The sequence below is a fragment of the Carex rostrata genome, chromosome 2, assembly GCF_964058835.1.
Source record: "Carex rostrata chromosome 2, lpCarRost1.2, whole genome shotgun sequence".
Lineage (NCBI taxonomy): Eukaryota > Viridiplantae > Streptophyta > Magnoliopsida > Poales > Cyperaceae > Carex > Carex rostrata.
In genome coordinates this window covers 16,261,724-16,312,759 of record NC_135919.1, presented here as the reverse complement: position 1 = coordinate 16,312,759, position 51,036 = coordinate 16,261,724, and the positions used below count along the sequence as shown (strand labels likewise).

The 51,036-nt window shown below is 33.8% G+C and overlaps 5 protein-coding genes across 7 annotated transcripts; 2 read left to right on the top strand and 3 right to left on the bottom strand.

Annotated features, from left to right (window-relative positions):
- Window positions 1-8,181: 8,181 nt before the first annotated feature.
- Window positions 8,182-14,895, top strand: LOC144545695 (Zn-dependent exopeptidases superfamily protein). The gene is made up of 11 exons (XM_078294247.1): window positions 8,182-8,371; window positions 8,605-8,740; window positions 9,062-9,140; window positions 9,496-9,698; window positions 10,884-10,956; window positions 11,835-11,930; window positions 12,323-12,478; window positions 12,815-12,991; window positions 13,442-13,516; window positions 14,113-14,253; window positions 14,578-14,895. Exons 1-11 carry the CDS (start codon window positions 8,296-8,298, stop codon window positions 14,797-14,799), a joined length of 1,434 nt encoding a protein of 477 aa, XP_078150373.1. The 5' UTR covers window positions 8,182-8,295; the 3' UTR covers window positions 14,800-14,895.
- A 2,246-nt stretch (window positions 14,896-17,141) lies between these two features.
- LOC144545678 (adenylate kinase 4) lies at window positions 17,142-23,386 on the bottom strand. Its single transcript, XM_078294233.1, has 6 exons — window positions 23,123-23,386; window positions 20,926-21,071; window positions 20,135-20,254; window positions 19,405-19,572; window positions 17,578-17,667; window positions 17,142-17,485 (listed from the first exon to the last, which is right to left on the bottom strand). Exons 1-6 carry the CDS (start codon window positions 23,220-23,222, stop codon window positions 17,387-17,389), a joined length of 723 nt encoding a protein of 240 aa, XP_078150359.1. The 5' UTR covers window positions 23,223-23,386; the 3' UTR covers window positions 17,142-17,386.
- Window positions 23,387-27,227: 3,841 nt separating this feature from the next.
- LOC144545637 (RNA helicase family protein) lies at window positions 27,228-38,605 on the bottom strand. Of its 2 annotated transcripts, XM_078294202.1 has the most exons (16): window positions 38,302-38,605; window positions 36,657-36,749; window positions 36,164-36,268; window positions 35,322-35,539; window positions 34,693-34,745; window positions 34,117-34,233; window positions 33,810-33,901; window positions 32,927-33,013; window positions 31,987-32,201; window positions 31,295-31,387; window positions 30,772-30,895; window positions 30,191-30,335; window positions 29,209-29,278; window positions 28,859-29,019; window positions 28,232-28,407; window positions 27,228-27,673 (listed from the first exon to the last, which is right to left on the bottom strand). In XM_078294202.1, the coding sequence occupies exons 1-16, from the start codon at window positions 38,502-38,504 to the stop codon at window positions 27,520-27,522; spliced, it is 2,106 nt and encodes a 701-aa protein (XP_078150328.1). In that variant the 5' UTR covers window positions 38,505-38,605; the 3' UTR covers window positions 27,228-27,519. The 2 variants fall into 2 exon arrangements, with proteins under 2 accessions (XP_078150328.1, XP_078150334.1); XM_078294208.1 differs by lacking the exon at window positions 38,302-38,605 and having other exon boundaries at window positions 36,205-36,268; window positions 36,657-36,707.
- Window positions 38,606-40,447: 1,842 nt separating this feature from the next.
- On the top strand, window positions 40,448-42,686 carry LOC144545605 (uncharacterized). 2 transcript variants are annotated; one of them, XM_078294179.1, is made up of 4 exons: window positions 40,448-40,860; window positions 40,936-41,137; window positions 41,388-41,565; window positions 42,165-42,686. In XM_078294179.1, exons 1-4 carry the CDS (start codon window positions 40,536-40,538, stop codon window positions 42,561-42,563), a joined length of 1,104 nt encoding a protein of 367 aa, XP_078150305.1. In that variant the 5' UTR covers window positions 40,448-40,535; the 3' UTR covers window positions 42,564-42,686. The 2 variants fall into 2 exon arrangements, with proteins under 2 accessions (XP_078150305.1, XP_078150298.1); XM_078294172.1 differs by having other exon boundaries at window positions 40,481-41,137.
- A 1,167-nt stretch (window positions 42,687-43,853) lies between these two features.
- On the bottom strand, window positions 43,854-46,208 carry LOC144545596 (uncharacterized). Its single transcript, XM_078294162.1, has 2 exons — window positions 45,646-46,208; window positions 43,854-44,286 (listed from the first exon to the last, which is right to left on the bottom strand). Exons 1-2 carry the CDS (start codon window positions 46,137-46,139, stop codon window positions 44,022-44,024), a joined length of 759 nt encoding a protein of 252 aa, XP_078150288.1. The 5' UTR covers window positions 46,140-46,208; the 3' UTR covers window positions 43,854-44,021.
- Between the last annotated feature and the right edge of the window lie 4,828 nt (window positions 46,209-51,036).

The window sequence follows — 51,036 nt, the reverse complement described above, 5'->3', positions numbered from 1 at the left end:
TATGTATATGTGTATATGTGTATAGGAACCTGCTATGGTGCTACGCTTAGCATAAAGGGCCTCCGTGCAACGGCTCAATATTCGACTTTTCAAAATTCTAACAGTCAATCCGAACCGTTCATCTTGTTCTCCATATTAATATGTGCTTGGAGACCAAATTTTACATTTTTTTGGATTTTGTTTATTATTTTTTTAGATTTATTGAAAATCGCTATTTTTTATGGTCCAGATTTGCTGAAAATAGCAATTTTTAATAAATCTAAAAAATAGTAAAAAAATTCCAAAAAATATAAAATTTGGTCTCCAAACATATATTAATATGGAGAACAAGATGAACGGTTCGGATCGACTGTTAGGATTTTAAAAAGTCAAATATTGAACCGTTGCACGGAGGGCCTCTATGCTACGCGTAGCATGCTAGCATATTCCTATATGTATATATGTATATCTATATATATGTATATATGTATATGTGAATATATGTATATATGTATATGTGAATATATGTATATATGTATATGTGTATATGTGTATATGTGTATATGTATATATGTTTATGTGTATATGTATATATGTGTATGTGTATGTATTATACATATATTATAAAAATCAGAAAAAGAGAAGAAGATCAACAAGCTGTCAGAACTTGGAAATTTTTGAATAAGGGTCAAGTCTTTAATTAGTGTTATATTTAGACTTGTGATATCCAACTGACAAATAAAATAAAAGTTCACCAAAAAAATAAAAATAATAAAAATAAATTAAAGTTATAAAAAGTTACGACATCACTTCAAAAATATATCAAATGTCTTATTTTTTGGCACACACTCTAAACAAGAAAAAAAAATTTCACAAAATTATTTAAATCAAAATACTAAGATCTCTGAAAAAAAAAAAGAGGACCTCCCGTGAAAAGAGGACCGCCCGTCCCACGGGCGGTCCGCTAGTGCTGTGACTCGCCCGTGGACCAAGCGGTCCGCTTGTGTTTTGGGCAGCCCGTGGGCCAGGCGGTCGGGGCATTTATAAAAAAAAATTAAATCGGAGGGCATTTTTAAAATTTTCTTTTTTTTAAGGGTATTAAAAAAATGGCCGAGATTTCCACTAAGATATATTGATGTAAAAAAACTGTACATGGATGCTACCAGGATCAGAGGATCCCTGTAGTCATACAAATATTACAAAACTGCTCAACTATTAAAAAGGTCCGAAAGTAAAATTAAGAAAGCTCCCATTATACCCAGCCCACCCTTATCACTATTGCATCTAGCTAAATAACACCCAATTATGTACATCCATTGCTGCATCATTAATTAAAATATTCTCTGGTTTGCTCTTTTGGGTAAAGGTTCTTCTATTCCTTTCCTTCCAAATTGCGCATGATCCGGCCGTCCATGTCGCATCCCATCTTTGTTTTCTTTGGCCTGTCAGGCCGGCTCTGCCCTCCCACCAGATATCGGTATGATTGTTGCCCCTTCTTGCAGGGAGGTTTTGATGCCCTCCCACCAGATATCGGTATGATTGTTACATCTTCACATTAAGTGATTCGCAGTCTCACTTATGCCGTTATTACATAGCACACATCCATGTGTTATCGCACATCCTCTTATCAGCAGTACCTTCTGTGTGAGGACTCTGTCATTCATTAGCAGCTATAGAAAAATGCGCACTTTCATTGGAACTTTCAGTTTCCAAATTACCTTATGGTATACCGACTGCACCCCTGATTCCTGCATCATCCTATATGCCGATGAGCAGGAGAAGATCTTTGTTGTAGTCCATCTCCATTGCAAAGTTTGCGTTAACATATCGATTTTTACGGAGGAGAAGAAGGGTATCAATAATATATGATAACTCTTTTAGAAAAGCAGTTAGTTCCATGGATTCTGCAATTTGCGCACAATTTGTGATGTTGTACAGTTGTCGGACCGTTGACGACCAGAGTCCTTCTTGATCGTATACATTTAAAATTTATGTACATGGATAGTTGCCGGACCATATACATTTAAAATTTATGTACAGTTGCCGGACCGTTGATGTCTAAAATTTATGATGTATACATTTAAGTACATGGATAGTTTATTTTTGAGTCTGACTAGTACAATATTGATGTCATATGACACTAACTTCAAAATTGATTGAATATACTTTAAACGATTAATTCAAACCGTTCAAAACGATTTACTTTATGAGTGCGTTTACATGCAAAAAAATTATATTTTTGAGTTATTTTAGTATCAAATCAGGCAATAAAAATATTAAAAAAAATAATGTATTAAAGTTAACTTAAAAACTCACACATTTGTCATCTTGACTTGATGCTAAATAAATTCGAAAAATTAAAAATTTTGCATGTAGACACACAATTAATGAAGTAAATCAGTTTGAACGGTTTGGATTTACCGTTTGAAGTTAATTCGATAGGTTTTGAAGTTGGTGTTATATAGGCTGAAATGACACTGATGTTATACTAGCCAGACTCTGTATTTTTAATCCAAGCAGTATAGTTCTCTAGGAATTCTATTTATATGCATTTCTCATGAACTAGAATCTCAATCTAATTCGTGCTAGAAATTGATCTCGATATTTCTACTATGGAAGACTATTCATTAGCTAATTTAAATAGTTTATTTTGCTAATTATTTTTACTCTCTATTATTTCTATTGTTCCATCAAACAATTATGTTTTTAGGGGCATGCCCACATTAGCTCACTACTTCCTCTAAATTTTGAAATTTTGTAAAAAAAAAAAATAAGTCGATATCTAGTTTGTCCTCCTTTGAAAATGAAAAGGCCCAAACCTTCTTCAATTTGAGCACAGTTTAAGAAAAATAATTAGCGGGCCTAGCCCTTTGCTGCTAGCCCACATTAACCAAAAAACTTTTAAATGGGCCTAGCCATGGGATAATTAAATTTTAGGCTTTATAATTTGTGAGCTTTTTTTTCTATTTTCAACATTGTCGTGGTCATGGAAAGATAATATAAAGAAAAAAATGAGACAGGAGAAGAAGAGAGGGTATTTTAGTCATTAATTATTTGGAGTGACAAAATTAAAAATTAATGAAGTTTAGAATGACATTATTATAATTTCAAAATTCGGGATGACATTTTTCAAATTTGAAGGTTTGGGAGTGGCAAATAACCAATTTTTTCTAAAATAAAATATATATAATTAAAATGGATTTTTTTTATAATTAAAATGGATTTTTTTTATAATAAAAAATAATTTAGGGTTATTGGTGATTAAACTTCTAAGGTCTTCGTTTAATAATAACTATAAAATAAAATAATTTATATCTAAATTTTTTGAAAAATTACCATTGGTCTAAAAAAAAATCTCAAACCGCATCTTAATTCCGCGATTTGAAATTTTTAATTCAAACCGTGGAACTAAGATACGGTTTGGGTATATTTAATAAAAAGTTTGAATTCTGAATAGATTTAGAATTTTATATTTTAAGTTGGATATTAATAAATATCGGAATTAAAACCCACTCTTTTTTATTTTTTCTCTACACCAATTTCCACGTAATGCAAATTTGTTCAAATTAAAACCCAAAGTCAGAATTCATATTTCTCTTTTCCTTTTCTCTCTCTTTGCAAATTTCTGGGACTATCATGAGTTTCTCCTCTCTCCTCCAATAGGGTTAGAAGCATTGTAGGGGTATTATATAGCTATCTATTTTCTCATATGATTGTTTGTTGTGGGACTAAAGCAGAAAGTTAGATCCGGACAAAACCATGTTTTTTACAAATTACATGGAAACTAAAATGTTTATTTTTATATAAATTTATAAATGTTTATTTATTTTTTATTTTGTTTATAAATGTTTTCTTATTTTAATTAATTCCATTATTAAATCTCACGATATTTAATGAATACAATTACAAAAGATATTTATAATTTATAAAATAATAATTCATAATTCATATTATGTTACTATTTAATTAATTTAATTTAATTATTAATTATTTTATTAATAAAAGTAATTATATAATATCAAACATTTTAGAAAGAAATTAATTTTTTTCACAGCTAACTAATATCATGGTACAACCGAATACTCATTTAAGACACTTCCATAATTAATCATGTGTGTACCAGTATTCATGGGTTCTCATGTTTTCAAAAGTGGATTCTCTTTCTCGTCAATACTAATTTATGTATAATTCCGTGACAAAAACTAATTTCCGTATAATTCCGTGACAAAGGAACATGTCCTGAGGTATAAATTTAAAATAAAACTTATAGAAAAATAGCATATGGATTTTGAGATATTAGAAGGGCATATTTCTAATTTTCTATACTTCGTCCCTTGTGCATTTAATTTGTAAACACTAAACAAGCAGAATCAATCAAGGATGTCCTTTTGTAGGTCGGCCTAATATAGTATATCTGAATTCTTTTGAGTTCATATCTTCTACGCTACCTTAAATTTTGAGTTTGAAATCCGGACCATCCAATTAGAATTTCGATTTTCGATTTTCGATTTTCGATCGATTAAGCCTAAGTTAAAAAGGTGATTCAATTTTGAGTTTAGATTCGGACCATCAATCATACCTTCGATGATCCGAAGAGGGTCAAGGATCGATGCACAGTGCACTCGGCACCTACGTATTCAAACATTAATTACATCACCTTCAAAATGAAATATAATCAATATCATCTTTAGATTCGATCTTTACATTTTGACGCAATCAGTTTTTATATTATGTTGAACTTTATCATGAAATTTTTAGTTGAGCGTAAAACTAAATTGTCATAATATCTATCTTCTAATCATACTTTTTTGTAACCACTATATGTCACTTGTAATATATAAGCTTTTATAGATAAAAGTATTGACCGTTGTATCTCTCATTGAGGTGCATAATTTATTTCTACAAAGCGTAGTTTCTTTAATAATGATCTAAAAACAAACTTTATGGATAATACAAAAATAAAAATTTACCTCCCAATATAGTTTAGTTCGACACGTAGATTTCACTAGTGCTTTTAAATCTATGTGAAATTATTTTTTTCTTTAAATTTATTGTTTAATTTATTACTTTGATTTAGATTTTTTTTTCACGACTAGAGAGCTTGGTAAGGATAAATCCGAGAGATTATAAAAATAAATGTTTCGGCGTAAGGTGAGAGAGAAAGAAATAGATGGTCAGATTATCCAATTTACAACTTTTTAGTGCATACTAATATTGTGTCAGTTAGTTGCAATGAAGACATATTATAAGAAAATAAAAAAAAAATTCATACAAAATGACATATTTCTATAAAGAAAAAAAATACTCTGAAGGACATATATTTTTCAATCTTTTGACATATTTTCATAAAAAAAACCTCATACAAAATAACAAATAACATTCTTTTAAATGATATAAAAATGAAAAGAAATGAAGGCATGACCAATTAATTATCAATCAAATAAAAAAAACTTAAATGACATAATGGAAATAAATCAAGACTAAATTAGAAAAATGATACAATTTACATGTAGTGAGTACGTGCCTAAATAAATTTAGAATTCTACACTAAAAAACATAAAATAGATGCAAGAATCACAATATTTGATCAGAAGACTGATATTCAATCCGAAATTTCATCTTTTAATAAAAAAATGTTGACATATTAGGATATCTACGTGCTTAATATAAAAACGAAGATATGTCTGTGAAAGAAGATGTATGCTTTTGAGAGAATGAAAGATGTATTTAAAAAACAGATCTTTGGAAGGACGTTTGTTCCTATCATTTTTTATTATTTTAAGCATAAAAATCAAGAGTTATTACAAAGAATTTAAATTCATTCTTTTAATATTTCGAAATTTCTTTGTTACTATTCAGAGATTTGATTTTGGAAGTAATTTCTGTTAAATAAAAAAAAGTCTGTCTTTATTTTGAATTTCCCCCAAATTTTAGTGCATATGTGTTTACATGTGAAATACCAACATTATAAGGGTATCATCCAAACAATAGCATTTCTTTATTTTGGCAGCTCTATTTGAAAAGTGGCCCGCGGCAGATTCAGAATAAGAAGTAAAATTAGGATGTGATGTGCTTATCAAAAGAGTTTGATGAGTACACATTTAAAAAATTATCGGATTGATTTTGAATTACGAATCCAAACGGTTGAAATTCAATACTTCATGAGTGATACATATACATACAAAATTTTTAAAGTTTCAAATTTATTTAGCGTATGATCAAACAGTCAAAATAATGAATATTTTATAAAGTATTTTTTTTTAATTATTTTATGTATTAATTTTTATATACTAAATAAATTTGAAACTTTAAAATTTGTATATGTACACATATTATTTATGAAGTCTTTTAACTGTTTGAATTCGTATATATGTACACATATTATTCCGATTTTTTTAAAAATACCCATTTAATAAATAAATTAAATTAAAATATCCAAGTTTCAACAAAATTTATAAAAATACCCCAACCGCGGATTTTATCCGCGCTCCGGAATTTTTATTCCGGGGCGCGGATAAAATTCGCGCCCCGAAAAAAAAAAAAAAAAAAAAAATTTTTTTTGGTCCCGAGCGTGGATAATATCCGCGGGCCGAATTTTAAAATATTTTTTTTTTTTTTTTTTTTTTAGAGTCTGGAGAAAAAAAAATTATTTTTTTGGTCCAACTTTGTACCTCTGGTTAACATATCAAAACACCTTCAAAAATCATGAAAATTTACCGACATGCATTCTTGACTTCATAGAATAAGACTGTAAAGTTTCATACAAAATCTCAAAACAGATCGTGAGATATCGGCTCTCAAAAATTGCCCGAACTGCTGAAGGAGTGCTTCTGACCCCAACTTTGCACCTCTGATTAACATACCAAAACACCTTCAAAAATCATGAAAATTTACCGACATGCATTCTTGACTTCATAGAATAAGGCTGTAAAGTTTCATACAAAATCTCAAAACAGATCGTGAGATACCGGCTCTCAAAAATTGCCCGAACTGCTGAAGGAGTGCTTCTGACCCCAACTTTGCACCCCTGATTAACATATCAAAGCACCTTCAAAAATCATGAAAATTTACCAACATGTATTCTTGATTTCATAGAACAAGATTGTGAAATTTCATACAAAATCTCAAAGTTTTTGAGAGCCGTTACATACAAAATATCAAAGCACCGTTACATCTTCGGGCAATTTTTGAGAGCCGATATCTCACGATCTGTTTTAAGATTTTGTATGAAACTTTACAGTCTTATTATATGAAGTCAAGAATGCATGTCGGTAAATTTTCATGATTTTTGAAGGTGTTTTGGTATGTTAATCAGAGGTGCAAAGTTGGGGTCAGAAGCACTCCTTCAGCAGTTCGGGCAATTTTTGAGAGCCGATATCTCACGATCTGTTTTGAGATTTTGTATGAAACTTTACAGTCTTATTCTATGAAGTCAAGAATGCATGTCGGTAAATTTTCATGATTTTTGAAGGTGTTTTGGTATGTTAATCAGAGGTGCAAAGTTGGGGTCAGAAGCACTCCTTCAGCAGTTCGGGCAATTTTTGAGAGCCGATATCTCACGATCTGTTTTGGGATTTTGTATGAAACTTTACAGTCTTATTCTATGAAGTCAAGAATGCATGTCGGTAAATTTTCATGATTTTTGAAGGTGTTTTGGTATGTTAATCAGAGGTGCAAAGTTGGGGTCAGAAGTACTCCTTCAGCAGTTCGGGCAATTTTTGAGAGCCGATATCTCACGATCTGTTTTGAGATTTTGTATGAAACTTTACAGTCTTATTCTATGAAGTCAAGAATGCATGTCGGTAAATTTTCATGATTTTTGAAGGTGTTTTGATATGTTAACCAGAGGTACAAAGTTGGACCAAAAAAATAATTTTTTTTTCTCCAGACTAAAAAAAAAAAAAAAAAAAAAATTATTTTAAAATTCGGCCCGCGGATATTATCCGCGGTCGGGACCAAAAAAAATTTTTTTTTTTTTTTTTTTTTTTTTCGGGGCGCGAATTTTATCCGCGCCCCGGAATAAAAATTCCGGAGCGCGGATAAAATCCGCGGTTGGGGTATTTTTATAAATTTTGTTGAAACTTGGATATTTTAATTTAATTTATTTATTAAATGAGTATTTTTAAAAAAATCGGCATATTATTTATGAAGTCTTTTAACTGTTTGAATTCGTAGTTGGAAATCAATCCAACAGTAATCACCAAACCCTAGTTTTGCTCTCAGAGTAAGAATCCACGATCAGCACGAAAAAGAGTTGAAATAGCAACTTCTTGTATTTCTCTGCAAGCGAGAACAAGAGAGAGTTTAGACACGTCGATGGCGGCCATCGATCCCGTCGCGCTCGAACTCGTCGATTTCCTCAATGCCTCCCCCACTGCTTTTCACGCTGTTGGTAAAGCTAAACCCTTTTTCTATTCTTTTATTTTTATTTTTGTCTTTGGTTGTGCATAATCCGAGTTCTCCAGCTTTGGTTACAATGTTTGCATCCTTACAAATAGTTGACTTGTATGTTAACATAATTTGAGAAATTGCAAAGCTAGAGAGCAGCAAATGAAGTATGGATCTTGGAAGTGCTTACTTGGCTTTGCCTTGAAATTATGCATGTTGTGAACCGATGAATTGCAGATGAAGCTAAGAAGCGATTGAAGGAAGCTGGATTTGTGCACATATCTGAGAGGGAAGAGTGGGAATTAGAAACTGGGGGCAAGTATTTCTTCACTAGGAACCATTCCACCCTTATTGCCTTTGCAATTGGAAAGAAGTATGTGATCCTTTATGAGTGTTTTATGATTTTCTTTTATTGTATTTAAGGTATGTCAATTATTTGTGAATTGGGGAACCGTAACCCAAGTTCTCCAATGCGTTTCATGTTAGTTACATATTTTTATTGCCACTAACATAAGAACTTTGTAAAAGGCAACCTTTTATGAACTTTCTTGAAAATTTTTGAAGTATAAAAAAGAAAATGAAGTTCATACTTTCACATAAATAATAACCTAGCAATTTATCTTAGAGGAACTTTTTGAATCTATATTTATTTCTAAAGTATGTAGATTCCTTTATAAGTATTTTTTTTGTTCAGATATGTGGCTGGAAATGGCTTCTCTATTGTTGGAGCTCACACAGATAGCCCTTGTCTCAAAGTCAAGCCTGTCTCCAAGGTATCACTTTTAGTTTTACTGAATTTCAGTTAATCTGACTAACAATTAGTAATTTGTTTGTTTTGCACTTTTCTCTCTCACCTAAATGAGCAAAAAAGAAATTATTCTTATTGAAATTAGTTGAGTGTGCGATAAATGCATCTTTCATTTTGTGTTCTGAAAATCAATCTTATTCACACTGTCATCTCTCAAGCACATTTGGATGCTTTGTAGGCATCGTGTTGCTAAAGCAGGGAGAATTTTATTTTTGCATTATTATATCAGTGCCTTTCTCAGGGAATTAAGCTGTTTACAGAATATGTAAAATCTTATATTCTTTTGATTGAGTCTTAAAATCACCTTCTTTTTTGTTTAGGTGGCAAAAGGAGGGTATCTTCAGGTTGGAGTTCAGACATATGGAGGTGGATTGTGGCACACTTGGTTCGACCGAGATTTGGCCATTGCTGGTAGGGTAATTGTAAAGGAAAGCAAAGAAGGTTGTGTTTCCTACTCACATCGACTTGTGAGGGTTCGTGAACCGATCATGCGCATTCCCACTTTGGCTATCCATCTGGATAGGTATTAGTTGACACTGGATTTTTTTGTCTTAATAAAGTAATTGATTGTGCTTACCTGAAAAATGAAGAAAGCATACTGAGATAGTATTACACAGTTGAGGGTTAGTTCGGTACATAATTGATAAAAAAAGTGTTGGTTGCAAGATGGTAGTTCAATTACCCTGCAGTTACTGCTGGTGCATAATTCATAACAATCTCTGACTAGCAAGTTACTACCAGTACAGGAACTAGGTGGCTGCAGTATGCAGTCCACCTGCTCTGGCAAAGTACTCAATTTGGAAATTTGTCAAGAGAAGGTAAGAACTATAAAAGAAAATGAAGGTCAACCATATTCTAAGGGTTTGATAACATAATATAATTATGTAAATTTAACCTGAGAGAAAGCATTGTATCTACAGGTGTTCAAACGGTCGATTTGGTTGAAACTGAAGTAAAATAGTCAAACCAAACTTTTTTTCGGTTTTCAAAAATAGAACCGAACCAAACTGATTAAACTTATCAACCGATTAAGAACCAAACCGAACAAACCAAAGTAAATTTCGGTTTTTCGGTTCAAAGTAAAGTAAACCTATTGGTATCATTATTAACGGAAAGTATACATTTTCGTACACAAATTGTTCAATTCCATACAAAATATGTAGATGTTCTTAAATATTTAAACCAAAATAAAAGAAAGGGAGCGATGATTGAACCAAACAAAATATAAACCATACTCGAACCATTCTAATTTGGTTGGTTCGGTAGTCAGTTTTCAAAAGTCTAAACCGAACTGATCCATTTAAACCGAAAATTTTCGGTTCGGCTGAAAACCGAACAAACCAGGGGCGGATCTTAGTGTATTGGTAGGAAGGCTAAGCCACCCCTATGATTTTAAAATTTTAATTAAGTATTTTGAAATTTAATTGAATTTTTTTTTTAAACGTTTTATATAGTCTAGCCACCCTCAATAAATATCAAATGTTTGCTTGTAGCCTAGTGGTTAGAGCTCTACTTTATGGTTGAGAGGGCACATTGTGCATTTTAATTTTAGTCCCCCCTATAAAAGTTTCTAGTTCTGCCCCTGGAACAAACCGAACCGTTTGAACACCCCTAATTGTATCTAGTACTCAAAAGCATATGCTAAGTATTATGAAATCAATATCTCGTATTTAGGCGCTAATAACTTCCATAATTGTTTGATTTGTAGGAATGTAAATTCAGAAGGCTTCAAAATTAACACACAGAGTAATCTTGCACCCATGCTGGCAACATCTGTAAAGGTGATTTTAATGTTTTGGTCCTTTTTTGGCTCTATTTTCAATTGCACAGTGCAGATCGGGAGATTTGGGTTAGAAGATGGACTGTTTCTGACTACAAACTTGAGTGGTTCAAATGAAGTACCTTCAGAGTTATAAATGAAAAAAAAATCTCAATTCAGCTACTACTTAAAGATGCATATGTCATATACTTGTATTGCTGCAAAATTAATTCCAGTACTATCTATGTCAATTCCCATAATAAGGGTAACTGTCAGATTATTCTGTTGCTTCCTTTTGACACCATGTTGGCTAATCACAGAAAAATTGATTGTTAGATATCTGAATTGATACATCCACAGTAAGTGATGGTCTAATATCTATTATGAAAATCCTCAAATCTTATACCACACTCTACCATTACTACCTCTTCAGTGCAGATATGTACTAAGTAAAATCTGTTAGACAATGATTGATAAACAACAACTGTTTTCAAACTAAAACAAAATGGAGAATAATGCAATGCCAATATAGAAAATTCAATTCCCATAAAAAGGATAACTATAAGATTATTCTGTTGCTTCCTCTTGATACCATGTTGACTAGTCGCTGAAAAACTGAGACTGTTGGATATCTGAATTGATACATCACAGTAAGAGATGGTCTAATAACTATTATGAAAATCCTCAAATCTTATACCACACTCTACCATTACTACCTCTTCAGTGCAGATATGTACTAAGTAAAATCTGTCAGACACACAATGATTGATAAACAACAACTGCTGTCAAACTAAAACAAGAGGGAGAAAAATGCAATGCCAATATAGAAAAGTCAACTAGCTGTACCTATTCCCTTGAAAAATGAACTGATACAATCTTTTTCCTTCATGTTGTTTGAAGGCTGAAATACAAAAATTAGCAGAAGAAAGTGGTCCCACTGAGTCAAAGGATAAGAAAATTGCAGATAAGAAGAAACATCATCCGTTGTTTTTACAGGTAACTCTCAAGATTTTCTTATTTTAGTTTTCACGCAACAAATCAAAATTTCTTAGGTATTTGGTTGTATTTGGAAACTGTTTTGACCAAAAATTATTGGTTGTCTGTGCCTTACTGACCACATTTCTGGTGCTGCAAAAGAAAGTTTCTCCTTTTGATACTTGATTTCTGTATCTTTGGTTTACATTACTGTATTTCTGCTTATTTCTGATTAGTTGGGGGTTCAAACATGTACAGAGCCATCAGTCAGAAAATAACAAAATGAAACTAAAACCTAATCATATTCTGGACTTGACCGGCATTGGCTTACCAGTAGAAAATTAGGTTAAGACCATCTTAATTTTAGGTACAAGCTGTTCTAATCGTGATCTTGGTTTTTTGTTTTGATATAGTTAGTTGCTAAGGAGGCATCTTGTGAGCCAGAAGATATTTGTGACTTCGAAATACAGCTTTGTGATACACAACCAAGCGCTGTTGCTGGTGCCATGAAAGAGTTCATTTTCTCTGGGAGGCTTGACAATCTTTGCATGTCTTTCTGCTCTCTAAAAGTATGCTTTAGTTGATTATTTTGCTTATCTATCTATTTATTTATTTGTTGGCTAGTGTCAATAGTCAATACAATGTAAGTTTCTCCCAAAAAATACCATTTCTGTTCAGTCCCTTTCTATAAACATGCGTGGCAACCCAAAATTTTCGGTTTTGTAATGACTGCTGATAATAGGTAAGCCTGAATACTCTTGAGTAAAGAAAGAATAGAAAGTTATGGAGGATTGAACACAAACATGCGTTTGCAGTATTATATGGGCTTTTACCAAGAGAAAGCATGGAAATGTAATTCCCTTGTCCTTCCCAGGAGTACCAATAATTGTGTATTTCAATTTCAGTCATTAATAGATTCGACATCTGGGGAAGGTTCTCTTGATGATGAGGTGAGTGTGAGGATGGTGGCTTTGTTTGACCATGAAGAGGTTGGATCTGACTCAGCACAAGGGGCTGGCTCTCCAGCAATGCTTGATGCTCTTTCAAGGATAACTGATTTCTTCAGCCCTTCTGGCACCAAGGTTATATATAGTGCAAAGATAAGCAGGCATAAATGTTGCATTGTTAATACTCCCATTTGAAACTTTGTACCTACAATATTGGAATTGAATGCATGACCACCTGGGCTCCAAATGATTGATATCTTCTTGGGTTGGAATTTTAACTACAGCTACAACCGCTGATGCTTGTATGATATGGTTTGAGTTGGAAAAAGCTTCGTTTAGATCATTAATAGCCATAATTAGGCCTAAATCATCCAACTTAGTGCCTCGAATAAATAAGATAAATAACAAGCTAATAGTTTAGGATCAATTTCTGACGTTGAAATTTGAGCAGTACAACAATACTGGTAGACATTAACATATTGTTGGAATCTGGTGCTTTCATACTACATTTTTTTTTTTTTTCCCCCAAACAATGAATAAGCTGATGTTGCAGTAGATGGTGTAATAATGGATCTCTTTTCTTAGATGCTTGAGAAAGCAATTCAGAGAAGCTTTGTTGTTTCTGCTGACATGGCCCATGCCCTACACCCCAACTACGTGGTAAGTTCATATGTTTGTAACACTAGATTATGTAATTAGACCTACTTCAGTTGTATTAACCCCAAATAAAGAGATGTTAGTGGGTTATTACTTATTACTGTGTTAAAGCAATCACTTCACTTTTTTTTTTTTTTTTTTCTTTCTGGCAACTAGTTGGTGCTTTCGTTCTTTGTAGGGTTTACAGATACCACAAAAAATGAGTTTTTCTTTTCTTTATTAGATGCTATAATGGGCATTTGTAAAATCCTTGGAAAAACTAAGGGCAAAAAATGGCTGAAAGTATAGTCAAACCACTCTAAAGAGTATATGCCAGTTCACCTAAATTTGATTTGAAGATTTTGAAAATTCTATAGTTTTCACCTTACTATTCAGTGGCGGAGCTTGAGCTAAACAAATGGGGAGGCTGGAATATAATTATCTTAATTAAACCACGCTATTGTATATCAAGTTTGAGTGCCGAAATGATAATTTTATAACATAATCATGGTTTTTTTTCTCCTTGTTCTCCTTGTGCAGTGGATCTTATATCCACATGTCCTCGTTCATGTATAATCCTTATTTGTGAATCTTTTACTTTTATAACTTCATATTGGTAGGATAAACATGAGGAAAACCATCAGCCAAAAATGCATGGTGGTCTGGTGATAAAACACAATGCAAATCAGCGATATGCCACTAATGCCATCACCTCATTTATCTTTAGGGAGATTGCAGAGAAGCACCAGTTGCCTATTCAGGTATGATTCATTATTCTGTTATCGCACCTTGTACTCTGATGGCACTTACCAGAATAAATAGCAAGTCCTAGTTTGCTAGAATTTTTTTTTTTTATATATATAGAAAGGTGGAGGTCTAGCCTTCCAACTTCTATTTAATTGTTCATAAAGAACCCTCCATCCGGATTTCAAACCCATGACCTTCCACATGGGTGGACGTGTCTTTGCCACTAGACCAAATGACTAGTTCTTTAGTTTGCTAGAATGTTATTAAGCTGATCACACATTGAGCCCAAATATACGTTCAGAACATTACTTCTATTTTCATTTCATTTATTTTGGCAGGATTTTGTTGTTCGAAATGACATGCCATGTGGTTCAACCATAGGCCCAATATTAGCAAGTGGCATTGGGATCCGTACAGTGGATGTTGGAGCACCACAGTTGTCAATGCACAGCATCAGGGAGATGTGTGCAGTGGATGATGTGCGGCATTCTTATGAGCATTTCAAGGCATTCTTTAATGAATTTTCAGAGTTAGATGCCAAGATCAAGGTTGACTTATAGTTGCATTGTAGTATGAATGCACTTGTCATACTTTATTGCCTTTCTTAATTGCTGACAATAATGCGAACAAAATAAATTTTTTTATGCCATCTAGAACAAGGAGATAAATGGGGCCACAAATTTTCTTTTCTGCAAGATTCCTTTTTTTTTTTTTTGTAATGTTCTCTCTTCTAATGCTATTTTGCTGCTGTTGTTTTAGTTGCAACATGCAGGTTTACACTAGTATTGTAAAGAATGATCGACTAGACTAATGAGTTGCCAATTAGTCGTAAATAGTAGTCTTACTGCCACGAAGAGTGCATGTTCTGAGGTATTGTAAAGATATTGCAAGTCTGATTAATTGATTGCTAAACCTGATTAGTTGGTTGTCAAGATCAGCTAGTTAGTGTGAAATTAAAAGAAATATATTGCCAAGTACAATACGTCAAGTAGGAAATTAAATATTGAGCGGGAGACATTTGTCATCCTCTTATTTTAAAAAAATTGTATAAGTATTTGAGTGATTAAAAATAATTATAAGATGAGGAGGGTTCAAATGCACCCAAATGCACTCTATCTTTTATCTCTATTTTCAAAATCAAAACAGTCAATCCGAACCGTTAGATGTGATCTATATATTAAGATGTGCTTGGATACCAAATTTTATATTTTTTGAAATTTTTTTACTATTTATTAAGCCACTTTGAAAATCACTGATCCAATGGTCCAGAAAATGTAAAATCAGCGATTTTCAATGTGGCTTAATAAATAGTAAAAAAATTTCAAAAAATGTAAAATTTGGTCTCCAAGCACATCTTAATATATAGATCGCATCTAACGGTTCGGATTGACTATTCGGACTTTGAAAATGGAGAAAAATGATTTGAAATATAGGGTGCATTTGAACCCTCCTCTTATAAGATTATGTCTTTTTTAAATCAAATTATACACAATTTCACGTACTATTATCATTCTTTATATAATAAAATGTAGTAAATACTTCTTACTAGGTGTGATAAATATACTCTATTCAACCAATTTGTTTATGTTGATATAAAAAATAACATGAAAGCTTGTCCGTAAAGTTTCTTTTAAACAAGCAGAACGATTAGGTATTATGTCCTTCCATCGTAAGCATTTCATTTTTGCAATACTGGCTAGCGCAGGTGATTGAAATTGATATATTTAGGAGAGCCGGGAAGAAAAACATAGATAAACAATTGTCGAGTGACAATACAAGTTTGTTTCTTTTTTCTTTTTTCTAGTCTGCAAGAGGAATGATAAACGGCTAGTTTTTTATCGGAAAAAAAACACGTAATAATATTTTTTTTGTTAAAGATTAGAAACATAAAAATGCACAATCCAGCCCGAAAAAAAAAAAAAAAAAAAAAAAAATCAGTTTTTCAGAGGTCGGTCCATTATTCAATTGATTTTGAAAATTGAATAATAGACCAGACTTATAGTTGAATAAGATATTTTCAATCTTTTGTCGGTTGTCATCCGGTTCTCCATCAAAAGAAAAGAATGGCCGTCATTATTTATCTTTTTAAAAAATAAGACAAGTAATCCATAATTGATTTTAAGAATATGTCTATTCTTATAGTTTATTAAGATTGTGCTCCATAAAAATATTTTTAAAAAATGAGACAAAATTTATTCATTTTCTCTACAATCTAATTTAAAAGAGAAATGATTCATTTAAAAAGTAGAAGTAAAATATTTTCCTCTTCCTCTTTATAAAGTTGGGGAACTAGTAAATTTTCAGTTTTTTTCTTCTTCTTTCCACCTCTTCACTCCTGGAGCAAGGCCCAAAAGACAAAATGGATACGACACAAACTATCACGTAACACATTGTTATGTCCGAAGTCGGAAGTGTAGAGAATGACAACATATACATGTTTAACTAAATAATTTTCGTATGTACATGCCATTTCAGGGATGAATTTAGCGGTTTCTATTTAGAAAAGGAGAATATATTTAAGAAAACTGGCTTAAGACTAATGATTCCTCGGAAATCAAAGAGGCAAACAGCTAATAGCCTAACACTCAACATCAAAAATGAAAAACGGAAACAAAGTTGACGTAAAGGAAGAGAAAAATTTATCCCCTACCACAGTACTTCCAAGTCCGTTTCCATTTTGTAGAATGCACAACCAGAAAATGCAATCACTTTTATTTTAAATTAAACGCTCAGTTTGTAATGCTTAGTACCAGGGACATCTAGATAAATTTCAACAATTCGCAACTAAAAAGCCACCCCCTAAAATCTCAATAAATGCTTAACCCTGAGCTGTACCAATTATTTTAAATTAATATAACAACAAGGCAATTGGACAAAGTCAATGAGAGATTACAGCTAAAGATTTGTCAAGGGATTAAATGTGATTGCAGCAACAGGAAAATGTTGGTACAAATAAGAATTATGCGCCAAAATCTCTCATTATTCAAAAACTGAATCCAGCAGATTTCTTGAGCCCAAAAAAGCCGATTAAGTTAACACAAAAAAATGTGGGTTTGAAAACCCCCGAGTCAATTTATCATACTAAATAACCAGTACACCTACCCGGTTTTGGGTAACAGGCTGCAAATTTTGGTTCAGAAAACTGCCTCAAGAGAGAGTCTTCTGGACCTCTACAGTGACTTCTTTTGGAGGCTTCTCAGCATGAAGGTTAGCAACCAAACCTTTCTTTGAGTAGTACTCAATCACCTGTAAAACACAGTTTCCACAAACAAAATCTGTTAGCATATTTCACAAATAGCAATAAATTTACCAGTTACAAAGAGTGTGACATAGCATACAGGTTCCGTCTGTCTGTGGAAAGCTTCAAGCCTTGATTTGAGAACCTCCGCTGTGTCATCTTTCCTTTGCATTAATGGCTCACCAGTTACCTTCAGATTTGAAAGATATAATCAGAAAAGAGAACATGTCTGCAATCAAATAATCAAATAATATAACATTATACCAGAGAATAACTTCACCTGTACTTCGTAATGCTAGAAAGCATCATAAACCCACTTAAAGCCCATTAAGAAATAAAATGCATACAAACTTAATTGCTTTAACAGTTATTATCTAAGCTCCTCCATTCTATTCTTATTCAAAGTTGTCTGGAGTTACCCCCGCCACCATACTGTTACTCTCTAGATAACTGCCAGAGGGATAGTTTCAATTAGGGGTGATTAATGAGCGAGCATGAGCGAGTTAGGGTATGCTCATGCTCGCTCATTAAGTAAATGAGCGAGTTGTTAATGAGCGAATTTAAATGAGCGGATAAATGAGCGAGTTGTAAATGAGCGAGTTTTTAATGAGCGAGTTATGAGCGGCTCACGAGTTATGACTTATGACTCATAACAAAATTATATAGTGTGCCCACGCATAACAAAATTTGTTAAAAGTCATCATAACAAAATCCAACAAATTGTCATAATTCATTTAAATGAGCGAGTTGTTATGATTATTACTTGTTTTGGGCTTTAGGCGGAGGTTTTGGTTCTGCCGATTTACAAAAAAAAAATGAATATGAAACTATGAATATTAGTATATTATACACGATTAAATGTTACATTGTGCTCACTATATTACACAGGATCAAATATGAAACTATGCTTACTATCTATCAATCTTAATGAGGCAAGGTTGATGTTACACATAATTACATAGGATTAAATGTGGCAAGGATTAGATGTGGCAAATGCTTAATGAGCGAGTTATGAGCGAGTTGGGTCATGCTCATGCTCGCTCATTAAGTAAATGAGCGAGTTGTTAATGAGCGAGTTTAAATGAGCGGATAAATGAGCGAGTTTAGACGAGCTTTTAATGAGCGAGTTATGAGCGGCTCACGAGTTATGAGCGATTTACTCACCCCTAGTTTCAATACAGGAGCACAGTATTTCTTATATAGTTGGAAAATATCCACAATAAATGTGACAGTATTACTCATTTCGCTGCCGCACACATAAGAAGTCAAGAATTGTTCAATTCATTCTGCGATCTACTAAAGATATTAAAAACTATCCAGCATTCCTTACAAGAACCCAAAATATTTTTGTATTCATATTTGCAAGCAACACCCACCACAAGTTGGTACCATATAAAAGGAAAATCAATCTACTATCACCAACACTTGCCCCTAATTTTATCAACTCTATTTTTCTAAATCAAAATTTACATTAGGCCAAGCAGCCTCTTTTGTATTGAGGTTTCGTGTTTATATGATTAAGAACTAACTAAGAAGCAATTTGGGTAAGCTAAGTATCAAAAATTTAGATAGCTTTACAAATTTTTATTCGACTAAGCTTGGTTCTATGATCCAATACTTCTGTACCATTTGCTATAAATAAATAGAAGTGCTTTCTCTGGTTTGGTAATACAGTAGGTATAATTCCCGGAAGGAGATCACCTGCCCCCCGGGGTGCATGAAAATTCTGCCCCCTCAGTCACTGCCGGGTGGGGCCGGTCACTGTTAAAGGGGCTGGTCACTGTTAATTTTTGAACTGGGGGCCCACCGACAGTGACTCTGGGGACAAGAATTATTCGGTCTCATAATTCCCATGAATGAATTTAAAAGCACCAAACAATCAGGAGGACAATACAATAAAAAAGGAGAGTTGCTCTAATGTACTTACATCATCAATGCCCGGAACCTTGGGACGGTTGAACTTGTTATGGTAACTTCTGCCACTAGCAGCATGGATCCAACGACCTGTAATCCTTTCCTCCAAGATTGCATCATCAATTGCGAAGTTGAGCACCTTGTCAATTTTGGTGCCTTGCTTTGACAACATGTCATCAAGCTACATTACCATAAACTTCCAAAATTACTAAGCCAAACTAGCCATAGCTTAACAATATTGCTTATTTTATCAATACAAATGGAACGTTTAATGAAACACATTAAAAGAAGCACAAGTGCACAACTATGGGTGCTGTTCCAGACCAGTTTGATGAAATTTTAACACCCAATAATTTGGCATCCTTGCTTCAAACATGCACAGTTCATTCATGAAACATAAGTACATAGAAAATAAGGTGAAAGCCATATAGAAATCAATCCAAATTTCTTGACAAAAATACAATATTGAACTAGTCAGGTTCCAGGACCTGAGCCTCAAAATGATTCAACAAATTTTCTTAAAACAACAACCAAAGCATTACTACCAGTCATCAGATTTCATGTTCCGTGTTTGAAATTTATAAGCCTCAATTGATTCACAGAATGAAAGAAATCCTGGGCAGCCAAAAAGTGACCAAAAAGAAACAGCTTTTGAGAAGGGTTCAGTATTGATCAGTAGGTCTCCAGAATGAGCCTATACACTGATCTATACTGACATTTAACTGCTAACTTTCTAGGTTTACCTTTTGCGCTTGCACAACAGTCCTGGGAAACCCGTCAAGAATGAAACCCTTTTGGCATGATGGTTTCTTCATTGCTTCGTCAATAACCCCAACAACCAGGTCATCTGACACAAGCTCTCCCTGAAACAGTAAGTTAACCCAAAGTAAAATAAAGATAAAAACAGAAGAACCCTTCCATGCATGAAATAAGAAAAAACATGTCAAACAGATGTTTTCTACTTTGGGTCCTAGCAAAACACAACATGTTCCTTCATTGTTTCGTCTGTTTGTTTGAGTTTACTCATTGTGCCCTGTAAACACTATAAATGTCTTCTTTAACCCTGATAAATGAGAAATTTCATGAAGATTCCCAATACCCCTATCTAGAGCAAAACAGTGAAGTTGGCTTAAGCACACTTCAAATGGAATGGAAAGCCAGCAAGGTGTATAACTACCCTTATAGAAGAAAGTTTCATCTTTTACCAGACCAGGCATATCCTATGTTTTGTATTGCATGTCTGGAGGAAGTACAAAGGTTCATGTCCTATTTATAACGGATTGGTCTAACAGGCTGAAAGCAAACTAAAAGAAACAATTACATCTTGGGTTTCTGCAGGGGCACACAAAATTCCCATTATTTTGCTTCAATATAACCACACCCACAGAAACTACCTCAAAAGTGGTCTCCTAGACCTATAAAGGGCCTATTATCTTATTCTTATATTTCTTCTTCAAATACCATGTCTTCAATCTGCCAGTTATTAAATTTTCTTTAAATTTTTGTTAGAATATCAAAGAAAAGATGGAAGTACCCTGTCCATTGTCTCCTTAGCTTTAATTCCAAGAGGGGTTTTAGCAGCAACAGCAGCTCTGAGCATATCACCAGTTGCCAGGTGGCAGAGGCAGAACTCATCCTTGATAATAGGTGATTGAGTACCCTTTCCTGATCCAGGTGGGCCTACAGCAAAAGAAATCCAACATTCAATTTCTTGAAGTTTATCATTTTCTTTTCTTCAAAACAAATCAAATTGGCCGATAAGAGGACAAATTAGTGTCAATGACAAACAGATACAGGCCTCAAGTATTAATACGGAAAATGACACAGCTTCTTTCAAAATGCTTTATGTTATGCAAACCAGCGCTGTAAAAAACGGTCTTAACGGCCGTTTAATCGTTAACGGCGGCCAAACCATTACGAATATATTTAACAGATGCATGTTTGCAGATGAAAATGATTAATCGGCCGTTTTACCATTTAATCATCCGTTTATTCCCGTTTATTCCCATTTATTTCTATTTAATCCAGTAAATATTTATTTTTCACATTGACTTTTTTTCTGCGATAGTGTGTGATAATAAGTTTTATAAATCATGTTTTGTAATTTTATTTGTGCTTGGACATACATCCAATATTTTTTATATATGTTTTTCCTTCTTGCTTACTTTGTAATTGATTAATTCTTCTATTATTTATATACCATATTTTTCTTACTTACTGATGTAATTTTTTTTTTAATTAGTACGACATGTTCATTTATGAAACTAACTTGTTATCATAAACTAAATTTAGTGACTTTATGTTGGAATGTTTCATTCTTTCAAATAATATGTTATTAGTATTTAAAAATGCTTAATTCTTGAATTTATTTTTCATTAAATAAATGTGTTACTTACACATGAAAATTCTTACGCATTAAGAAAATATAAACGTAATGTCATGTTATAATAATGGAACTAAGTTAAATTAAGTTTATTTGATAAGCTTAATGAGTTAAATAAATTATGATATATATACATAAATTAAAAAAAAAGAGTTAAATTGTCCATATAATTTCGATTAATTGGCTGCATATCGATTAATCGCTTGGTGGTACCCCATCTGTCCGACGACCGCATACCGTTATTTACAACACTGATGCAGACAGCATGTCAAAGGGTCAATCATCACCTTGTCACCAGCCAACTACCATGTACCAACCTGTCTTCTCCCTTCCACATCCTCCCAAAAATCTGAACTCCACTTAAATTATGGATAATGATCAGGCATAAGATCTCTCCAGGCTCACTTTATGGCGCAACCCATCTTGTAAAGGTGACATTTATGGAACTTATAATAGGTGATTTTCGAACCTAGTCTTTCCATAGTAGATTTATAGGTTCTTGTAATTAGGGATGTTAGACAATGACCACTATTTAACTAAATACATGTAATGAAAGCTTTGTACCCCATCTCTTTGCAAACTCTTTCTTTTTGGTCAATAAAATTTTCCCAAGTATACTATTCAACTACTTAACAAAATATCTTCCAGTTAATTTTTTGGGTCTGGAAGTTATAAAAAATGACTGACTATGCATGCATGCGGAAGGAGAAGAACATTAGCTCTAACCAAGTTTGCATGCCAATTTGCAGCTTCCTTAAAGTATACGGCAAAAACATCTGAGTTGACCTCAGATTAAGTACGAGGAAATATTATCTCCCCCTCTAACTTGTGTGTTTATATCTTCCAGTTTATTTTTTGGGTCTGGAAGTTATAAAAAATGACTGACTATGCATGCATGCGGAAGGAGAAGAACATTAGCTCTAACCAAGTTTGCATGCCAATTTGCAGCTTCCTTAAAGTATACGGCAAAAACATCTGAGTTGACCTCAGATTAAGTACGAGGAAATATTATCTCCCCCTCTAACTTGTGTGTTTGTGATATTGATATAAATTGGCAAAAAAAAAAACAGCTCCAATTAAGAAGGATTTTGTCGCTGAGTACCATAAAAAAATTGTCACAGGATCGAATCACAGATCTCTTACAGAAAAAGAAAAGTTCCACCCCAATCCCATCATAATTCACTTCAAACTAGCTTATACTTCATTTCTTGATTGGATATTCCACTGAAAGATCAAGTGGAAAAAAAAAAAAGACTTGCAAAACTTATAAATCCAACTAAACCACCTCAGATCTCCCTATACACCAAATACAACGAAGGATCTGATCTATTTCGAAGAGAGAATGTACCAATGAGAATGAGGCGCTTGTCTGGCTTAGAGGAGCACTTCATACGACGGAGAAGCTCCGTCATCAGCTCCAGCGAAGGAACATCCTCTAAATTTGCCATGGTCTCCCTCTCGCTCCTCTCGCTCCTCTCGCTCTGTAGATAGCGAAGGCAACAGCTCTTTGCTAGAGGTCTAAAATAAAGGGACGAATTCGCAAAAGCAAAGAGAGTGCGGTTGGGCCGGTGTTGCGTTATTTCCAAGGACGAGGCAGCGGTATGTTGTTCTGCCGGAACAGTCAACAAAGGTACTTGAGTCTTCGTTAGGGTTTGGGACGCAAGATCGTCTGCGGCGGAACATGTGCCGCTATATTGTGAAGCAGATCTCATGTAAATTCTCTCCCATTGCAATGAACAACGTAGTGGACAATTAGCATGGAAGACACAATGCAATTATCAAAATCGTCTTTAATTTATCTTAAACCATAAATTATGGCAATATTTCACATAAAATGTTTCTTTACTATTGGATTCTCTCTTTTGTATTATTGGAATTGAATATAATTAATATTTTGACAAGCATAATTATAACCTTTCAATAGAAAAAATTGCGACTGTTTTTCATAGTTTTGAAGAAAATCAACTTCAAAAAAATATGAATTGCTTGACAAGACAAATAAAAGAAACCAAGATCTTCTGATGAGAGTTATGATATACATCCCTCAAAATTATAATTGACTCCATTTTTTCCATTCGCACCGTTTAGGTGTACACCAAATTAGAACATAGAAAATCACGATAGGACCGTTGGGAAGTGAAGTCAGAAAAGAAGAAAGTGGTAAGATGTCACGACTCGTCGACTCACAAGTCATAACAAACTTTGAAAATTTGTTTAGCAGCGCCTATATTTATAAAAATAAAATTAGAATAAAGAAAAATCGAGAATCCATCAACGAGGTTGGTCCAGCTACCCACGAGTTCAGATTCATTACAACCAAGATTTTTGTCGAGTTCAGTGCGACAGTGTGGCTTAAAGGCGTACAAGACCAAACCACCAAAAATGCTTATAAAGTTGTTGTTTCGTACGGAGAAAGAGAATTAAGGTACACCACAAATTCAACCATTTTTCTCGCGACACAACAATTGTGAATCGATTGAATACGGATTTAAATATAACTCATAATAAATTCGTCCATATTTCAAAATATGTCTTAATCCGATGTTCGTATTCAAAATGAGTTATTATATTTTGTTAAGGTATATCTTGTCATTAATTAATCACGCTTTATATTATCTTCTTTTTGTTCGTATTTATTAAAATATATTATGTTTTCGGAAGATTTTTTTTTAAATGATTAATGACTTCATAAGATCTTACTAAGTCACTAACTATGCATTCAATTAATTTTCAATTTTAATGAGGGAGGTTTATAGTCGTTAGGGACATAAGGGGTGTCAATGACACTCTTCTATCTCTTTATTTGATCCGTATTGTATCTAAAAACATAGGTAATATTAAGATCTTTTTTCATTAACTTACTGAGTACGGATAACGATTTTTTCGTTATCTTACCCATTATCCTATAATATAATTTAAAAAAAAAAATTATATATTCGTATTAAGATAATACATGATACAATAAAATTTTGTATTTTACTAAATTTTCATAATACAAATTAGTTGTATTCATTATTTTTTTTCTTTTTTGTCTTGTTTTGAAAAATGTTTTATCGAAAACACAAATCGAGATGTCAATGACACTATTTTATTTGTTTATCTGACCCGTACCGTATTTGAAAAAGATGAATAAAGGAAAGATTCTTTTTCGTATTCAAAAAGATGAATAAAAGTAATTTTTTTTTTTTTATCATAATGAGTACGGGTGAGTATGGATATAAAAATATCTTTACCTGTATCGTACCCGTTGGCACCCCTTATTGTCATACATTCAAATTTGTAAATTATTTACACTCGATAAAAAATCTGCACAAAAAAACCCATAGAATTAAAAGCGGTACCGCTTAAAGCCTCTCAGAGGCGATAAAAATTCGCCCATGGCGAAACCCTCCGCCGCACCCTCCCTTCCTCCTCCTCCTCCTCCTCTCTATATCCACCTTTCTATCCATTTGAGTCAGTGGTTTTGTCTGGTGGATTTGGTTACCGATTTCGGTGCTTCTGCCTAGTGGATCCGGTCACTGTTCATTGCTCATTTCTTAGGGTTTTATTCTTCAATATCAGCGATTCGTTTTTTCTTACGTTTTCTTGAGCTCTTCTTCTCCTCTTTGGCAATGGAAGAGTGGGTGGAATGAGTGGTACATATAGGTACTATATCGTGGAATAAATGTTCAGTTAGAAATAAATGTTTAGTTTTTTGTTATGATGCTGTTATGTGTTGTTTTGGGTTGTTCTCTGTCTCTTCTTCTTCCCTTTCTGCTTCAAGGTGACTGTCATAGACTGGTTGATTTAGTTCCCAGTCTAGTTTGATTCAGTACATTCTCAACTGATGAGTGACTATCCTGGTCCGGTCGATTCAATTCCCGATCTGGTTTGGATTCAGTGCCTTCTCGGCTGTGATATGCGTACGGAGGGAACTATCGCTAGGCTACTATCATGATAATCGAGCAAGGATGATCATTTGCGTCCGTAGGATGCACATCCCCTGTGCGTTTTTTTTATTTTGTTTAGCTGTGTGTTTTTCACAGACACTAGTTGTCTAATCTTATGTAACAGCTACTTTGTAATTTTTTTCGATCAATGAAAATGCTTACGGGTTTTTAGCCAAAAAAAAAAAAAAATCTGCACAAGATCAAGGTGTACACTTAATTTTGAGTTTACCAGAACATGGTTTACATGTGATACGTCATGGGTTAACAAATCCGGAGCAAAAACATTCTGAGGGAGTTCTCTATTTTTTTTTTTTTTCATATTATCCTTAACTAGTAGATGGCTAAAAACAAGATTAACATTTTTTGTATAAATAAAATGTTATATTGAATAAAATTCGTAATTAGGTAGGATTCTAGATTTGACAAAACCTGCAAGTTTGCAATTAACCCAACTTTATACATTCCAACTGCATTCAAGGCTTCAAGCTTTGAAAAACGTACACAAAACACATTTCTCCTCCAGTTGTTTTTCCATCAATTAATTTTGTTAATTGCCAGTTGTTCAACATCATTTTCTTTGCCCATTTTTTTTTCTCTTTGAAGTTCTCTTCCTCTCTTGTATATACTGTGTGTTTAAGGAGTAGAGTTAAAATGTCTCATTAGTTTTGTGTCTCATGGTGGTACCCTAACATCATTATCTCTATTTTCAAAATCTAAATAATCAATCCCAATCGTTCAAGTTTATCTTCGTACTAAAATATGCTTGGATAACAAATTTTATAATTTTTAGATTTTGTTTACTAAACAAGTTTAGAGAGGTACAAAATCATTATTTTTGAATGATCCAGAATCTTCTAAAAACAATGATTTTGTACCTATTCTAAAAAATAGTAAAATAATTTCAAAAAATATAAAATTTTGTATCCAAGCACATTTTAATATGATGATCATATTAAGCGGTTCAAATCAACTGTTTAAACTTTGAAAAAAAAAGATAACAATGTCGAGACACAAAACCAATGAGATATTTTAACCCTACTCTTGTTTAAGACCACTTCTCTGCCAATAATCAAATGAAAGATTTATAAGTTGAATTGCGAACTTATCTTTGACAACTTCAACAAGGAAAGCACGCCTAATGTTTTTTTTCCCTTTTCAATCAATAGAAATAACAATAATAAAGCATTTTTTTTTAGAATGAGATTGAAAGTTGAAGTTCTCAAACCATCTCCTGTCAAAAGTCCAAATACTAAATTTGAAAACGTTCTGGACAATGCATCAGCCGTTGAACTAGATGGAAGACCGAGAGACTGATTACATCAAAACGCCATCAGTATCTGAAATTTTAAATTCCATTTTCATCGTATGCACGAGAAATGGAAGAGGGACCATGTGACTAATACAAAGAAATCATTGAACTAATTTTTGGATGTCCTCCTGGAAGTTGCAAATAATAAAAATATAACCCTTGGTAAAAAAATAAAAATAAATAAATAATAAAAAAAAAACAACATCACGATAACATGGTTGATCACCGGTATCAGATTAACATAGGTCAAAATATAACATCTCGTAACACAAACTTGCAATTAACAAATTTAAACCCACGCAACACAAAATTTTAATCTAGAAACAGTATAAATAGGTCAACAAAAGGCCTAAGGGTACAAAATTATGCTAAGCTTAGATTTCCTAGCATTATATGAATAAAGCACCACAACTAGCATATCAAATATTTCAATGAGTGCGAATATGATTAGTGTACAATACATATTATCTAGAAATACATTATTCTTCTCTCCTCAAAAGAGCACCTTTATTTCTTTCCTCCTTTTCTTGCAAGGTAGCGTTCTCTTGCTGTCTGTATTTTGCTATCAACATCAGGTTTTATGGCATCCATCTCACCCTTTGATGTGTCAGCATTGCCAAGTGCAATTTCTTGTGATTTTGTAATACTGCTCGAACCACCACTGTCACATTCAACTTTGGTTTGTCAAATGCCAGTAAAATGAACATTTAGTAATATCTTTCAAATAGAATGCGGTAAATATTAAGTCATTATTTGACAATAATTTCAAATACAGTCCATATTTCTTCCAACACCTAACTGTTGAACTATTTACTGATAACACGAGAGTAAAATTATGTTTTTATGTTTACCATAATTTCAGATAAAGGCCAACATTTTTTGAAACAACACCTAGCTCCCAAATTGTTTATAAATAACAACCATTAAAATCAAGATTAGCCCAAATAAAAAAAATGAATCAATTCTACATGGCTTAAGAACCTTTTTTAAAGGTTATAACTCTCATGCAAACCCAGAATCAGCATTAGAATGTACTTGATTTCAAGTTATTTAATTTGAGGCATCCTGGAAATTGCCCTTAAATAATAAGAAAAGCAACAGAAGTTCAAAAGTAAAAAACAATTCAAGATAAAAATAATAATTATAAACACTGTGACTAAACTATGCTCCTGATCAGTGCCTAGTGCAGTAAGTGTCAAATAACTGCCTATTTACTTACCTCAATCTGTTGATGTCGAATTTCTCTAACTTCTTCAAGATAGGTGAAACCCATGCCATCTCGACTGCACACACATTTCTCATGAATGGCCGAGACGTATTGATTAGCTCATGGTACACCACATAGTCAGGTAACTGCCCTGCTTCATCTCCTTCTAGAACAGAAGAGGGGTGCACCTACAAATTAAACAAAATAAAAAATCAAACAAAGATTAAGTACTGCCTAAATCAGGTCATGATAAATGGCTGCTATTTACTTGCATTGTTTCAAGTAATTTTTACCTGTTCCTTTTGCTTCTCTATGCTAATTAGGCAAACAAAGTTGCACAATACGCAAATTCAGACTACTCTAGGGTAGTTTCAAAGGTTAACTGAGGCTCACTAGCTGGTGTTTATGTAAAAGGGGGCCCTAAGCCCTTTCTTTACTCAAAAAGAAAAAAAAGGTTAGCTGAGGCTGAATCCAGTTAAAATGATGCTTAATTGGTCAACTTAGGCTTAATCACAGAACAAGGACCAACTCAATTTATATAGTGTAAACTACGAGTGAGAAGGATTATTTACAAATGATTAGGAAATTGGTTTAATTGGCTTGGGCCGATACAGCACTAATAATTATTATTGATCATACCTGAACAAGCTGCGATCTATAGCCAATGGTATGGTACCCATTATGATGCAACATTCTTTCAGCCAATTGATTGCCATAGCCTACGCACAAAGATCTTCTCAACTTTCTATAGTCAGGGTCACTTTTTCTTTGCTTCAAGCCAGATTGCACATCCATTGGACCTGAATATAAAAGGAAAATATAGTAACAACATCAAATATAGAGGTAACAGAATCCATCTACAAACAAGGTTCAGTTCACCAGGGAAAGATCCCTACTTTACTATATAAAAAAGAAAAAAAGAAACAAGAGCTTTGTATTCAGCTTGGTATTGAGACGAAACCCAAGATAATTTTCTTGCACTAACTCACCTTTGGCTATCTTTTGTACGATTTGATATAGCTGCTTCCTGATATCTTTGCTGAACATCATGCTCCTTACCTAGAGAAGGACCAGGTAAGGTGTTACTAATGCTAATTTATGAATGCATACATCAGGAAAGGCTTTGCATTAGTAAAAAAACTTTCAAAATAACAATAATATTTTTAGGTGATAAAATTGCAGATACCCCCCCCCCGCGCAAAAAAAAAAGTTAAATAAATAAAAATACCAAGAGAAACTAAAAATTTGATGCAGTGAAAGGAAATGTCACATAAACTTCTACAATACAAAACATATTGCATCAGTTTTTTTTTTTTAATAAAAATTTGAGAAAAATAAAAGGTTTTCTTTGCATTTTTTTTTAATAAAAAAATAAGCATCTGCTCTACTATACAGCATCTCCATTTCCGAAAAGATGCACAAACTACCCTGCTCTATTGCATCATCCACATAAATGAAGTTATATTTTTGCATTTATGGAGAAGCTAAAAAGGAATGGCAACTTGCTAGGTGTATTATATTTTGTGGGTATACATGAGACTGAGGTTCTAGGAGGCACCGATGATAATAGCTCTCACACACGCGCGCACACACACACATTCAAACTTTGGCATCTGGAGATAATTGCAGTGGTTCAACCAACGTGGTCCCATATATATGTGGATGGAAAAATAATATTAATTTTCATGGAACCCCCAAAAAATGTCAGGAGTTCCTTGCAAAACAAGAGTCTCACTCACAAACCCATTAAAATACAGTAAATATCACTAATGCCTCACAAAACCTTTGAAAAAAACCATCGATAAAAAGTAAATATCACCTCAGCCACTTCTTAGATAAACTGGTATATTTTGCATATTCATAAGGGAAGAAAAAGGGAAATAACAAAAGAAAACAATGGAGAATCTTATGGAGACGAGATTTTTTTATAATCACATATACATTATACTTTAAAATTTTGTAAAGTGGGACCTGAAGATCATTGTCAGAGCACCATCTTGGATCATAATTGACTTGATCCCAGCTTTCATATATTTGAAGCAATTGAATATGGTCACCCCAGCCAGAGCCATCAGGAAGTTCAGACTGCCGTTTCCTCTTCACTTCCTTCTTCTTACTGAAGTAATTTATATATACTACTCATTAGATATGATAAAAGAAAGGGTACCAAAATAATGCAGTTTCGTCTGAGGACGAACATCACATTTCAGCAGTTAACTGGAAGTTCTGTAGTTCAGTATGGTATGCTCATACTGGTACAGATACGGTATACAAGTATGACCAAAATTTTCGACCTTCATTATGCTTATGTTTATGTTTGCTTATGTTTGCACAATTTAGGACCTTTGAAATGAGGCAGTCTTGAGTTTTTATTTTATTGACATCATGCAAAATGAAGGGCTTGCGTCAAATTGGGGCTTTAATTGAAACCTTTAGGATATATTAGGTTACAATTGTTTAGAATTCAACAATTGAATCTGGTGCAAGTATGTTAAGGATAAAATCTGGGTGTGCCGAAGTTGAAATTGCTGACAACAAGTGTAAGAGGTTACTTGGTAGATCCATGTAGTGTGATTTCTGCTGAAAGAGTAGCCACAACTGTCAATGCCTGAGACATACATCCTAGATCATTCGCCTCGAATAAGGTCCTAGCAAGGGAAGGTTCTAAAGGCAGCTCTGAGAAATATTTCATGTCAGATCAAAAGTAACAGAAATCATTCAAAGATGCTCAGTGTAAATTTCATGAAACAAAATTAACAAGAGAATGGAAGCGGAGGGATCACATGCAATTCTTGCCCAGAGGAGCAGAGCAGGTAATGGTGAGGAAAGCAGATATGACCCTCAATTCTCTTGGCCCACAGTTGAGAATAGAAGGAAGACAAAAAATTACATCTCCAACAAACCCAGAATAACTCCATTGTTAAACCCTCAATGATGGACTGAGGGGTTCTCCAATAAACTCTACTTGCCCCCTCTGCTCTCTCCTTTCCCAAAATACTAAGGATCCAGAATATGCCATCATAAATAATAATAATAATAAAAAAAAAAACATTAGTTGATAAAAATTTGAATTACCAGACATTGAACGGCCCATCTTTGTTATCTGGCCATCGTCATCAATTGCATCGATGAGATAAAGTTGTCTCAGAGCATCTTCCAATGATTCACCTGCTCAAACATTGATAACTTCGATCACGTACTCAAAGCAATACAAAAAACCATGATTTTTTTCAAATTAAAGTCATCAGCAAAATTATCAATTGATAACACCCAGAAAGTAAAGGAGCCATTGCCTATTAAAATGACAAGAAAAAGGTATCCAAATATTGATTGAACAAATTTTAAATTCTTGTAAGCATATTCAATCTAACAATTTTCTACTTTTGAAATCAGCATACAATGATATTCTTGTCACGTTTACCAACAAAGATTGTTGTCTATTTCAAAACAAAACATGTAAAGGCCAAGCAATAAATGATTAATTGCCCCACAACTTTTGCATTAATTCAAGCAAATCACTTATAAAGTTATACAAAAATCATACAGATTGGACCCAACATCTAAGGTTCGATTTTTTTTTTTTTCTAGTTCATTGACTAGAGAAAAAAAGGGAGCTGAGTGTTATCCTAGCACTATATGGATAACTATTTGGTGCAATTCCCAACAGCCCTAAAACTGTTCTTTTCCTTCTTCAAGTCCAAGCACTTAATTAATGCCTAAATATAAATCAAGGATAAAGAATTTCAAGTGTACTGGATATCGCTTACGTGATGGAGGATCAAGGAAATCAAAGTTGAGTATATTGATGTCCTGAATATTTAACGATTTCAGATGGAGTACCGTAGCAGCAAGAGAAGAGCGTTGGATTTCAGGCACAGACGCGTCAAGGAATTCCTCCTGATAAATAGAAGAAGGGTATAGCCGGTAACACTTACCCGGCCTGGTTCTTCCAGCTCTGCCGGCACGCTGCTCAGCTTGCACCCTGTACCAGTTCAGGTGTACTTTGTCAAATTGAGGTTCAAACTGCAAATCAAATAGTGTTTGGTACTTCGAGCAATCCAACTAATAATTTTTTTATGCATGCAAAAAGAAGATTCATTAAATTCATGTCCAAAGGTACCTTGCAAAATTAAAACACTAAAAAGCTAGTTCATATCTTGAATCATTCTTTTATGAAAAAAAGAGAAGTTCAAGCTTTTACCAGTTCACCATTAAGGTTCAACTCGGTTAGGTAATTGCATAACTGTTTTTAAATTCTCACAACAGTGATTAGCTATGCCAGATTAAAGAGTATACCTCCAGTGTTTTCTCAGAACTCGGTTCAACTCAGTTAGGTAATTGCATAATTGTTTTTAAAATTCTCACAATAGTGATTAGCTATGCCAGAATAAAGTGTATACCTCCAGTGTTTTCTCAAAAGAGCTTTTCAGTTCAAGAATTTACTTGCTATCATGCTTTCGCTGAAATTGACCAATATGGAAAAGGGCTGATATTGTAAAAACTTGATACTAGCAAGAGGAAAGGTCAAAGGGCATGCATGTAATAAAAAAATACAGGACCTAGATGGTAGTTCCAAATTGAAATGTGTTTTATCCATTATTAGCTGAAAGTTTTGGCTACAATCCTTACAATAATGTGCATCAGCTAGACCTGGGTTTTGTCACTGTTATGAGCTAACTAGTACACTGCTGATTTGGATGGATATACCTGCTAATCTGTACAACATCAAGAGAGTACATTCCTGTCGAAGGATTGTATTGCCGCTGCTTCACATATCCAGAGTCAATTACATACCTAACGGATAGAAATAGATATCCACAAAAGATGGTATTTCAGCAAACATTTGTATTTGAGGTGGAAGTTGTACAGTAAAAAGGGAGAACAGCATACCTGCATCTTTTTTAGTAAAGCATAATTCACAACTATGGGCTAAAATAGGCAAATTTGAAGCTTAATATTGAGGGTCAATTGGGGCTTACATGAAAGTTTCATGGAGTCACTATACTTTATGAGTAAAGCTAGCATGCACTATGCTCACTATCATGGATTGGCTTCAAACCACAAATCCAAACTGTTGAAACCGATCTACTTCACGAGTGATGTGTGTACATGCAAAATTTTCAAATTTTCACTTAGTACAAAGTCAAAAGGTTAAAAAATGATGAAAAATGAATTCATTAAAATACCTCATAAACCTTTATTTTTTTTACTGGTTGACTTTGTACTAAATGAATTTGAAAATTTGAACATTTGAAAAGTTTGCATGTACATACATCACTTGTGAAGTAGATTGGTTTCAAACGACGTGGTTTCAACGGTTTAGATTCGTCGTTTGAAACCAATCCGATAGTTTTTGGAGTTATGCTCACCGAGCCTTCTTGGTGAGCATAGTGCACGATAGCTTTACTCATACTTTATAACCAATTCACAACTATGCACACCCCCCCCCCCCCCCCCTTCTCGCAACACACAAAAAGCAATGATGAGAGCTATAAGAGATGTTGTCATAAAGTATTTAAAAAAGAAATACAACTTTAATCTAAAAAATTAGGAAAAAAAAAAAAAAAAACTCGGTATGTTAGTTCCTTACACAACACCATCAACAGTCAAAGAAGTCTCAGCGATATTTGTAGCCACAATAAACCGCCTACAATTTGGTGGTGCTTGAGAAAACACACGCACCTTAATAAAGAGAGCAAGTTGTAAGATATGATGTATTATGCATAATTTTGCTGTGAAGTAATTTCAGTAAAGACTATAGGTAAATATACAAGCAGATTGAAAATTTAGTTTCAAAGTATTGCTTCTTGGTTGGGGACTAAAAGCCGCTCTGGCAATTACATTTCCTCCATAAATAGGACTTAAAAACTTAAAATAAATGATACAAAATGAATTACCTGCATTTCAGGGGGCAAAGAACCATGAAGCGGGAGGACTAGAGCATCCAAGCATGAACCTTCCTCCAGATTTTGAATTTTCTCCTCCAACTTGGAGACCATTTTGTCAATATCATCCTGGAACAATTATTAGTTACTCTAGCCAGAAAATACATGATAGAACTAAATCACATAGTATAGTGGTCATATGCATTTATATATACAAGAACATATGCGCTGGCCGGTTGGTGTTGATAGTACTGGCATTTACCTGCAGAAGTTAGGATCTATATATTTTCGTTCATACAGCTGCTATTATGCTACCAATTCAAGTATTCAAATAATTTGCTGTAATTGTTTTGTCATTTGAGCAACTTTCTTGATTAAGTTGCTCAACTTACATCAAGCTGAGAAAAATGATACAATTTGAAGCTCAATTATGGCTAAAATGCGTCCACACAAATATTCAAAACCAGCATATTCCCGTAATAAACTAATAATATTGTACCAGCAAAAATTACTGCTAAATGGCAAAAACTATTATCCTTTGCCTGACACACAGATAATGAGTAGATCATGCTGAAAGAAGTTACAAACCTTTCCGGTCATAAAAATCAGCACATCCCCTGGGGGCTCCTTTAAATGTATATCTGGCAAGGAAAACAGGATAATTTCAGTAAAACAAGCAATCTATTTGTGGAATTTTGGTAAATAAAAGAAGTAAGACAATTGAATAACAGTAGAAACAAGTAGAGATTAATCCAGAAAAAAAAACATCAATCTAGAAACAAGTATAGTACTAGACAAATTAGTTATGCTGAGGTAATAGCCTAAACTCATCGAGCACATCAATCCAGAAAAAAAAAAAAAATCAAAGCAAAAAGACTCCTCAGTAAACTAATACAATATCAGGTGTGAACTTAACTATAGAACACCCCAACCTGCTTGCAGGTAATCCATCTTTTGGGTGCACTGACTTGATGGGTTGGTTCCCAACTTGCCATACAAAATAATACTTGGAAGCTGATCTTTTGATCTCATTTCTTTGATTTTATACTAAAGCCCGGCTACTTAAATCAAAGTTATCCAGGTTAGCATGACCAATTTAATGTCCAGTACGTAGTACGTAGTAGAAAGTACAGTACCTGAACAAAGGGATACCAAAATACAAGCTATTCATATGTGTGTGTAGTCCAGTGTAATGATTTGTATAATCTATATCATACCAAGAGCAGTTTTAAGAGATGATTCTAGAAAGTTGGTGGGGCGCTCTCTGCTGTAAAGCTTTTCCACAGGAAATAAAGTTCCAGGGACATTCAAAACAGGACAGCCTGAGAAAAATCTTGACACCTTCACACCATCAAGAGTAGCTGATGTTATTAGAACTTTCAAGTTAGAAGCACGCACGTTGATTAGCCGCTTCATCAGACCCAATAAAATGTCTCTGTACAAACAATATTTGACAAATTTATATATGAGAGCTTTATGTAAAAGCATGGTGCTGCTTAACATAAACAACATATTGCATTAAGGCAATATGTCTTTTGAATACAATGCACCATCTTTGATCTGAGATACACATTTTCATGTTGTGTACTTTTTAATGAATTTCATATATTACCATCTTAAATTATCCATATGGTTTTATTTAAATGTCAAGGATGGTGGCAGTGTTAATATTTTTACATTGTCAGGCCACAAATAGCAATCAAATATAAGTTAGTACTGTAGCAGTATGGTTCTTGCAAAAGTTCCAACAATCGAACATACGAACATTAACAAAATCTTCTTTTAGTTTAATACCGGATGCTTTTGTAAAAAATTTGGAAAGTTTTGACCTTTTATCTTTTATTTTCAGTAAATAAACAAGCAGGTTCTCTAGGGAAATAGATATTAAGTTATGGCCATAGTGAAATTTCCAAAGAAAACAAAGGCAACTAATGTATATAATAACTGCATCTCAAAAAATAAAAGAAAATCAGCTGAGAGATACAGGTAGTATAAGAAGCCTTTCCGGCTTTCCCTGATAGGTTTATGAATTATTTGAAAATATAGGTAAGAAGATTACGTATTTAGACTACGTTCATGAGCTTCATCCAAGATAATCACCGAATATTGATTTAACTCTGGATTTGAAAGACTTTCCCGAAGAAGGCAACCATCTGTTAAGTACCTGAGAGATAACACCAAAAATTTGATTTTAAAAACTAACCTGATTGGTTATATATTTAATTGCAAGAATCATAAGCCTTACATCAGTATTCCCTGGTCAGGAACAATGAGAAACAGTGTCATGCTGTTGAACCCAATTTTGTTTCTCAGGACAAAATTTTGCATTGCTATGTGCCCCAGAAAGAGGCTAAATTTGGAGAGTATGATAGGATTAAATTGGGCGTAAGAAATAGCATCAGTTCAAATTGGGTTACTTGAAAAATCAAGGCAACATCTTACCATACTTTACCAAAACTGCACTGATACAGGCTAAGTACCTTCTCAACTGAAACCCTTATTAATTGGATATAAGCTCATTCAAAAATAGAATTATTAAATGTGATGCATACTTGATCCGAGTTTTGTGTGAAGTTCTGTCCTCAAAACGAATAGCATAACCAACCTCATCTCCAAGTGAAACACCAAGCTCTTGCGCAACCCTCCTGAAAAAACAGACAGAGAACTTGTGACCTATTGTTGGTTCCTTTTTCTTTGGAGAGATAAGACTGACATAGGTTAAGAATTTTTTTTTTAAATAAAAATAAAAAGCAAGTCGACAAAATAATGACAGAAGATAATCTACTAAAAATTTAAAGAGAGACATAGTTATTGTCATAGGGCATGAGCAATTTAGCAGCGTATTCACCCTTCTTACTAACAAAAGAACATTTTTTTTCTGATCGGTGCAACTAACTGGAAAGAATATCCGGTTATTGCCAAAAGAGACCATCAAAACTACATTTCAGTGAAGCTAGAAAATTCCAAAAAGAAAAGCCTATTTTTTTCATATCAACTATGAACCAACAGATACATCCACTTGGCATAATCTTAGTTAAAACTGTGCTGAACAAAATTACTACCGAAGTTAGGGGAAAATAACATATGCACCAGCATTAGATAGAGAAATTGAGAAATTTGGATTATTTTCAAAAGTTACAAGATGACGATGTAATTTCAGAGAACACTGCACTGCTGTAATGCTGATTTACCTGATTGAACTTTTGTGCCTATCCCACTTTTCAAATGTTTGACATCAATATCCTTGTTGAAATGTTTGACAACTATATTCCTACATTATGAACACACACACGTGAATTTTTCTGCTGTTTGAATGTGCAAGTCCAATCAAAATTACTACCGAAGTTATCGCAATTGAAGTTACTGAAGATTCTGCTCCTGGAAGTAGAAGATATGTAGGTGTTTTATTTTCTTGTTGTTTTTCATTTTGTAGAGGGAGATATATGAGTAGTTTCGTGAGGATTTTGGCATAAAGCTTGTCGAGAATTTTGGCCTTTCTGTGTTTGGTTATGTACCTCTTTGAAAGAGAATTTATGGTAGTAATTTAATGGCATATGTCAGCTCATCTGAATCCCCCGTTCAGAATGTATGTGATATATCCAATAAAGCAATAATACTACTTTGAGTGGTCACTTTATCAGGTATCATACCTGTCTGTCATTGTACCAGAAAGCCTGACAAGGTAAGTTATTCCTTCTTTGATGTATGAAGCACAAAAGATCATTCCAATAGGGACAAAAAGCAGGCATTTTGAACTAAGCATAGTCTTGTCAAACTTTTAAAAACTGAGATAGCTGTGTTGTTCATTTGAAAAACCAGGTTAGACGAAAAAAATATGACCTGATTTTATTGAAAGATGAACTGTTACGGGTACAGTCAGTACTGTGTCCTGTCTCAAGATGAGGCATTACTTGCCATTTGGGCAATGCCTGTATCAGGTGCTAGTTTTTTTATCCAATTACTTTCTGGTAGTGAATACGGAATGTAACAAGTAGAGACAACATAGCAAAATAGTACAAAGAAATAAATCAAATTGCATATCAAAGGTATGGATCAATAAAGGACCCGAAAAGGACCATGTAGCCTCCTGTTTACTAATTCTATTTCTCAGATCACCTCAACTTAAAATATGTTATATCTACCACGCTCACTTCATTTAATTATCCTAAAAATATAATGCATGACCGGGGGTGGTACCTGGAGACCGAAACAGCGGCGACCCGGCGAGGCTGCGTAACAGCAATGATCCCTTTTCTGGAGTAGCCGCGGCGATACAGAATTTGAGAGAGCTGCGTGCTTTTCCCGGAGCCAGTCTCGCCGATTACTACAACCACTGGGTTTGCTTCCACTGTCTCCGCTATCTTCTCCTCGAACTCTAGTATAGGTAGCACCACCCCCATGAAACGGACCAGAAAAACAGAGCGCGAGTTGGTGCTTGGGTTTTTGACGCTTCTCCGGTTTGATCTGGGTACGGAACCTGAGAAAAAGAGGGGCCAATTCCAATTTACTAATTTACTAATTAGTCGGTCCTACTCCAAGCAGTATGGTAGGAGTGCGTATCCTCTGAGATATCTCATATTTTGCGTGACCGATGTGGTCGGTGCCTATTCGGGGTGACGTACGAGGCCAGTATTATTTGAGCTTTCAGATTCGCGCAAAACGTATTGCAACGGTTGAAATTTTCTAAAAAGGCATGCAAAATATGAGATATCTCAGAGGATGTGAATTCGTATGGTAGTAGGGACGTCAATACTTTTAATAGCGGTAACTAGTTAAATAAAGTAAAATTTATCTCTATTCTTATATTATGCATGCAGTTGTCCTGATCTGTTAATGGCTGAGATTAAAACATGAACTTTCAAATTGAATATCAACTCTTCAATCAGATAATCTGTATTATTTTAATTAAATATATTTATTTTATGTGTAGAAGTCTCAAGTATATATTTTTTTAATTTTGTGTGAATGTCAAGCAAAAAAATCTTTTTATTTTCTATTCAATCTTATAATGTATTTCCGTTGCAATGCACGGACACGATACTAGTTAATTATTAAATAGATTAACAACATAGTAGCTTAATTTTATAATTATAACAAGTAAAAAGTATGTTGCTAGCATCATTGCTGCATGACTGTGAGTAATACAAATTTATTAATCAAACATAGTTATATTTTAGTAAGAACGTTATATTCTTTAAAATAAGAAAAAAAAAATAGATTTTTATAGATATTGACATATTGTCTAGAGAAAATAGTGACCAAACATTGTTTAATTATATTTTCATAAACATTATACTCCTAAAAGAGAGATGAAGATTCGAACCACTGCACCAATCTTCTAGTAAATGTTAAAAACGAAAATCTAATGATTAAAGAAACCGGCATATTCTTCTTTTTAAAAAAACTCAATTTTTTATTATTATGGTTTTTGAAGTTGTTAATTTTATTTTCACACAATTGACAAAAACAATACTCATCAATTTAACAATTATTAACAATTTCATACATGTTCATACATGTTCTTTACAATTATTAATTTTTAACTACCTATAATAAAAAGAAATATAAATATTCAGAGATGAAGTGGGTGGACCCCTAACTTTCTCCTTTATTAAGCCATTCTGGAATCTGGATAGGGGTGTTAATGACACCCTTTTATCTATTTATCAAATTTGTATTGTATTTGAAAAAAGAGGAGGGTTCAAATGCACCATAATTTTTGTGCTTCAATATGCTCCACATTTTTATCTTCGTTTTCAAAGTCCAAACAGTCGATCCGACCTACTCAACATGATCTTCATAATAAAATATTCTTGGAGATCAAATTTTATATTTTTTAGAACTTTTTTTACTATTTTTTTACATAGGGTACAACATCAATTTATCGGATGGTCCATAATCTCCTTAAAACGGTGATTTTGTACCTATCCAAAGAAATAGTAAAAAAATTCTAAAAAATATAAAATTTGGTCTCCAAGCAAATTTTATTGTGAAGATCATGTTGAGCGGTTTGGATCGATTGTTAGAACTTTCAGCATATTGGATCACAAAAATCATGGTGCATTTGAACCCTCCTCTTGAAAAAATAGATAAAAATAAGGATTTTTTTTTATTAGCTTATTAGTTACAGATAAAGATAACGTTTTTTTTTTGTTACATCACCCGTTGACTTATAAGATAATTTTTAAAAATAAAATTACATGTATTTATATAAAGATAATACATGATTTAATAAAATTTTGTATTTTATTAAATTTTCATATTAAATGGACCTTAATTATTGGGCCTGGAGCAGGCCTCATTTTTATTTTATTTTTTATAATAAAAATCCAGTGAGAAATACACACTACTTTCACTCTTCCGGAGTTCCGATGCTGTAGCCTGTAGGCTGTAGGTCTAAACACTCGCAGTCACCGATTCTCTCTCGCCTAATGGAGAACAACAGCAAAGAAATAGAAGCGGCGACGCTGGATTCTCTATTGAAAGAGGAGACAAAGGGAGACGAAAAGGGGCTACAGAAAAAATACACCAGGAGCGATATGGAAGCACTAAGGTTTGCGCAACTGGAATACCAGCATGAAATGTTTGAGCGGGTCTACTGGGGCCTCGAGCCGACGATAAAACTAGAGTTCGATGGAATTTTCGGGGAGGATTCTAAGAAAAAGAAGAGGAATAGGAATAGGAATAGGAACAAGAATAAGCAACCGACTAGGAACATTAGTGGAGGGGATTTCCATCATCAAATGCTTATTCCTGGTACGTTTGTTTCTCTTATATTGTTTGTCTTTTCTTTTGAATTAAGCACAAAACTTACCATAATTGCAATTTCAGAGGAACAATTGGTAGCTGGTCCATCAGATCAAACTGGCAATGGAGAGATTTGTAATAAATTTGAAAACATGCAATGCGAAGATGATGACATCAGTGATGATTCGCATGATGGCATACTGAAGCCAGCATTTTATGTTGAAGGAGAACCTGATTTTGAATCAGGTCCACCAGTTGATGGCTGGGAGTATCTCAGACGTGTCAGGTTTAAGCTTTTGTCACTATTTGTAGCTTAGATTTGCAGTACCCCCGGTTTCTAACTCTCGAGGTATGCATTCTGATCCAGTAGAATTGAATGCATAGGAGTGTTGTTCAGTACCAGTGCAGTTGTAGCTGTTACTGCTGATTTTGTTCTGATCTGTAACTGACCATTTCCTTGGATTTTAACCAGTCTTTGTACTGGTACTTGTGTGATCTTTAAGTTCAAACCTAATTAAATATGTTAAATATAACAGGTGGGAGGCTCATCAGCTACCTGATGTTAAAGTGGCCAAAATAAATTTAAATGAAATAAGTGCTGAACAAACACCTTACATGCCCAAAATTCCAGAATTATCAAAATGCCCTCAAAATCTGCTGCCATCCAAGGAGTGGGAGGATTCTTTTCTGGATGATTTCTCTGAATTGAGAAAGGTACTTATCTATGTAATTCAGGGTTCTAAATAGCTAGCTAAAGCTACGCAATAGCTTTTTTTGGACCTCAAAAGCTATAACGCTATAAACCGCTTTTCTTTTATAATGATTCTAAATAGCTAGCTATGGTTGCGCTATAGCTTTTTCGGACCTTAAAAGCTATTGCGCTACAATCACTATTTAGAACCTTGATGTAATTTGATCTACAATTTTTCAAGATTTTTTAATAGGATTATAAAGGGTGTATAGCTTTAGATTTTCTATGCTGCTTGCTAGACCTAAACAGATCTGAACTAATCAGGTGCAGTAAAATACCAGAATTCCTTGTTTTGCAAGTAAGCTATTATCAAGCTCGCTCAATTGGAATTGACCCTTAATTCTCGCAACCAAGCTCTAATGATGAAGTTATACCTTAGGCAGTGCAATTTGGCAACATTCATTCTAATCTGCAATTTTCCTTCTATAGAGGCTCTGTTTAGAAGTTAATGCAAGGAAGAATTAGATTCACAGTTCAAACTCACTACTGAGATTCATTCTCGATTGAACAAATAAAATGCAAAGAAAATACTTTGTCATTACTAATCTCAACCCATTTTTAGGTATTTTCACAACTCGACAGTTCAGTGGATCTGCCGGATAGCTCCTGCAAATCAAAGAGTTCAATAGAGATTCAAAGCCAAATTATTCCAACAGTAGAAACATTGATTAACATGGATGTCGTTTCTCGTGCTTCCACACTTCGAAATTATATCAACAAGTCTGAGAGTATGGAGAAGCTGTCAAGGCACGAGTGTCTATGGCTGTTTGCTCTGTGTGCCACTGTGGACATGCCACTGCATGCTGACACCTGTGCTTCTTTGAGGTGCTTGTTGCGCAAGTGCTTAGGGATACTTGCCACCAAGTCGGAGATGGATGATGAGGTAGCAATGTTGAGTGTGCTTGTGTCTATATGTGGAAAGTACTTTGGGCAGTATGATACACAACATAGCAGTATCTGATAATTTAAAATTTGTGTACCTTTTCAATATTCCTTTTTCCTTGAAACCTTCTGAAAACTGGCAACAAAATTTGGGCATTTTGTGATTTTGGAGGGTTTCTCATGTCAATATGCTTTTAAGCTCGATGTTTGTTTTGAAATTTTGATCAGCATAATGCAACTTTTTGGAGGCTTATTACAAAAGCAAACATCTATAGTTCCTTGAATATGGTGGACTCTTTCTTAGAAATTAATCTTGGTGTGTCTTGATGTTTCATAGAATGAGTTTATATATTGTACTTGATCGCAGACCCGATCTAAAAAGAAAATGCCAAGTTATTCCGCTCATGTCATCTAGGGTGGACTTTTATGACACTATCAAATTGATCTGGTTCCATCGTTTAAAATTGGATGGTCTGGATCAGAAAACAAGGATACTGTCTGTGATCAAAGTACAGAGCAACAGTGGATATAAGGACTTCATATAATGGCTGAAGGTTTTTTTTTTTGAGAAGGAATGAGGGTCTAGCCCTCATTTTGTATTAACCAAGTTGGTTACATGAGTGGGTGTTCCTGTTGGAACCCCGTTGAAAAAAGAAAAAGAACATGAAAAAAGTAAAAATAATGGCTGAAGTTTTAGGCTTCTGTTAAACACAAGCTTTTTGGTTTGTGTATAACCTTGTGGAGTCAGCTTGTCCTACATATAAATAAATCAAGAGAGAATAAAGATAGCATTCTGACAAATTGCACAGTGGAGCTGCAGGAATTTATTTTAGTCAACTGCAAAAACAACTCTTAAAATTACGTATAATTGAATCACACGTCACTTTTCATCCTGCTTTTCCCAAATCACATCTTTCTATACAAGGAAAATATAAACATCTTCTCTGCACAATTGATAGGCACCTAACCAACAATCAAGCATACAACAACAATATTGGTAAAGTACCAATATATTTCAGGGGCTTTTACACAATTGTCATATGTGATTTGAGCTGTACAAAGTACAAACATCCCCTAAAGTATGGCACGTTCAATTCAAATTGGATAAATCATATTGCAATGTATTATAATGATATCAGCACATGTATGGCAGCAGATAGAAACTCGTATTTTAACATTAAAACCCTTGAATCAAGCATTTAACATCTTGCGCCAGTAATATACAGTCAACTGTAGGACAGATAACCCGTGTTGTTTCAGGTGTATACCAGTGATGTACTACTACAAGTAGTTTTTAATCCAAGTACCAAATACCATTCCGAATTTCTCAATAACAAAAGATGTAAGGGAGAGCAACTCAAACCTCAGATACCGCTGCAAATTGCTCTATGTTATTAGTTGTGCAACTATTATGGTTTCATTTACAATGAACTATATTTTACAATAACTTTCCCATTTACAACAAACTGCTTCCACTGAATCTGACATATTAACAATACAAGACACAAGAACCACCTTTCTGCACACATAATTAAAGCTAACCAAGAGTTTGCTCCTTAGGTTCATCATCTTTTGAACTGTTAACACACTGCCTTCTCATCTGTATTAGGTGTACTGCTTGAGAAATTAAAAGGCTGAATTTTGGGATGGGCTTGTTTGAGGAAGAAGGCATGGTTACACCTGCCTTTTTAAGAGCTTGTGAAATTCCTTTCTGGGACCGCTGATAGTGTGCATGGCACAAAGAAGGATTCGCTGCCTTCAATACCGGTTTCCCACAAATAATTGGTGTTCCTTGAGGGCTACTGCAATAAAATTAAAAAGGAAACAAATAATGATTAGATGAAACAAAATGTTGTTAATTTGTGGCATTCTAATCTTGAAATAAGAAGTTACTGCACAATCTATAATCGCGATTCAGGCCATTTCGTGGAAGTATGATTTACATGTAGTTTGTATCTTCTCTTTTAATATGACGTAGAAAGTACACAAGTAACAATCATTGTCACAATAGCAAAATAACCGGAATGGCAGGAATTTGGGACATTGTCTGCCAAAAGGGGACTAACCACTGGCAGTTCCAAAATATGTTTTGAGAAAACCAGTTAAATATTTTTTTTTGAATGGTAGGCAGATATAATTTAATTTCAACTATTTTTTATTTTTTTTTACTTTGTCTCCAAGTCTAATAATTAATAATAATAATAAAACAGATAGTTAATCCCAATTGAAGATATTATTTTATTTATTTTTCTGGAAAAAAAAGGCCAAAACAGCCCATTCATATACTGACGCTTTAAATACTAGTGTCAATTAAGGACTAGGTAATAGGCAATTGAAGTAAAAAAGAAGAAAAAACACTTTATTTGTCATTCATTGAAAGATTTATTATGGCTCATTTAATCTAACTTGTGGAGTACCTCAATTGAATTATCTTCTGCAAAGTAAACTATCATATATACAGTTTATAGAAACCTAACTAATCAAAGCAGATTTCTAAACAAAGAAATAACTTCAGAAAAGGGACAACTGACAGTGAGCAAGAGTACCTTTAATCATGAAATAAGTAAATCAAACCTTGCAAGTTTTTAATTTTACGGGATATAAAACAATTAGAGTGAGTCTATGGTACTATGCATATCACGGGTTGTTACCGTGCTACGGCTCTATATTCGAGTTTTCAAATCCTAACGGTCGATCCGAACCGTTCATCTTGTTCTCCATATTAATATGTGTTTGGAGACCAAATTTTACATTTTTTGAAATTTTTTTACTATTTTTTTAGATATTTAGAAAATCACTTGATCTGAAAATTCTGGACCATCCAAAAACAGTGATTTTCAATAAATCTAAAAAAATAATAAAAAAATTTCAAAAAATGTAAAATTTGGTTGGAGAACAGGATGAACGGTTCGGATCGACCATAGACTCACTCAAACAATTATCATCTAGAACGCTATGATTTTGGACGATACGTGAAAACTAAACAATTATCACCTATAACGCTATGACTTGAATTGAGGTTCTCAGCCACAAAGCAGAAGCAAAAAAATAAAAAGAAAAAGAAAAAAAGAAATAGAACAGATTGCTTAAACGACACAATTTTAAAATTAGCCGAATTAACCAGCAATTTTTAAATATTGACCAAAATTAGAATCCAGTACCTTTTAATTACGAAATTACAAGGCTTGTAAAGCGTCTGCTTTGGATCAGCCAATATATGCTGGTGGCAGAACCTCGTCAAAGCCATGGCCTTAGCTTTACATCCACAGAAACCACACTTCATTCTCTCCCCACCAGTCCCAAGCTCGTCATCTGTGCTATCCTCCTGTCCTCTGAACTTGCGCTTCTCAAGAGGGCTCTTTCCATACTCCCAGTAGTAATCCCTGTGCTTGATCCTCAAATCTTCAATGAGAGACCAATAATGGCGTCTGTAGGTGGAGGCCAGATGGTGTAGGCGCCGCGACCTGCGACGGAGCACTTCCGCTCGCTCGAGCCGCGAAGCCGTACGGAGGCACTCGTCCTCTCCGACCGTCAACGGAGACAAGGAGACATCACCGGAGCCAGAGTTCTGGAAATTAGGATTAGGGTTTGATAAAGGATTCGGTGTTAGTGATGATCGTGAGCAAGGTTCTTTCTTCAGAGTTTTCGATTCCATGGCTAATTGAGTTTCTCTGTCCTCTCTCTCTCTCTATCTCCACCCCTTTTTCTCTCTCTTTTTATTTTGGTCAGTGAGAGCAAAAGAGGCAGGTGTCAGGCCCGAGGCGTGACTGTTTTTTTTTTTTTTTTTTTTTTTTTTTGAGGTGATGAGGCGTGACTGTTGTAACTGAAACCTCTGTTTGCATTATGAAAGATAATCTATGGGACGGATTCCTGACTAACCGATCAAAACCAACGGACCAGATTAAAAACTCCGCAGAGATACTCTCCCCTTTCAGATAACCTTCTGGGTCCCACGAGTCACCGATCCGTCAAGACGAGATTATGGTATGAGTCGTATCATATGACTTGTGGTAACAGAAACCTGTTGTATGTATCTTGAGAACTCCTGTGAGTGTGAGTATGTGACGGGTCTCTGACTATAGGTGCAATTTCAGCAATGTTTCCTGGAAAAAAGAATCTAGTGGGTGGAACGAGGCGGACTTACAGGTGATAACAAAATCTGCTATGCATTCGATACTCAAAAAGAGTGTAAATACGGGAAAATTTTGTGGGTGCGACTGCGATCAGATTCTGGTACGAATGACAGCGGGAAACCGTTTGAAGTTGTAATTTTTTTTGTTTGAAAGGCCGTAGGCACTTGAATTAATATAAAAAATTATAACTTATCTGTTACATAAGATTAGACAACTAGTGTAATATACAGTTAATAGCTAAAAACGCACAAGAGTATGTGCATCTTGTAGACGCAAATTGATTATCCTTACTTGATTTGAGTGATAAAAATCTAGTGATGATTTTATCTGTACGTATATCACAGCCAAGAAGACACTGAATCCAAACCAGTTCGGAAACTGAATTGACCAGACCAGGATAGCCACCCATTAGCTGAGAAGGTACTGAATTAAACAAAACTGTGAACTAAATCAACCAGTTCAGGATAATCACCTTTGAACAAGAAGAGACAAAAAAAATAGCACAAAACAACACACATCATTATCATCACAAAAACTCTAATTTACAGTAATCCTAGGCGGCCCCAGCAGCAAAGAGGTGATATTGCAAGCGATAGGGAAGCGGTGGTACAAGCGGCAAACGAAACTGCGGCAGCAAAGAGACGGAGGAGCACTTGGCCATTGCTTCAAGTAGCAGAGAATCAGCGTTAAGCAGCCAGGAGGTGGAGCCTAGGTGAAACCCTAGGCATCTGTTTCGTCGGTCGACTCTAAAAGCGGTGCTCTTTTTCTCAAAGCGAAAGTTCTCAAATCTGAATTTCTCAAAGTGAATTTCTCAAATCTTGTTGTAAAAATTAAAGGATTGCGGAAACCGAAACATGTGCCGCATGTAGTGCCGGTCTCGAAAATTTTGAGGTCGGAGGCGGATGAAAATTTGGGCCGGATTATTTTTGTATTTTTAAAGTCGAAACAGTCGATTCAAAAAGTTCAATATAATATTCATATTAAAACGTATTTGGAGACCAAATTTTATATTTTTTTGAATTTCTTTACTATTTTTTAAGGTAGTAGAAAATCATTGTTTTTTATGGTTTATAATATTTTGAATCAATCGATTTTCTATCTATCTTAAAAAATAGTATTTTTTTTAAAAAACTACCTACCTTAAAAAATAATAAAAAAAAATGTAAAATTAGGTCTGCAAGTACGTTTTAATATGGATATCATGTTGAATGGTTTGGATCGACTATTTGGACTTTTAAAACACAAAAACTACTTATAAGCATATGGTGTTGAAGTACTTATGGAAGCATTAGCGGGGTTCATCGGTTCGGTTCGGTTTCAACTGAAACAAACTAGGCAAACCAAAATTATAATTTGATTTCAAAAATAAAACCGAACCGAACCAAACTAATGTTTTATTTCGGTTTGTTTGGTTTCTTCGGTTCAAACAAAAATATATTAATTTTTTATTTAAAGCAATTGATTTATAATAAACCAAAGTATATTAAGAAATAAACCAAGGTATTTAAAGCAATTGATTAAGAAATAAACTGGGCATTAAGAAATAAACCAGGACAGTCCAGACCAAATTCATAATATATAAAAATTCATTCAGTTCGGTTTTGAAAATTTTCAAACCGAACCGAACTGAACCAAAGTTATAATTCAGTTTTAAAAAGCAAACCGCACCAAACCATTAAAATGAAAAAATCGAACTGTTTAGTCTAAAATAATTCGGTTTGATTCAAAACTGACTAAACCGGACCCAATGAACACCCCTAGAAGCGATTAGCCGGTTTCGTTTTTTTATTGATATGCCAATAGATCATACCTATTTATAGAAAATTTGAACCCTTTTATATATACAAAATTTGAGCTCTAATATTTTATTTATTTTAAATATATACAATAATACACACACTATTTTTTTTTCTAGAGGCCTCTTGAATTTTAGAGCCAAAAGTGGTCACCCTGGCTGCACAGCACCAGGGCCATACCTGGCCGCATGTCATCCCCATATTCAGAATAGACAGGGATCCAGAATCACTGAAGAGGGCAGAATGATGAGTAGAACTATATACAAAATTAATTAGTTTAAAGTTTAGAAGTTAAAATTAAAAGTATAAATTAATTTTAATGTATTTATCTTTTAAATATTCTTTTGATTGTTTGATTCTATATTTTTTTTTTTTTTGCAGTTAGACGTATCTCATAAGGTAGATTTAACGGTTCAGATTCATCATTTGAAACCAATGCGATAGATTTTAGAGTTAAGTTTACAAAGAGTGTTGGTGAACTTAAGATTTAATCTTAATTATCGGCAACACAATTAGAATTAAATTTTAAGGAGGATTAAGGAACCGATGTTCGGTTGTCTTAATTCGTAAGTGAAAACTAAGAAAGCTAAATGAAGAAGTAAAAGTACTTTAAGACTCGGACAAAGAATTAAAATCCGAACAAAAAAAAGTAATAAATGAAATGATCTTAATTTCCGTTAAAAATTAATATTCAACGAGATTAAACGGTTAAAAAATATATATTTTTTTAAAGAAATCTCAAAAAGACTTGATCTCTCTTTATCGAATAACATTCTTGAGAACACTCCAGTTCTACTCGCAGAATTATATCTAATAAATTTATCATTTCATAGTTACTAGGTTTCGTGTGTTGAAAAATAATAGAAGATCTCAGATTTATTCATTATCATCGATTAAGGGCTAGAACTAGAATGAATCGAACAAAAGTGTGTGTCATTTCTTGTAATTCTAGAAATAGAAAAAAATGTAATATGTGCATCGGTACTAGTTAGGGGGTGTAAACGGTCAGATACGGATTGGATATTGGTCAAATTGTATCTTTACCTGTTATAATTTTTCGGATACGGATACGAATACGGATAGTTTCGGATATAGATACGGATCAGATATTAAACGGATACGGATACAAATTGGATATTGGACGGACATGAATACGGATAATTAAAAATAAATTACTAATATACATTATAGTAAAGAATAACATCTAATTAATATAATTTTGTATTCACAAATTAGATTTATTTTTTTCATAATAAATTTGTTGGTTACAAAATATATATTATATTATCAAGACATTAGTCATGTTATAGTGTTATATTATTCATCAGATTATATATGTATATACATTTTAATAAATCATTGATATGTATATGCAATTTAATAAATCAATTTAAGAACATAGAGTACATTTGTTGTGGTTTAGGGGTGTAAACGGTCGGATATGAATAGTTACAGATAGTTAAAATCCTTACCGTATCTTTATTCGTTATAATTTTTCGGATATGAATATAGATACGGATAATCCCGGATACAAATACGAATCGAATAATTTAATTAATTTTCCGAATATGAATCTGGACAAAATTGGATAATATCCGACCCGTTTACACCCCTAGTACTAGTGCGATAGCCAGGTAATAATATAAATAGAGCATATATAGGACTGATGTATAAAAAAATATACATCAATATACAAAAATTTCAATCACACCTTCTCTCACTGTTCTGTCTCAATTAATATTTCCGCATGAATTCAACAATGGGAATAATTTACGTACGAAAGTGGAAAATTTATTATTTATTTATATATTAGTTTATGCTCAATCAATGTGAATGTATATAGCAAATTTTATCTAAGAGATTGAACAATAATATAGTTCATTAAATTTTGAAAAACAAACGGAGATTAAGCAATTATATATATGTATAAAAAACAAGTTTTTACAACATGATTAATTAAAACAATAAAATAACTTTTGGATTCTGGCGTTCTGTTAAATAGCGCTTAAACAAGATTAAATCATTAAATAACAATTCGCTATTAATGTGGATAAGTATTTTTTTAAAAACTAAATGTAGTCGGGAGTCGGGAGCAATTTCTCTCCGGCAGCCACTACAACAAAGTATACACTTTTTGTGAGAGAAAAAACGCATTTATGACGGTTGTCCGTCGCAAAAAGAAAAAGTTGAACAATGAGAGTAGTCCGTCGCAAAAAGTCACTTTTTTATCCTCGCGAAAAGTGTCTCATTCTTGTTGTAAGCCTACCCGCCAATAATATATAGCTCGCAACGTGCTCAAACCATGTTAGAGATCGAGTTTACACTTGGTCGAAATAAATTTAGAAATTTTTTCACCACATGACATGTTGTCATTGTGTCCAACGAGCTAGCGAGATGCAAATAAATTTCTGACAAAAAAAGTTATTTTCCTAAAAAATATAAGAGAGAGTAGAAAAGCAACAAAAGCCTAAAAAAGGCACCCATGTGGTTATTCAGATTAATGTTAGGTCACAAATCTACTTCCTACTTTCTACTTTGAGGAAGCAATTAATTATCCAATGATGCTAAGCGCCTAAGCCCCTTAATTTGCTGAGCTGCCTGAGCAGATGGCTGTTCTGGTCTT

Excerpts from the sequence above, each read along its gene's own strand:
- LOC144545695 (XM_078294247.1), top strand. The coding sequence starts at position 8,296 with ATGGCGGCCATCGATCCCGTCGCGCTCGAACTCGTCGATTTCCTCAAT. Across the intron at positions 9,699-10,883 it reads TTGGCTATCCATCTGGATAG|GAATGTAAATTCAGAAGGCT; the intron begins GTATTAGTTGAC and ends TTTGATTTGTAG. Across the intron at positions 12,479-12,814 it reads TGTCTTTCTGCTCTCTAAAA|TCATTAATAGATTCGACATC; the intron begins GTATGCTTTAGT and ends TTTCAATTTCAG.
- LOC144545678 (XM_078294233.1), bottom strand. The coding sequence starts at position 23,222 with ATGGCAAATTTAGAGGATGTTCCTTCGCTGGAGCTGATGACGGAGCTT. Across the intron at positions 21,072-23,122 it reads CAAGCGCCTCATTCTCATTG|GCCCACCTGGATCAGGAAAG; the intron begins GTACATTCTCTC and ends CTTTTGCTGTAG. Across the intron at positions 20,255-20,925 it reads CTAAGGAGACAATGGACAGG|GGAGAGCTTGTGTCAGATGA; the intron begins GTACTTCCATCT and ends TTACTGTTTCAG.
- LOC144545637 (XM_078294202.1), bottom strand. The coding sequence starts at position 38,504 with ATGGGGGTGGTGCTACCTATACTAGAGTTCGAGGAGAAGATAGCGGAG. Across the intron at positions 36,750-38,301 it reads GCCGCTGTTTCGGTCTCCAG|GAGGGTTGCGCAAGAGCTTG; the intron begins GTACCACCCCCG and ends CTGTTTTTTCAG. Across the intron at positions 28,408-28,858 it reads ATAGATCGCAGCTTGTTCAG|GTGCACCCCTCTTCTGTTCT; the intron begins GTATGATCAATA and ends TTTAATTTGTAG.
- LOC144545596 (XM_078294162.1), bottom strand. The coding sequence starts at position 46,139 with ATGGAATCGAAAACTCTGAAGAAAGAACCTTGCTCACGATCATCACTA. Across the intron at positions 44,287-45,645 it reads TGTAATTTCGTAATTAAAAG|TAGCCCTCAAGGAACACCAA; the intron begins GTACTGGATTCT and ends ATTTTATTGCAG.
- LOC144545605 (XM_078294172.1), top strand. The coding sequence starts at position 40,536 with ATGGAGAACAACAGCAAAGAAATAGAAGCGGCGACGCTGGATTCTCTA. Across the intron at positions 41,138-41,387 it reads GAGTATCTCAGACGTGTCAG|GTGGGAGGCTCATCAGCTAC; the intron begins GTTTAAGCTTTT and ends TAAATATAACAG. Across the intron at positions 41,566-42,164 it reads ATTTCTCTGAATTGAGAAAG|GTATTTTCACAACTCGACAG; the intron begins GTACTTATCTAT and ends ACCCATTTTTAG.